The sequence below is a fragment of the Pelobates fuscus genome, chromosome 4 (genome assembly GCF_036172605.1).
Source record: "Pelobates fuscus isolate aPelFus1 chromosome 4, aPelFus1.pri, whole genome shotgun sequence".
In the NCBI taxonomy this organism is placed as follows: Eukaryota; Metazoa; Chordata; class Amphibia; order Anura; family Pelobatidae; genus Pelobates; species Pelobates fuscus.
Window position 1 is genome coordinate 19,514,081 of NC_086320.1, and position 72,089 is coordinate 19,586,169.

Sequence of the window (72,089 nt, forward strand, 5' to 3'; positions counted from 1 at the left end):
TAGTTGTTACACTTACAACATAGGAATGAAATAGACATGGCTTACCTAAAACTCTTAGAGTGTGACCTATTTTTATATCCAGAAGAGTCAGAATCCGAAGATATTGATTTTCTTTTCTCTTTCTCCATATTGGTATAATTTGAAATTATCTAGGCAAAAGGATTGATCATTAATGCGGAAAAGGAATTAAAAAAAAAATGAGTATACACCTTTAAGATGTAAAGCCTACCTTAAGAGAAACCGGAATTCGTTAGAACTAATCAAACTTGCAATACCGCACAGAAGAAACCTTATTAGACCCAATAAATCAACCAGGCAAAGACCGCAATCAAATTTGGCGCTTAAATAGGCCTATGACATCACCCGTGACGTCACTACCTATTCGCGCATGCTCCGAACGGGGAGACCCGTAAAGTAACATGTGCGCATGCGCGGCAACAACCCGGAAGCCAGGCTCGCTGTAATGGAAGGCAATACCGGGCGCATGCGTGAATTCGGCGTGCACGTAACTAGGTCAGCGAGCACGCGCGAGCCGAACGCACATGCGCAAAAGAAACTACAGGATGCCGAAAAACGGACGAAATCCCAAAAAGTAAGTAACAATCATTCTAAGGCAGGAGGGGAAACCCACATATACAAGTATACAAAATACATTGAAATAAAAAAGTATTTGTCTGTATACATACATGTGGGCTGTCAATATGGAGAAAGATAAGGATCCTTCAGGATGAAGTCTTCTTGCCACTTCCTGCTACCTCTTGGTCACTGCAGGGAATAAGATTAATTGGCATAATTTTCTCTTGCTACCCCTAGGGTCACAGCAAGTCTACCCCCGGTCACTAAGGGGGTGTCTTCAGGGGGACACCTTTGCACAGGGCCGGATACTGAAGCTTCCCAAGGAAGAGAGGCTGAACTCCCTTGGGGATAGAAGGTAAAGACCCTCAGGTAAGCCAAAAAGAAAAACTGATTATAGTCCTGAATAGACTAGGTTGGTCCTATAGGGATAGGACAGGAACAAAAAGACTGAGGGAGGAGGAGGTAGGAGGGGATATTTATACCCTTAATTTTAATTAGTTCCTGTCTAAATTAGGGATAGGGGAGGAGCTACCCATTGTTGTGCTGCCATGGATATGGCCAGGAAATATATATATATACACATATATATACACATATATTATACCTATATAATATATGTTTATATATCATATATATAATGTCATGCTAAGTGTATTTTTATATTAATATGTACATATATTAATATAAAAATACACTTATAATTAAATTACACACATATATATATATATATATAATATATATAATAACTATATATATTGTATATATATATTATAAAATACAAATAATAAATAATTTAAATTCAATTAAACATGTAAAAATAATAATAAAAATTAAAAATATATATATATCTATACGAAATTTTATTCTAACTGTATTTTGATATTAATATATATATATATATATATATTTATATCAAAATACACTTAGAATGAAATTGTATATATATCTATGTATATCTAAATAAATAAAAAGAATACAAACTATTCATATGTCGATATACAAAATTACATAAATAATTATATAAATATACACGTAGACTTCAAATATATAAATATGCATATATATTTAAATTCTACGTGCGTATTTATGTAATATGTTTACATAATTGAGTAATTTTATTGATTGCAATTTAAGGGACCTGCCTGCCAACCCAGGCCAAAAGTCCAGAGTATTTAATTTGCTATCACTGTATTTTACCCTGTAACGTTCTACGACACCCTAAAACCTGTACATGGGGGGTACTGTTTTACTCGGGAGACTTCGCTGAACACAAATATTAGTGATTCAAAACAGTAAAACGTATCAAAGCGATGATATTGTCAGTGAAAGTGACTTTTTTTGCATTTTTCACACACAAACAGCACTTTTACTGATGATATAATTGTTGTGATACATTTTCCAGTTTTGAAACACTAATATTTGTGTTCAGCAAAGTCTTCTGAGTATAACAGTACCCCCCATGTACAGGTTTTATAGCGTTTTTGAAAGTTACAGGGTCAAATATATGGGTCAAATATTTTTACATTGAAAATGGCCAGGTTGGTTACGTTGCCTTTGAGAGCGTATGGTAGCCCAGGAATGAGAATTACCCCCATGATGGCATACCATTTGCAAAAGAAGACAACCCAATGTATTGCAAATGGGGTATGTCCAGTCTTTTTTAGTAACCACTTAGTCACAAACACTGGCCAAAATTAGCGTTCAATTTAGTTTTTTACTTTTTTCACACACAAACAAATATGAACGCTAACTTTGGCCAGTGTTTGCGACTAAGTGGCTACTAAAAAAGTCTGGACATACCCCATATTGAATACCCTGGGTTGTCTACTTTAAAAAAATATGTACATGTGGGGTGTTATTCAGCGATTTATGACAGATAATAGTGTTACAATGTCACTATTGATTCATTTTAAAAATGTATGTTTTGAAACCGCAATATCCTACTTGTACTTATAGCCCTATAACATGCAAAAAAATAGCAAAAAGCATGTAAACACTGGGTATTTTTAAACTCAGGACAAAATTTTGAATCTATTTAGCAGTTTTTTTCATTCGCTTTTGTAGATGAGTAAAATATTTTTCACATAAAAGTCAAAAAACATGTATTTTTTTCAATTTTTCATCATATGTTTTCATTTTTTAAAAATTAAATTACATGAGATTATATAAATAATGGTATGTAAAGAAAGCCCCTTTTGTCCTGAAAAAAAACAATATATAATTTGTATGGGAACAGTAAATGAGAGAGCGGAAAATTACAGCTAAACACAAACACCACAAAAGTGTAAAAAGAGGCCTGGTCGCAAATGTACAACATCGCAAAAACAGTCCGGTCCTTAAGGGGTTAAAAAATTCTAACAGTATTTTTCTTTAATATATTTCACTATCACTTCTTAAGCAAAAGATTAACAGTACTTGTCAAAAGCACAGAAACTCTCACACATTCACAGTAGCAAAAAAGGGAGCAGCTGCAGTGGATATCACTGATCTGAGCACCGAGGAGTTTTTTAATTACTTCTAACACTGTAGGAAATTTTTATAAAATCAGCTATTTTTGTCTATATTTTGGCAACACATTTCTGTGTTTATTGAAAAAAAGCCTGGAAATCCACTCAGTCACCCACATGTACAGGAGAGGCAAAACACTCTACGTATCAACATCATATCAGTTAGTAGATAACCTGGACTCTAAGCATTCACTAGTTTTCAGTTACATACTGTCATTATTATTGAACTTAATTCTGCTGATATTATTGACTTTGGGAGTTTTTTTTTAATAAGCTTCAAACTGCTGAACATTGATAGGGGAATAACACAATTCAAACTAAAACAACTCTACAGCTATGGCAGTAGCTGTGATGGACTTGTTTTCTATATCTCTAATTGTAGCCTGAATTTTGCCATTCAGATACAAATTTGATACAAGTCAGAGTTGAATAATTTAAAGGGACCCTATAGTCACCAGAACAACTACAGCTTATTGAATTTGTTCTGGTGAGTAGAATCATTACCGTCAGGCTTTTTGCTGTAAACACTGTCTTTTCAGAGAAAATGCAGTGTTTACATTACAGCCTAGTGATAACTTCCCTGGCCACTCCTCAGATGGCTGTTAGAGATCCTTCCTGGGTCATGGCTGCCTAAAATGCATCCAAACATTCAGTATCTCCTCCCTCTGCATGCAGATACTGAACTTTACTCATAGAGATTCAGTGATTCAATTCATCTCTATGAGGAGATGCTGATTGGCCAGGGCTGTGTTTGAATCATGCTGGCTCTGCCCCTAATCTGCCTCTTTGTCAGTCTCAGCCAATCCTATGGAGAAGCATTGTGATTGGATCAGGCTACCACTTCTGATGATGTCAGCAGACTGTTTGTTTTTTCTAAATCTACCAGCATGCAGAGTTACAGCTTCAGGCTTTATCACAGTAAGAGTTTGCTATATTTATGGAGGCATGAGGGGGCCAGGGGGGCTAGATGGTGGTTTTAACCCTATAGGGTCAGGAATACATGTTTGTGTTCCTGACCATATAGTGATCCTTTAAGCTGAATGCAGTAGGGGGAATTGTTAGAGTGAGACACAAGAGGCAGCAGATAGTCCATTTTAGTGCTACTAAAAACCTTTGTTATTGATATGTGCGTATGGATTTGGAATAGTGCACAGGTAAAAAAAAAATTTTGTTTTATGTATTTGGCCAAATACACGTCATTGCTTTAGTAAGGCTTTTTTTTCTGTTTATTTTTATACATTTGTAAATCTTGCCTATATTTTTAAATGTAAATGCTCTCCGGTGTTTGAACACACAAGTCATAAGACACATGTATGAATAATCACTCGGTTTACTGGTAGCGTGGGGCTATGAGAAAAAATAACGTCATACTTCTACTTTTTCAATGACTGTTTTGATTTTGGTTTTCTCCAGGGTGGCCACAGCTCTTCCATCTGTCATGTGATACAATTCAAAGTTTAACAATTTTAAAGAATAATTTAATGGAATTAGAAAAAAAGTCAGGTTTCAAAATTCTTAATGGTTATAGAAGATCTTTTTTTAGGAGAAAAGGATGCATTGATTTGATGGAAAATGTACATTTATTTATTTAAAGAGAGAATACAGTAACATTATACAGATAATAAATAATAAACTCTCTCACACGGGTTAAAAGGACACTCCACTGCACAAATATAAAAATACATTTTTAAAAATAACTGATTAGTAGATATAACCCAATGGAATAAAGCATGCATTTAATTATGCATTTTTTCTTCTCTGGATATGCTGCGGGTATATCTAAAAACTGTTTCTAAAAGCTGCAGACCTCTTGTCTGCAGCCTTTGCAAGCCCTCACACTGACCGACACTGACTTTCCGTGGCTGTCCAATTACAGACTTCCCAATGTAGCTCAATGAGAAGTCTTTGCAAGGCAGATGCTCTGGGAAATTGTCTGAGCTAAACAAACCAGGAAGTAACAGGACCAGTTGTCTGATTGACATCCAGGGGGGTGTAACCAGGTTAGTCTATACTATACTTTATGTTGCATTCTGCACTTTTTGTAAATCGAAACAAAGAGGAGACACTTCACAATAAAGCACTTCAGCAAGCTAACATGATTTAGGTGTGTGGAGTATTCTTTCAACAATATTTTGAGAATTTTGACTCTGATCCTCCCCCAATCCCAAATAAACAAACTAAACTCGAGAGGAGATTTAGTGAAAAAAAAATGCAAAATAAATTCTAAACTATTTCGGCCATGCCAGTCATCTCCCTGGGTAACCTTTTAAACCTGACTGACTCCCTTAACATTTATTGGCCCCATTGTCTGGCTCATAGTGTCACTAATACCTCTACAGCAGTCCTACACATCTAATTAGTTATTGATATATGCTTTATACCTGGTGTGTTCTCAGGGCTGGTGCTAGGATTTTTAGTTACACAGGCGAAGATGCATTTTGGCGCCCCCAACCCTCATTAAAAAAAAAAAAATGCATCTTCACCTGTGTGTCTTTCCTCCCAAGCCACAGGCGCACAGGCATCATTTTTCAGTCACACAGTCAAAGTCATACAGGTACACTGTCATACAAAGACAGAAATAATCATACAGAGACATACAGACACATACAGTTAGAGACATAGAAGTAGAGATATACATGCATACAGAGACACGCAGGCATATAAAGACATACATGCATACAGAGGCATACCGTCATACAGACACATACATACAGACAGGCATACAGAAACATACATACAAAGACATTCAGGCACATACATACAGACATACAGGCATAAAGAAACATACATACAGAGACATACAGGCATGCAGACACACATACATACAGAGGCATACCGTCATACAGACACATACATACATACAGAAACATGCATACAAAGACATACAGGCATACAGAGACACACACACGTACGTACATACAGAGACATAAAGGCATACAGTTACATACATGCATACAGAGACATATATACAGACATTCACAGACAAACATCCATCCAGTTACATACATGCATACAGAGACATACAGAAACATACGTACAAGACATACAGACACATACATACATACAGAGGCATACCGTCATACAGATACATACATACAGACAGGCTTACAGAAAGACACACTCGAACACACACACACTGACAGACACACATACTCACATGCACACACACACTGACACACACACACACACACACACTGACAGACACACACACACACACTGACAGACACACACACACTCACTGACAGACACACACACTCACTGACAGACACACACACTCACTCACACACACACACACACTGACAGACACACACAAACTCACAGACACATACTCGAACACACACACACTGACAGACACACACTCACACTCACATGCACACACACATACACACACAGTAATTAATTATCTAAATTAAATTTAAATTTCCCACCCAGCCTCCCTACCTGGAGTGCTGGCGTGGGTCTTTCATTGGTGGTCCAGTGAGGCTGCTGCGCGGCGTGCGGCTGAAGTTGATTAGGAGGCGGCGAGGGAGCTCTCTGATCTCTCTGACCGGCTCCCTCGCAGGCTGTTTCCTGATGCCGCGGGAGCCGGAATATGACGTCATATTCCGGCTCCCGCGGCATCAGCAAAAGGCGCGCGAGGGAGCCGGTCAGAGAGATCAGAGAGCTCCCTTTGCCGCCTCCTAATCAACTTCAGCCGCACGCCGCGCAGGAGCTCCGGGGATCCAGGAGGTGACCAGGCAGGAGGGAGCACTTCCCTCCTGCCGGTCACTGGAATTTTGCGCCCCCAGAGCCGGTGCGCCCTAAGGCGGCCGCCTGTGCCGCCTTATGGACGCGCCGGCCCTGTGTGTTCTTATACATCTCATTCTCTAGATTGTAAGCTCACTTAGCTAGGCCCTCTTCCACTTCTGTTCCTGTAAATACTTGTTATGCATCTCCTATTTGCAGTCTGCTTCTCATTGTAGAAATGCTATGCACTGTGGAAACTTTGGAGCTATATAAATAATAGTAAAAATAATAAATAAACTCTTAAGCGTTAAACATTTCACAAGTGAGAAAGTTGGATCTTAATTCACCCATATCAATAGTATATCATTTATGTTGCCAAATACTTTGTGCTTGTTATCTAATATAATAGACACATTTTTGGAAGTAATACAGTAAAAGGGAAAAAAGGTAATGTTACTATATTATACAGAAAATTACACTTTATTACAACAAATATTAATATAAAAAGACTCAAATAGGAAATAACTGCCCTTTAGAAACTGGACCACACTCAAATCCTTAAGTAAGCAAATCAAATCATCGTAATATGCACTTTACAATAAGTCCTACAGTTAACTTATTCACCAGAGTTGAATCCACCGGCACACCAACAGGTCCTGTTGTCGGAGCCAGTAACACTTATCTTCAGGGAGTGTCAGAGTCAAGAAGAAAGGCAAGGGGCATATCTATTCATGCAAATACCAACAGGAATTGTTCGGTTGGTGTAACTTGTGCAGACTTATATTGATACCATGAAGCAAAGACTGCACTCAGCACTTTATCCAGCTAAACACTTTAATTGGTGGCGGGGACTTGTTACTGGTTACAGTGCCTACTGTGAACACGGCTTGTTCTTAGATTTTTCTACGATTTTAGTACTGCCCCAGGAGAATTACCCATATTGCAAGTTTGTATGCCAAGGTACTTGTAGAGACTCGGCACACACTACTCCACGAAGATAAGCTTCACTGGCTCCAACAATAGGACCTTGTTCCAGAATCCCATCCCAACATGGACATAAAGGAAAAAAATGGACTATTATCACTATGGGAAGGGGTTATGGAGACCCCCTGGATGCTTATTATGCCTTGAAGCTACAAATGTGGGACCACTGGTGATTACCTGGATATCGTTGTGCACATCAACCACCTGACCAGGAAATACCCTGAAATACTCTGCAACTGTTCACCAGATCAAGACTGTGCCATGATCTGGTGAATCTTTGATTGGGTATTGCTCAGTTAGAGCACTAGTGGGACACTAAGGGTGCTCAGTGAAAAGCTGTCCAGGGACATAAAATGTGTGGGGGTGCCTTCATCCAAAGAGCCTCAGGAAGGCCATTTTGTGAGATGGGGAATAACCAGCCGCACGCCTGGAACTCTGCTCTGGATAGGAGAATAGCTGCAACCCTTTATAAGGTTAACATGCTGCCACTTGGGTGTTGATTCTCTGAGCAGGGTGTTATTTGGACGGTGAGAATGCCCAGTAATGAGCTATCCAAGCACATATATTTGTGTCCTCCCCAGAGCCACAGGAACCCCATTCCCATTTTGTGAGACCACATGCCTGGAACTCTGTGTTAGATCACAGAATGGTAAAACGTAAACACGCTCTTACTCGGGCGTGGATTCTCCAATCAAGGCATTATTTGGACAGTGAGAGCTATTGTTGACTTGCTATCCAGGGCACATAATATGTGGTGGTGCTGTCCATGAAAAGGGGGTTCTGGCGGACATTTTGTACATCTTGCCTCTAGGTCTGAAAAGGCACAGCAGAGTGTCTATCTTGTTAGCTGGGGATGATGCAATCAAGAACCAGGACAGAGTGGCATTGGGGTGGGACCACTGTAAGGATCATTGACTTGTATGGAGGGCTCCCTGGTGTGAGAATGCACATTCCTGTCTATAAATAGTTGTGTTGTGTGCAAAAAAAAAAATGCATTCTACTCCCCTAAATACAACCTTGAATAATGTGTGTGGAAAAGCTTTAATCACTGTTTAAAAGAGAAAAAGTCTCCAGAATTCTCACCTCTGCAGATATATATACCTACTTCATGGAGCAATAACCACAGCTGCCTGATCCAAGGAAGCGGTATCCAAAGACCCTTAGTCCAGCTTCGGCTACTGGGTCTGACATATTTCACCGTCCCCTGTTTACAGTGAGGAAGCCATCCTATCAGAGGAAGTTAACCGGAGTACAGGAGCTCTGTTACCGACCTGTTGGAGTCTGATGGGTGGACTAAGTGACCTGTAGTATTTATTGTAATGTGCATATTACTATGATTTCACTTTCTTAGTTAAGGATAAGCCTGGTCTGGATTCTAAAGGGCATTCATTTTCTACTTCCAGTCATTTCCTATTTCTTTATCATTTAAAACATTACCTACCATTTTACCTTTGAGTGTGTTTTTAACCACTTAGTGAGGCATTCCCCCTTTTAAGATTTTTTTGGGTGAGGCTGGACCTCTAAGCTGAATGGTTTCATAGACAATCAGCTCTGCTGTTTTGGGACAATATCTTAAAAAACCATGACTAGCGTGCCTACCTGCAGCCTAAGAGCAGCGGTCCGATGCACACAACAGTGCTGAAACTGAGGCAATTCCCTCACAACAAATTCTGGCCCTTGGAAAGGCATTTCGGCACCGTGAGAATAGAGGCCTAGATGGGTGGTGAGTGCAGTGGACGGCCGCTGCCCCACTATCCTGCCTTGTGTCTCTATGACAAGTTTGTGATACCTTGTTATCCTGGTCTCATTCCCACCCCTATGGACCGGTGGGGGTAATCCCGGTCCTCGCCTTGGGGGCCTGTCTGCACTTAAAAATGCTTCTATATCCCAGCAATGAACAGGAACTCTTTCTCTAAAATGGGGAATGTCTCATGTCCAGCAGACAGCAGCACAGAACTGACCTGCAAAATCGAGTGGCTCTTCGCTGACTTCTTGGACATGCTGAACCGAAGTCTGTGACAGTCAGGGGAGGAGTACACACCCTCAGTGGACCTGCGAAATGTGGCAGCTGAAGAACAGCATGAAAAGGCGGTCGCAGTGTATCACACACATAGAGGCTGCGGCCCTTACGGACCTGCTCAAGTGGTGGCCTGGAACACGGACACACAGCAATACCATTGCCAGGCCTGAATTGCTGCAAAGCCTGGATATCACACCTGCCGCCACTTGAGTCGTGGAGCTTACCGGCAGTCAGACGACAGCAGGACTGTCCTATACCTCTAAAGGGGGTTGGCCGACTCGTGTCTCTTGCTCCATGCTTTAACCAAGTTCCCCTTTTTACCATATGATCTACCACTTTTATTTTCCCTTCTATTTTTGTTTATCTAACCCTGTTGGCTAGTGTTATTACTAATGAGCAGTAATTTTAAATTTCAGCTATGCACCCAGCTCTCTATTACAATTTCTCTTAGTGCGACCTCCCATTAGTTGAGCTGGAATATGTTTGCCCTTGAGCACTCTTCCTTATTCATTCTACAGTTATGCAACCAGTGCTTCAAGCCTGCATTTTACCTTGTTCACCCTCTTGTTATCTCATAGTAGCACTGTGTTTTGGCAGCTTGGCTAATATATAAAATTGTGCAGTCTATGCTTTGATGTCTCTTATACTCCTGTATACATCAGCTTTGTCATTTTCAATATCGAACAAATTGTTATGATGCAACAATACACAACAAAAATAAAGAATTATAGAAACAAAAAGATTTTGCAGTTTTTTTAACAACTTCTAATTTTGATTTAGATTTAATTTCATTTTTTTTCTTATATTTTAGTTAATGCCTACACATTGACTTTTGCTTTGTATTTCAACAACTGCAGAGATTATACTCACTGAGTATGAGTGTCCACCTCAGTATTACAGCTTCATGTTCACTGAGTGCACTGCAGTGAATCAAATGAACAAGTTTTATATTTCCCATGTCCCACAGCAGTTAATTCATTCATCCAATCTTTTACCACCATTCCACAGGAGACCAAACACCATATTTTACCTCTATTTGTCACAAACATTTTTATATTTTCATCTGTTACTCTGGTTTGCAAATTGCCTTAAGTAAAACCTTGTACTGGGAGCCTGTGAATTTGGAACTGGGTTGCTAATCAGATAAGTGACTTATACCCACAATATGGATTGTTATGGCGTGTTGTAGAACACTGTTTATTATTTAATGACTTTAGTGAAATATTACATGGCTTCCCAAGATCATATTATATTAACCTCAAGCACTTCAATGAATATAAGAATTGAGCGACCAGCATTCTTCCTATATATAACATAATGAACTCATTACTAGGGCGCTACCCAAACGCAATATATTTGTAGGATCCAAGTAGGCATTGAAACATTGAACTGATGTCATGAATCAGCCTTATTGACAGAACATATGAGACTGTTCTCATTTCTTTGTGGCTGCATCTAACAAATATTTCTTGTTAAAAAAAAGTTGGATTTTGCATTTAATATTTGAGCTTCCTGACTGCAGGTTGTATATACATTTCCTCCTTCAATCACAGGCTGGGAGTTGAGTCCAGAAAGGCTATGAAAAGGATGGTTTGAACTAATGTTAATGTTTGCTGGAGACATAGGAGTTAGGAAACCTTCCCTTACTACTGCTCACGCTGGGTGTCACCTTTTTTATGGCACTGTTACCTTCAAATTTAAATTATAAATCAGTTTTAAATAGCCGTGCAAATAAATATCTAAAATATAAATGTTAATTTAAAGTAAGTCTATTAGTAAATTGCGTTTGAAGATTTGTCAATGTTTCAAGATGGAGTTAGCCATGTTTGATTTGCTTTCTAATTTCCATTTTTATGTGACAATAACATTCAATTTGTGTTTTACAAAAAAAGCAAACAAACTGCTTAACCTTATTTAAATGGGCTTGCATCTCTGTTATATTCAAAGTGTTAGCGTTAAATGACACAGTTTCCTCACTCTGCTTCTTCTTTCTTATGCTTTCCACACCCACTCCAAGGGGGACACAGATCTAACCAATCCATGTGCTATCCCTAGGAATGCTGAAAAAGTGCATTGGGCATGCCTGACAGATTTACACATGTGGAGTTGGAAGATATCTTCATGTTGCAACATCTTGACATGGGGGGAAGAAAGGGAGTCTGATCAGTGTATCATGCAGAGCAGACTCTGGTTTTGGGTTTCTATCACCTGATACCTTATTTCTGTCATTAGTGGACTGGCCTGAAACTGAGATGGGTAAATAAGAGGTAGGAGGGAAACTCCCCTAACTGAGGATCATGGTCAACAATGCAATCTGATCAAGTTTATAGCAAGTTTATAAACAGTTTTCTCGCATTATGTTGGTTGGTATATTTTTAAAAATGATTGCTTACAGGTTTATAAAAATAATTGTCAAGTGATCCATGTTCAATTTAAAAATAATCGAAGAAAGATATAGACAATTTTAACATTCTATACGATGCATGCATGATTTTTTTTAGGGACTCTACGCCTTTGTCTTTTTTCATTGCGCTTCTCGTTCACAAATTCCAAAATGTATATTTCTTTTGTATTTTGCAATATTTGTACTTCTTATTACATTCCAAAGTAAAGCCAGTAATACCCTGTCCTAACAAATGGTGAATTTAGAAAAGATTTGATCTACCATTAATGCTTTAATAATTCAATTGAAACACACTGGTATTAGTTTTTCTCATTTCGTGAAACAGTTGAACTCTGTAAATATATCCCTCCATGATGTCTATGGAATGTCAAACAAAATAAAAGATGATCAATTAAAGAAAGCAGGAGGTCTGAGCTCACAATGGTTAAACTCATTAGACATATGGGAATTGTCACGTCAGTCAACACAAAGTCATGGCTGATTGACTGTAAAGATTACAAGCCATTTTCTCCAGCCGAACTCTGTGATAATTTGACAGGATTTTAATGAATTACTGCTTTTAACAGCGAGATGGATGAGAACAGTTGCATGAGATATCACCGTATAATTAACTGTGTTGCATGCACACCTACAGATGACTATGTGCGTCTACCTGCATTAAAAGCCACACTCTAATAATTTGTGTTTGAGTTATATTTATCTGTTAGTCAAACATGTAAGAGGTCATAATGAAAGCAAACATACATATAGTTCTGAAAGACATTTTACGGCGTGTGCAACATCAGAGAATGCTTGATGTAAATACATTTTAGATGGAAAAGTAATAAAAACACATTATCCTGGCAATATCCTTTCTAGTACATTCTGTTCTCTTCATAATATGGCAATTAAGTAATGCTATGTGATGTGTGTATATTAACATATGAATTAAAATAGCTAAGTAATGTAAATTATGCCACAATAAGTATACAATATTCTGGAATTAGTTCAATATTTGTGTAGGGAAGATTTCAATAATTCAAATTATTTATTTTTTAGTTGGATAGTATCAAAGAAATGTAATACAAAATAATCATATACAAGAACTGCTTACTGAAAATTGTGGTTGGTTTCTCAGCTAGGTTCCCAGTAAGGAAGAAGCCCAAGTGGCAGGCGAAACGCGTCAGGCACATACGTCAATATGAGGCAGAGACGAACACGGAACACGAGACTGGTTGGCGTTTTTTATACATAACTAAGTGTAATAGTGGGAACCTAGCTGGGAAACACACCAAACCCACCAGTAAGCAGTTCTTGTATGTGATTCTTTTGTATTACATTTCTGTGATACTGCACCACTGGGTTCCTCTGTTCTTTGGTCTCTTCCCATTAAGCTTTCTACAAAGGAATATCGCCCTCACCAATGAAGCCACCCCTAATAGGAGCCATGATTGATAGGGCTCTGGGAAATGTGAGTTGAAGCCTGAGATATACTCATCTTTCATGGTGCATTTAATTTTATGTATAGAGTGGATTGTCAGCACTAAGGTTGTTATATAATTATTTTCAAGGTTTATTTTTTGTAATACTGTTGTGATAAGTATTCTAGAGCACCATTTTTGGGGTATTTATTTGGATTTGTTGTGCCATCTTATTTGTGCTGCTGGTACTAAGAAATAGGAACACGGGTATAATATAAAAAAAAAAATTACATGAATTATCCCTGTATGACTGTATAAAAACACTCGCACAGTGTTTGGTTGATACAAGCGCTCACTTCACTGTTTTTGGTTATGTTTAATCTTACAATATCAATCTTGAGAAAAATATGGTGCATTTTTTGTGTTTTTATTACATCATTTATTAAATGTTACAGCCAATCCAAAAACTTAGCATTCAGTGCATCATGGGAGCCACAGAGGGTATTATATAAACCACCTGTCCTCAGGAAGCCATAAGCCAGTAGTGGTGGTAACATTGTGTAGAGTGAAAGGTGGAGTGTGGCGAACAGAACCTCGCCACAGGTTTTTGGAGGGGCCTGCTTGCCAACCTCCTGCCAAAAGACTATGGGCCAGGTCAGCGACTGTAAAGACCAATATTTTGTTCCCCTGGTATGGCACTTTCCATTCATGCACATAGAACCAAATGCTAGCTCCCTGGTGGCCGCTCGCATGGACCAATACCGCGAATAGACTTTAGGGGGACTTAGCCGCAAATGCCCTGGAACTATTTTTGGCATGAAGAATTAACAGTTCCCAGTCGGTTCCTGAGCCCCTGAACCGATCTGGGTGATTTTTGGATATGTTGGTCACTCCGATCAGGGCTATCAGGGGATGTAACCTTATGGAGTTTACATGGGTTTTGGGGGTACATTCGGGGTGTTGTGGAAAAATGTGTTTTTGTGCCTGGAGATAATTGAGTTAGTATCTGACTCAATTATCTCTCAGGCATTATCTCTCAGGCATTGTTATGTATGGGAGTGTCCTGCACCTGTGGGCCAATGTCATTGATTTGTGTAATTTTGTTGCAGGCTTCCAACAGATCCAGGGGGGGGGGTGCCTCTTGCATGAGGATTGTCATAAAAGGCAGTGCGTGGCCCCATTAAAAGCTGTAACGCTGGAAGTGGGGACTACGGTGTTGATGGTGTGTGGTGGAGTGCTGGAAGTACTCAGCATTGCTAGGAAGCAGCGATTGGTGGAGGCACCCAGTCAGGGTGCCAGGCGGTCCGCCACATGGAGAGTAAAGGATAGAATGTGGTGGGGTAGGGGAGGTAGTTTGGGAAATGACATGGGTAGTGTATGCTGTGTTAGAGGGTCTTTGTGAAATGCTTTGTACATGCTGCTGGGGTGACTGGGGCTGAGTGTACCAAGCTTAATTTCAAATGTGTGACTGGGGTGAGTGTCGATGGAAAGTGCTTTGCTGAGTGTCCTGTGAGTGCCATAAACTGATGGACCACTTAAAGGAGATCATAAAGATTAACCTGAATAAAAGGTGAGCAATGGAAACATTTTCAAATTTGAAGAAATGTGATTATAAGAGCTGTGAGGGACACAGACACAGGACCTTGTAACATTGTACACACTGTTCCACACTGTTCCATATCGGTCAGTTCTATATTTAATAGGAAATGGTGTTAGTAATGGGACAGCATATCAACATGTCCTCATTGTCATACCTTGCAGAATTGTGTCATAGTTCAATTTGTGTACAAAAGGTCCTTCTGTAAAATAGTTTTGGAGCTTTCTTTTGTAATTCACAATGGAATGTGCCCTTATTCATTAATGTAACTTTGTGCTGGAACAAGTATGCTACCTTTATCTCACGGTAAGAGTGTAATCGTATTATATAATTCTGTCAACTCTTAATTTGTTTAAATACCTAAAGCTTCTATTTTAATAGATTCATTAGTAGGACAACTTTGTGTTGAATCCTTTTCTTTAAACGTACTGTACTTTAATGTTTGACAATACGATATAGTATATAGGGGAGGTTAATCATGGTTAATTCACAGCATCATCTATTACGAAGCATGGTGGTCATGAACATACCTTGGAAGAGTTAATGAATGAATTGGTCTTAAACATGTCTGCCCCTAGGTTATTTAGTGGAGCCAGCCTAAAGTTCTTGAATGTCCACAACACAGATGACAAGGTGCTCCCCCCAGTAAGGGCAATCACACTGTGCAATATTGTGCAAATAACAGCATGGAATGTTCATTTCATGGTGGTATTGGATTGGCTGAGTGCGGTCATTGCTCTGTTGATCTGCAATGCACTGCTGTGGTTGTAAAGTTGCTTCTTTTCACACTAAAGACACTTTAATAAAAGACTGCCTACCGAAGCTTAGATCTATATTTAGCAAGGGGGGGTTTTCCTGTAGAGCTGCTATCAGTTCGAGAATAGACCAGTTTTTTGAGCAATCTGATTGGTTATTTTATTGGTAGTTATCCATCTAGCTGTGTTAACTCTTAAGACTCTAAGACTCTGTATCAGGATTTAGATCCATTTGTTGCATTTGAGCTGCATATTCTAAGTGATGGAATATTAGGAGCTAACGATTTTTGCAGGCTCTTGTCACTCTAGTCCCATTACATGGGGTGTTTAGCTCTAATCTCTATTTACAGCCAGTGGGCTATCAACATTAGGGGTCTACTGTCTGGAATTTACAAAGGGGAATTTATGCTAATTAGCTTTACGATCTGGGGCTAGCCTAAGGGTGCCGTTATAATCGTTTACTTTTTAACAAATACTCTATCTCTTTAGCATACCTTGTGAGTGGGTTTTTTTTCCCTCCCCTCTCTAGCAACTCTGCTATTTTGCAACTCAATTAGGGGGACACCACTGTTTCCCCTAAGATACATATCAATAGCTATTTTTTAGCGTCTGAAACATTGTTGCAATTGTTTTTGACAACAAGGTATATTGTGAGGCCAGCTTTTGATAGAGGATTCCTACTCTTTCACATTTGTTCACTGTATATACACTTCTAATTTTAAATTTTGTCGTGTTTATCTTCCCTAGTAGGGACTAATAAAAATTTATTATTTTTCATATTTTTCATGTATGTTCTACACTGGCAATTCCTAGCCATTACTATGAACAACTTTATTTAGGGGTATTGAGACTGATGATTGGGAGGACCCGTCTGTAATCCCTTTTTTCAGCCTTTCTCTTTTCTATGTTCGTCAAGTCTTTCAGTTGTTCCAAGGGTGACTGGGGTTAAGTGGCAGCACACGCCAAGGGCTGAGTGGTCGTTTGTTCGTATGTACGAATGAGTAACCATGCTCATTCGTATAACGGGGTTAAAAGCATCCAGACAGGAGGCGGAGCTAAGCACCCAAAGCGAACGGTCGCATGACCACAGAGCTCCAGGACAAACAACTAAAAAACAACCAAAAAGTGACATTTACAGCACCCAAACCCGCACAAAAACACACCCAGGGACCACCCTGAGAACCGGGAGAGTCAGATGGGGCGGAAAACCAAGAAAGCGAAGCCCGACAGACCCCGCCAGGGAATGGACATTGGGGAACTATGGCGGCAGACACACGAGGCAGGAGGCACCAAAATGGAGTCCCTGCATGGTGGATGCTCGGACTTCACGGAGGGGTCATCAGATGAGGATGGGGGAGACCCCACACTGACCCCCTCACAGCCAAGAGGACCGCCACACACAAAGGCCCCTACCCCAGTGACCATGGAGGCAATCGGAGAACTCATGGCAGTTCACCATAAGAAGATCTCAGCCGACGTGGCCCTAATCAGGGAAGACATCAAAGGCATTACAGACAGGCTGAGAAAGGTGGAGGCCTCCTCTGCCAGCCACTCCAACCAGATCACGGATCTGCAGGCAGCAATCAAAGATCTGCAACACAAAACCTTGCAGCAAGAAACCCTAATGGCCGTCCAAGAAGACAGGTACCGCCGAAATAATCTCAAGCTAAGAGGCATCACGGACTCCATACAGGAGGCTGAACTACCGCATCTTATCAGGTGACTCCTCACGGAGCTACTGACGCCAAAGGCGGCAAAAGTGATCATCCTAGAGGACCTGATTCGGATACCTCGGTCCGCAAAAGCCCCTCAAACTGCCACAGGGGACTTAATATTAAAATTCCAAACAGCCAGAGAAAAGAAGATGGTCCTAGAGGCTACAAAGGGACAGTCTTTCTACCCCTTTGAGGGGATGACCCTTTCTTTTTATACGGACCTGTCAGCGGGAACACTGGCATGGCGGAGATCGCTGAGCACATATACAGCCCTACTACATCTCCATCAAATACAGTACCGCTGGGGCCCGAACCGCTGTCCACAACCCCCAAGAAGCCGCAGAGATAATGAGGCAACTGAACATTCCCATTGATCCACAAAGTCAGGCAACGCACCTCGCAGGCCACACACACCATCTGGGAAGGCATATCGTGGATGCCCCGGAGTTTGTGCCCAGGAAGCCGCCGACTGACCCATACGCCACAGCCACCGCATGAACAGGGCTGCGGACTTACCACTCACCTAACGCCAACGCAGCCGTCGATAGAACTCAGCAGCTCACCGTGTGGAGCGGAGCCGGGGCTTTACCGGGTCGGGACTAGGGTGACGGCCGCTGCCATGGCCGTGGACACTGAGCCCAGTTGCTGCTTACACGACCCCGCGGCTGGCTCTCAGGGGGGGTTGGATAAATGTTTAGCACACTATGTTCTGCCGTTGATACCAAGGTTATAACACATTTTATCTTTATCACTACCACCACCTCGGAAACGCTAATCTAGTCCGAGCTCCAGCCTAGCATAGCATGCTGCACATCTAGTTAATCTGCGGCCTCACTGCAAAGCTCTACATGCACTCTGTAGCACCAACATAACAATAGCAAGGCTCCTTCACCTTCACCCGTTGAACCGATTACCGGACAGGGATACACAACACTTAGGGGAACCTCAGGGGATACAGACATACTCACAGCAGACCACACACACTCAGAGCACACATTGAACTCAGGGCTTGAAGGTAATCTTATGATTTTGATTTCACCCATTGCCTGCGAATTTAACACGCTTAAACATGTACCAGAAGATACAGCCAGAGTGCACGTTCTATTTATTGTTTAAATGTTTTCCTTTGATTTGATGTAACTCACAGTCAGCTAATTTAGCATGCTTAAGCTCATACCTAAATTTAAAGAGAGAGCACTCGTTGAATTTTCTTGATAGACCATACTCTCATGATCCTGTGTAACTCAAGATAGACGGAGCACACTTTGAATTTACTGTTTGAATATACTCTCATAATTCTAAGTAACTCAAAGCCAGCTACATCTGGCAAGTTTACGCTCGCACTTAAAGGTAAAGCCAGAGCGCACGTTAACCTTATTGTTTGAATTTACTATTATGATTTCGCGTAACCCAAAGCCAGCTAATTTAGCACGCTTACACTCATACTTAAAGATAAAAACAGGGCATTCGCTGAATCTTCTGTATAGAATATTAAACTCTCCTATTTTATCTCATGATTATACCTAAATTAAATGCCAGCTAATTTAGCATGCTTAAGATTGTACTCAAAGTTGAAGCCGGAGAACACTTCAAATTTATTATTTGAATGTACTATCATAAATTTATGTACCAGCTAATTTGACAGGCTTAAGCACACACTTAAAGTTAAAGCCGGAGCACACGTTGAATTAACAGTCTAAAGGTAACCCCACTATTTAGCCTAACTTGAATACTTGCTAATTTTGCCTGTATAAACTTATACTCCACGTTAAAATTACGCTACTATAATGCATAGCTCTGTCTTTCATAATAATATCTTAAAATGTGCTGTCAACTCGGAGCCACATATGTAACCTTATGTACTATCCATACACTTATGCATGCCGTTGAAGCATTGTTTGATGTTCTGTTATTCTTTGCACACTCAAAATAAAGAATTACAAAAAAAAAAAGCATCCAGATGGAAATAACAAAGAAACAGTATCCATTGTGGTGAACTAAAGTGATAGTCTTGTAGCAGTCAGAGAGGTTTTCGTAACAGAACAATATATCCTTCAGTGTTTTTATTTTTAGTATTAGGACGGGTTATAGTAAAAGGCTCTGAAATCAAAGTAGGAAGACCAGGGACTGAATCACCTTAATGTAATTTATCTTTGATATGGAATGACCAAAGCCTATATTGCTGGCATCATGATTATGTAGGTAAATAAAAAGCTGAAGTCTGGACAGTAGGACTTGGTTGTAATTTGTTGTAACCCGGGTTGTAATTTGTTGGTGAAGGCAAAAGAGCAGAAAAGGACACATTCATTTTTGAGACAGTAAAGTATGAAATCATATGGGAAATATATAATTGTAAAACAAATGTCAAAATGAAAAGAAATTGTCTCTATTTTGTCTGCTGATTTATTTCTCTGTAAATCTTTAATTTGTTTTCCTTTTTTTATTTCCCCATGCTTTGATTTGTTCCAAATAAGTTAAAACACAGGCTGTAATTTAGAAGCTATTTTTAATAATGTTATGTCTATGAGAATTTAACTGTATTTTCCATTATTGTTACTCAGGGGTCAAAATATGCATACAAACTCTTTAGTACCAAAAATTTGATTTTGCAAGTGAAAGAAGGGAATTCTATGAATACGATCATTTAGCCTCAACATGGGTGTTAGTTCTGTTGAAGAACCAGATAAAAGATAGAGAAGAGATATCAAATCTGACTGAATCTGATTTGCTAATTAACATATCAGGGATCTAGTTACTGAACTAAGAATTGCCTTTGCACTTTGCGTTGATTGCATTAAGCTCAGTTCTCCTGTGTTTGGTTGTTAAAACTACTCTTTAGTTTGATGTATTCACTAACAACCAAGTGGTAACTGATTTGAGCTGAATGGGTCCCTGATATTTTCAAATGGAACTTACTTATTGCTGCAGTGAGATATATCTCAGTGTCGAATTGCAGTGGAACTGCTACAAGAGAAAAAAAAACAATACCGTAAAAGTTAGGTTTATGGGGAATTTAGCAAAATATACTGAAAATATGCCTACTAGCACTATGAGTATCAAAAATTATTCAAATATAAAATAGCTGCTAGTTACTCTATAGGAGATGCACTACCTACTAATAAAACAGAATAAAAATATGTAAGGTAAAATCTAATACACAAAAAAGCAAGAATACTAATAACTAAATTTTGGTAAAACAGAAAAAAAACTTAAATAAAGTTAAAATAAAAAATAAATAAATAACTTAAAACCTAAATCTCATAAGTAAAAAAAAAAATATGCCACAATCTGTACATATATAAAACACAGTCCATGCATCAAAATAGTGGAATGTCCAAATTTTATAATTAACTGGTTATTTCCAAAGGATGGTTCACACATGAAGAGTTCTGCCTATTTGGTCACTGATCTTAAATGTGCCTTGCAAATTTTAGACTCGAGTTGCAATAGGCATCAAAGAATAAAAGTTTTATGTGAAGGACCCTAAAACATAAGCCCAATAATCACAAATAAGTTATTCTTACATCATAAGCCCAATCTTTACTCTTCTCAAGTGTAAGCATAGCTTATTTTTAATTATTGTCCTTCTGTTTTAAGTCCACAATTCTTCTCTATGAGACACATTGGATCGGACTAGCCTGATGACATCAACAGAGGCGGTCCGGGTAGCAGAGAAGAGGCTGCCTCGGCACTAGATTCCGTTTTCTTTAAAATCCAATCTTCATCTGCTGACCTTTCTCTGGGTTGCAAGTTTGTAAAAACATAGCCCTCTAACCTTCTCTGCATATCTACAAACATGATCTGCTGTACTTTTCGCAATGCTTCCTACCGGTTATCTAGCTAGTATTTTATTTAAAATTAATATTAATTAAAGAAAGATATAGTTTTTTTCTGCAGACTAGAAGCTTAGGTGAAGACAGGGCAGATCTTTTGGATTGATTTCAGATGTTATAAAAGTATGTGCTGAGGTTCGTGGACTGATTTCTATACTTTTTTGAAATGACACATGTTAATGGAGAATTTGGAAAGGTTATTGAGAAAGTGAGTTTAATATTATAATATACATTTATTGGGCAGCTCAGGACAAAAAGTCTTGCTAGTGACAATGGGTAATGTGATAAGAGAGGTGGCATGCTCTAGGGCCATGAGAAGAATTAAGAAGTCAAGAGAGTATCTATTAAATACTCATTAAGAGCAGACATTTGTATGGAGAAACATTATTGAAATGTTGTAGGTCAGGATAACGGTAATGTTATTCTTACTGAGTTGTGGAGTCATCAAATTGGGCTGAAAATACAGAAGCAAAAAGAGCAAAAAGATATGGTATGTACAAGATCAACAATTACAGTTGTCAAATGGATATTCAATGTCAAATGGATGCAAAATGTGTTCAGAATATAAAATAAGAAAAATGATAAACTGTAGAGTGTAGGCTTTCTCCTGACAATGGAGCAGTTGGGTTGGTTAATGTAGGTTGGTCAATGTAGTTTTATATACTAATAGTAGCAGGTCTCAGCTGAACATTGCATCATTTTGATACATCAGTATGGCTCAGTGGACACACAAAGAAAAGGTTTTAAAGTATTTGTTCAAACAAACTAGGTTATTTTAAAAACACCTATTTCAAAATATGGTTAGCCACATATGGAGTTAGTCATACCATGTGACTGTATCATGTTTAAGCCCAGCATAATTTAAAGAGTACCCCAATATCAATGGGTACTATCCCACATTTTTAAATTTCATCACAGAGGTAATATGTGGCTAACAGTATCACTAATGTGTCACTGCCTATTTGGTGATGCTAGAGTGTAAAATGTGCAATGCTTAAAAATAGCATACAAAGTAAACGTAGATGGGGGTCTAGAACTATAACAGTAATAATTTTTAAAAATGGCACCTAAGCTGTGCAAACCAACTTTTTAAAGCACTTTTTTCAAACAATTGTTTAAGGCTATTTTATAAACACCTATCTCATGTACAAAATATGGGGATTAAACCCACCACATTTATCATCTAAATGGTGTGAGTAAAGGAACACTCCAAGCACAAATGCACTAAATGTTAATTAAGTGGTCATGGTGCTTAGTAGTCCCCCACCTCCCAGCATTTTCTTCAAGTGATAAATCATTTTTGAACACGTGAGATGCCATTCTAGCCTTCTCTCTTGCACTAACTGTGGAAACATTTGCTTAAGCAGTATTATAGATACTATCTCATCCACCGATAGTGAAACATTACTAACTATTGGTGGCCAGTGATAGGATGAAAAATGAGATGTGCTTCCACATTTACCAAACAGTACCAAACAGTACCAGCAGCTCTTGAACACCAATTAAGTATTAGACAATTCAAAAATGGTTTAACACTTGAAGGAAAGAAGGCACCAGCGGACCTTTGGGCAGCATAACCAGTTCATTGACATGAAGTGGCCTTGGTGCTCAAACTTTTCCTTTAATTACCATTTATTTGTACAAAAGAAAGGTATTGTCAAAAAAGCCTCGAAGACAGAAACGTTATCGAAACTTTTCTGTCTGTACTAAGCCATATTGCTTTATCAGGGCTGAAGAATTTCACCTACCACAAGTCATAGGTGAGTGAAAATGTAGCTATGGTGAGTAGAAGTTCACCCCTGGTGAGTGAGCTATAACTTGCAGTAGCCTGTTTAGTAGCACAGGTCTTCACATTTTATTATGTGAAAATGTTGTATTTTAACAAGTAAATGCATGTTCTGAATGTGCCCCAAATGTATGTTTTGTGCATAATTTGGAGGTCAAATATAGTGTTCCCTGTATGATGTATAAACCTCCAAAAAACAAATATAACTTCCACGATTTAATTTCTTATGACGGAACAGAAACATTTCTATATTGTATCTCCATTTCGGAGTGTTATATACCAATAATTTAAAGCAATACTTTTTAGCACATGTCATATTTGCTTAGATGTTTCCTTATTATAGATATCATTGTCCAAGGTGATGACTTATCATGGTCCAAGGTGATGACTTATCATGGTCCAAGGTGATGACTTATCATGGTTCAAGGTGATGACTTATCATGGTCCAAGGTGATGACTTATCGTGGTTCAATGTGATGACTTATCGCGGTCCAACATCATGGTCGTGATGATGTATTGCTTTATGCTTTTTTTCCCTCCAGTATTTATTGATTATGAACATATTGATTGTTAAAAATACCATTGTGCATTCATCATGGTAGACTAAATCTTCAGTCTCGGAGTAGAAACTAGAAATTACATGTGAACAGTGTTAGTATATGAAAATATGAGTCAATCTCTATGTTTAATTCTTGGTAAAATACTTTGACATTATTAAAAATACTTTGACATTATTATTAAACCCTTGTAAAACCTATAAGTTGCAGCAACTCTATAGCTTATCGACGTAGGTAATAAAATAAAAGCATATTTTACATGTAATGGAACAAGCCAGGCAGGGAAAAGAGTCCTAAACCTTCACTTTAATTCAATGCTTTCAGACTTTCAATTAATTCCCTTGTACTTGAAAAAAACGTTGATGGTACATTTATCATGTGAACTGTAATTATGTATTAGGATTGCAACTCATTTAATATGAAATTAAGTAAGGTTGTTGGAAAAGGAACATAATTAATGTAAAATTCTCCATCTGTTCAAACGCTTCCCCCAGGCACGTGTGGATAAATCAGTAACTTATATGCTTTACCAAACAAGAACATGAACTGAAGAGTAATTGTTGACCTTGCACAAAGTAGAATTGCAAAAAGTTTTCTCCTCCGGGTCCAAATACATGCATTTTAACTCCTTTTTCACATTGAGCTGTGCTCATGGTAAACACACACATATGTCTTGGTATGAGGATAATTGCATAGTATGTCAACAAAATCACCACATGGGAGTTTGTTCTAAAACTCTACTGATGAGATCTCAGAAACTAAACATGCATATAAATCTGATTGATACATGCATACATATACTGCATAAAATTGCCTTGTCCAATCCATTACAAGCAGTGCATCCCAACACTATAACCAAAACAGTGAGGCAAGAGCCATGCTAAAAAGTGAATAAAGCATCTAAATTGTGTCAACAGACTTATTTACAATGTAAGAAGGACTAATATTAATTAATAGATCTCAATAATGTAAAAAGTATCCAACCACTTGGCTGTCCTTAACTCCTGCAGTTTACTAATCCACAGAGGCTCATCTTGTGTAGGATGATTTCCTTATAAAACTCAATATAACAGTCCATGATCTTTGTAAAAGTACCTTGTAAAATACCAAAAAATGAAATGTGCAAACAAACATGTTTTATTGGGTGTCGAGATGACATACGTAGCAGACTCATGCACAGAAAATTGTAACAGATCAGTGGACCTACCAAGATGGCAGCACCTTTTCCTCATTCTTTGACAGAGTGTCTGACAGTCTGAAGGCCTGTGAGGGATACTTCCATCAGCCAGATAGAACACTGGTTGGATTACATAATATTAGAATTTTCAATCCAATTGACAAAATCAGATAAAACATATAATAATAATAATAATAATAATAATAATAATAATAATAATAATAATAATAATAATATCAGACAGAGAGTTGTTGGTAGGTGGATTTACATTATAGTCTCAATTTAATTTTATTGGATAAAAAATATAATCATAGTATTAAAATATTTTTTTAAATGCTAAATGTTTTAATCATTTATCCAAAAGTATTAAATTGAGGCCTACATTTGTGAGAGAAACGGTCTCACAATGTAGTTATTGAAACATGCATACTCTTACACTAAAGCTTTTATGTATGTCCATCCAGGTATTATCTGTCGATGAATTATCTGTCCATGTTATAGACTACATCTTCCAAATATCTCCCTCTGACTGTCAGAAAACTGCTCCTTCTTATATAATGATAATAATATGGTCTTGCATGAGGTTTTACTGTTTATGCTATACCTCTGTGTGTTATATATTTCAAACTGTTTTATAGATTTTTAATGGTACAGTAATTAAAGAGAAAATTAATAATATAATTGCAGAGTTGGTAAGAAGCTGGAAAATTATATATATACACACACATCCAAAGTAAACCAGCTCTCACAGACTTTTCAATGGATATGGTACAAGACAACGACAAGCGTATAGGAGAAAGTGGCTGTAGATCTACAAATATAACACAAAACAAAACATAGTGAAATACTGTTGTGAAAATAATAAAATGCGCAAATATAATGAGCACTCACAAGATGTAGTGGAATAAATCGCAGAAGGGTGCCTCCAGATCATCACAAAATTAAAAGAACGCTGGCTAAACATTGGCATATTCTGAAGGGAGATCAGATTTTGGGTCCTTTCCTCCCTCAATATCCTCCTGTAATTTATAAAAAAAAATAGAAACCTAAAAAATTATTTGGCTCCAAGCTATAGTATTAAATCTAACAATCTATCATCTACCAGAAAATCTGTGTCAGGTTTCAACCGCTGTTTAAATTGTAAAGCTTGTAACACCATGCTTACCAACACTGGAATAGTGAAAGATTTTGTTAGTACAACTACTAACAAAAGATATAAAATTAAGGAGAATATTAATTGCCACACGGACTATGTAATATATTTATTGCAGTGTCCGTGCGGCAAACAATACGTGGGGAAAACTAAGAGGAAGCTTAAAATCAGAATTATGGAACATCTGAATAATATTAAAAGGAAGATGACAAACCATAGTGTCCCCATACATTGTAATAGTTGCTCAGCCTTTGATTGGAAGAAGTTACGATTTATAGGGATAGAACATATGAAATTACATTGGCGAGGGGGGAATAGAGATGAGAGGTTGTCACAAAGAGAGACGTTTTGGATACACCAATTGGGTACACTGGAAACAAAGGGACTTAATGCTGACATTGACATTATTTGCTTTTTTGTAGTGCATGGTGAAACATGTGCCAATATATACCGTATTTATCGGCGTATAACACACACCGGCGTATAACATGCACCTCATTTTTAGAAAGAAATTCCAGGAAATTTCCCCCCCTCCCATAGTATTCCCCCCTCATCCCATAGTGTTCCCCCCTCATCCCATAGTGTCCCCCCCCTTTCCATAGTATTTCCCCCCTCCCATAGTATTCTCCCCCCTCCCCTCCCATAGTATTCTCCCCCCCTCCCCTCCCATCGTATTCTCCCCCTCCCCTCCCATAGTATTCTCCCCCCTCCCCTCCCATAGTATTTTCCCCCTCCCCTCCCATAGTATTCTCCCCCTCCCCTCCCATTCTCCCCCCCTCCCATAGTATTCTCCCCCCCTCCCCTCCCATAGTATTCTCCCCCCCTCCCCTCCCATAGTGTACTTCCCCCCTCCCCTCCCCTCCCCTCCCATAGTGTACATCCCCCCCTCCCCTCCCCTCCCCTCCCATAGTGTACTCCCCCCCCTCCCCTCCCATAGTGTACTTCCTCCCCCCCTCCCCTCCCATAGTGTACTTCCCCTCCCATAATTACTTACCTGTCCTGAAGCGTGGGCCGGCTTCACAGCTTGCACCGCGGTACAGGAACTTTAATTTCATGTTCCGGTTTCCGGCGGGACTGAAAGGAAGTGTGCACACTATTGTGCACACTTCCTTTCAGTCCCGCCGGAAACCGGAACATGAAATTAAAGTTCCTGTACCGCGGTGCAAGCTGTGAAGCCGGCCCACGCTTCAGGACAGGTAAGTAATTATGGGATATCGGCGTATAACACGCACCCATGATTTTCCCCCTATTTTCAGGGGAAAAAAGTGCGTGTTATATGCCGATAAATACGGTATATATTTGAAATTGTAAATTTATATATTTTTTTCCTTATTTTAATTTTTTTAATTTTTTTTTTTTTTTCCATTATAGTTTTAGTATATACATTTATTACCCATTGGACGGTTTTCCCATTGCAATAAACGATTAACATGTATGTGCCTGGGTAAGGGAATAAGTGTCTAATTTCATCTCCAAATGGATTTTGAATGCATTCAAATAGTTGTAAGAACACTGGTTTATTCTATTTTATTTTATTTCATTTCACTCATTTTTTTCACCATTTTTTTTTTCATACATTAGGTTCATTTTTCCATATGGGGAAGAAAAACTGGACACTGTCCCCATGTAAATATCAAATGCATATGATAAAATTATCCCACTCATATAAACAAAAAAACATGAACTATACATAAATGACTGTTTGTAAGTTTACTCTTGTAATATAGACATAAAGAGTGATATCGAGGGTGGAACGCAGGGCATTGCCGTATGGAACACACACGTCATCATAATGCGCCCAGGAAGGACGGCGCACCGGAAATGACGCAAGGAACCAGGAAGTGATTGCCGATTAGACCGGGCAATTTGAAAATCAGCAGAGAAGATTCCGAACAGCTATGTTATCCGTGGAAACACCCGAGGTTACAACAATCAAGAGCCATTTATAAAGAGAGACTCAGGGGGAGGGTTATATTCTGCTTTATAGTATTGTGTTACTTTGTTAAATTATTTTATTGTTTTGTGTATTATGTTCCTACAAATTTTGGGAGATTCCCTGAGGAAGCCCTAATTTGGATGAAACATGTGGGATTACTCCTAAGCAACCTTTGTATTTTTAAGGCTTTTTTAGCTCTATTTTAAATTTTGGATAAATAAAAGCAGTTTTTCACCTGTATCCTGAGTCCGGCTCTCCATACTTGCAGCAGTTTGCTAAAGGAAGAGGCGTCTTGGTTATAGCCCCCATACTATCAGGGGAGGCACCCTTCTGTGTTTTATTCTACTACATCATGTGAGTGCTCATTATATTTGCGCATTTTATTATTTTCACAACAGTATTACGGTATGTTTTGTTTTGTGTTATATTTGTAGATCTACAGCCACTTTCTCCTATACGCTTGTCGTTGTCTTGTACCATATTCAAGGAATATTGTCTGGGATATTCCTGGAGAGGGCTACCACTATCTAAGAAGATACGTGTGTTTTTTCCATCACATTATTGTTTTACTAAAGTGTTTGATATATTTTGTGCGAATTTATTTGGATATCACTGTTTATTTCATTATTACAAGGTTGAAACTGCGATGTTGGAATCGTTCCCATCAGAACTTTCTTCAGGACAAATAATATCTACCCAGTGCACACTTCTACATGCTCTAAACAATGACAATAAATATACCCAGCCCCAATCCACGAATCAGCATGCCCGCTAAGTACACAAATGTGGGAGTTGGACATCCCACTTTCACAATGCTTCCATCACGATCGTATCCCACTCACTGTGAAGGAGCTTAGTGAAAAAGAAGCTGCTTACTCAGCATATATCACATTCTACGTACGCTGTCCACTATGCATGTATTTTATGCTGTGTACATCAGTCAATGTGTTTCTATAGTGAAGCTGACTATATGACCCATTCTGATTATAGTGATTTGAAAACCTTGCATGCCATTAACATTCCCTTCTACATTAGCAATACTTGTATTATGAAATATATAGCTACATATCATGTCACTTATTAAGGGTATCGCCCCATAAAAATTGATACCGATATGCTCAAACAGATACATATACAGTTGCAAGAAAAAGTATGTGAACCCTTTGGAATGATATGGATTTCTGCACAGATTGGTCATAAAATGTGATCTGATCATCATCTAAGTCACAACAATAGACAATCACAGTCTGCTTAAACTAATAACACACAAAGAATGAAATGTTGCCATGTTTTTATTGAACACACCATGTAAACATTCACAGTGCAGGTGGAAAAAGTATGTGAACCCTTGGATTTAATAACTGGTTGAACCTCCTTTGGCAGCAATAACTTCAACCAAACGTTTCCTGTAGTTGCAGATCAGACGTGCACAACGGTCAGGACTCAGGAGTAATTCTTGACCATTCCTCTTTACAGAACTGTTTCAGTTCAGCAATATTCTTGGGATGTCTGTTGTGAATCGCTTTCTTGAGGTCATGCCACAGCATCTCAATCAGGTTGAGGTCAGGACTCTGACTGGGCTACTTCAGAAGGCGTATTTTCTTCTGTTTAAGCCATTCTTTTGTTGATTTACTTCTATGCTTTGGGTCATTGTCCTGTTGCAATACCCATCTTCTGTTGAGCTTCAGCTGGTAGACAGATGGCCTTAAGTTCTCCTGCAAAATGTCTTGATAAACTTGGGAATTCATTTTTCCTTCGATGATAGCAATGTTGATATTTGACAAAAAATAATTTCTACTCCTTAATTAAATAAAATATATAAAAAATTGGGTAAATAAAACATAAGTAAATCTTTAATAAATAATACATTTAAAAATTACTAAATAGCAATATCAAGCTGCTCTGAATCCTCTATTACATAGAAACAAATTAATTTATTCTTCCTATAAACTGCTGTCCCCAACTTGGAATATATAAATGTGTTTGCAGAGACAAAGTAGATATATGAAACGTTTCAAAACTGGGATGCTGCAACAATGTTAACAAACAATATCGCATGCAGCAACCCAGCATGAAGATAATGAAAATAATATCTTAAATACACACTCCTATTCGAAATAAAAACTATTACATGATTGGCAGAAATCAACCACTATACCAATAAATCATCAATAATGGTATAGATAGAGCTGATAGTTCTTTCACAGAAAAAAATGGGCTCAATAGAAAAACAGTCAGAAAAAATATAAAGTGTGTGATAAAAAATGCAAAAACATATAAAACTGTAAAAAAAGATAGAGAGTACCTGACCTCGGTGTGGTCCCCCACCAGAGGTAAAAACCGAACCAAGTCCAATTGAAGGGTAACCAGAGTTCCTGGATAGCACTCTAACTGGATGCAGAGGTACAAGAGAATGTGCATAAATATCCGTGGGTATAACTTAGCCTTTTTGGAGCCAATACCGCGGTCAGGATCTTCAAAAAATGCCATGGTAGCTCATAGCAAAGCTTCAGGCAATCAGACGGAGAGGAAACAGGAGTTAGCTGGTATGATGTGTGCGCACGTCTACGCGTTTCATCCCTCCCACGGAACTTTTTCAAGGTCTTTTCAATCAGCTGCAGTTATTTGAAGTATATCTTAAAGAATATCTTGGTTTAGTATGAACTTACTGTGAAACCTACAAATCTACAAATCAACAAATACGAAAATGTAAAATAAAAAAATTCTTACATTTTTAATGTAAGATGACTTGTGTCATCTGAATTTTTTGCGATGGGCAGGTTGTCCGAAATTCGTAACTACGAGTTCCCATATGACCGAATCATAGAACAAACAAAATTGACTTATGATATGAACAGTTTTGTTTGCTTTGTGATTCTGAGTTCCATCTGTGGTGCCAAAAAGTTAGATGATTAATGGGAAAAAAGAAATTTGATGGCTAGAGGACAGTCAGTAAATGTTGATTTTATTCATAGATTTAGTAGGAAGTGCCAGTGAAAAAATGAGGAACAGTAAAAACAAATCTATAATTTTATAATATTTAACTGTATGCTATAGATTTTGGTAACTTCTTCTCACTTGATCTGTGAATCAGAAAATGGCTGGAAATGGCTGGAAAATGTGCACTGTAAAATATATACGTAATATATCCTTTGCAATTAGCCAATTTTTGTGCCCTTCTGGTTTGTGTGAATTGTTTTTTCCTGAAACGGTTGATTGGAAAAAAATCAGTATGAACCAAAAATGCCATGTGAATGATTCTCAGATCACTAGAATTGAGGAAAAAAAAATTCATACAAATTGATTTGGCCGAACCAAATATTTTTGCCATGCACAAATCTCTTTTAGCATTAACCCCTTAAGTCCGGAGGGCGTACTATTACGTCCTTTTAAAAGCGGCTCTAAACGCCGCCGGACGTAATAGTACGCCCTCCGGTTTTTAGTAACTTACCCGGTCGCCGACGGTCCCACGCCGGCGATCGCGGTTGGGGGGACTCCCAGGGAGCCCCCCCGCGGCACATCTTCCTCCTCCGGTGCCTCCCGGTCATGTGAGAGTGAGGTCCTTGCGAGGACCTCACAATCACATGGCCGGGATAGCTGGCTCAGGCATTGCCAGCAGGGGGACCAACTGTAATGACAGTTGGTCCCCCTGCTGGCTGAAAATCAAATAAAATAAAGTTAAAAGTGTAAAAAAAAAAATTTATACTTAGATCATATATATATATATATTATATATATATGATCTAAGTATATATATACACATATACATACACACACATACACCGTCTAGGTGTATTTTAATATTAATATATATATAATTATATATATATATATTAATATCAAATTACACGTAGACTGATACTGATTAAATATATATATAATTATTGTTATATATATATATTTATAAATAATATAAAAAAATAAATATGTAAATACGTAAAAAAATAAAATAAAATAAATAATTAAAAATAAAATATTAAAAAATATATAGATGTGTTTTATTTCGTTCTAACTGTATTGTGATATTAATATATATATATATTTATATCAAAATACACGTAGAACGAAATAATATATATATCTATATACATAAATATATACGTATATATCACTATATATATACCTATATATAAATAAAAATATTAAAAAAAATATATATATATATATATACGTATATATACACATATGTATATATATATACATATATTAATTCTACACATATATTTATGTAATAATTTTACATAATTAGGTATCCTAATTAATTACAATTAGCGGGACCTGCCTGACCACCCATGCCGAAAGTATAGGGAATTTAATTTGCTAGCACTATATTTAACCCTATAACTTTCCAAGACACCATAAAACCTGTACATGGGGGGTACTGTTTTACTCGGGAGACTTCGCTGAACACAAATATTAGTGTTTCAAAACAGTAAAATGTATTACAACCATGATATCGCCAGTAAAAGTGAAGTTTTTTGCATTTTTCACGCACAAACAGCACTTACAGGGACGATATTATTGCTGCAATACTTTTTACTGTTTTGAAACACAAATATTTGTGTTCAGCGAAGTCTCCTGAGTACAACAGTACCCCTCATGTACAGGTTTTATGGTGTTTTCAAAAATTACAGCGTCAAATATAAGGCTTGTGTTTAATTTTTTTCACATTAAAATTCGCCAGATTGCTTACGTTGCCTTTATGACCCTATGGTAGCCCAAGAATGAAAATTACCCCTATGATGGCATACCATTTGCAAAAGTAGACAACCAAAGGTATTGCAAATGGGGTATGTCCAGTCTTTTTTAGTAGCCACTTAGTCACAAACACTGGCCAAAATTGGCGTTTTTTGCATTTTTCACACACAAACAAATACGAACGCTAACTTTGGACAGTGTTTGTGACCAAATGGCTACTAAAAAAGACTGGACATCGCTTATTTGCAATACCTTGGGTCGTCTACTATTGCAAATGGTATGCCATTATGGGTGTAAATTTATTTCCTGGGCTACTATACAGTCTCAAAGGCAACGTAACCAATCTGGCGAATTTCAATTTCAAATGTAACAAGCTATATTTGACCCTGTAACTTCCCAAAACACCATAAAACCTGTACATAGGGGGTACTGTTTTACACGTGAGACTTTGCTGAATACAAATATGTGTATTTTATTGCAGTAAAAGCAAACAGTATTATGACATTGACAGTTAAAATGTCATGTAGAACGAAAAAAATCTAAAAAAATCGTATTTTGTCCCATTTTTTTCATATTAAATTATGTTTCATAGCTAAATATTTGATATTAAATGAAAGCCCTGTTTCCCCTGAATAAAATGATATATAATAAGGGGGGGTGCATTTAATATGAAAGAGGTGAATTACGGTTGGACAGACATATAGCGCAAATGCCAGGTTTTGTTTACGTTTTGTTTCGTTCACAACTTGTACATTTGGCTGCGGTGTTAAGGGGTTAAAAAGACTATTAAAAAGACTAGGTCCATTTAAACTTGGAGAAACCTTTAAGTATTTTGGAGTCTAGATGGTCAGCAATAACAAACAGCTTTTATGAAAGTGCTGTACGCTCAAAAATATTATTATAAATTTATAGAAATGATATAAAGTGTTGATCTTCCCCCAAAAAGTGCATTCTTTTTCTGTGTTCCATTTTATATATATATATCTATATATATTTTTAATTTTTTTTCCCATCCGTTTGAAAAATGACAGATTCAGATTTTTATTTGAAACCAGTTCAGAGAACATGAATCCCTTGACGGAGGACCTATCAAATGAGCTCCTTCAATTATCCATTACGTCCATAATACTTTGGAGATCAGAGAATTCAATGTCCAAGTAATATAGGATGAAAATTGAAAGTGTGACATTTTGCTGTTTGAAAACTGAGGCATGACTAAAATATTTATAACATTCAGATCAACTTTATTTTTAAGATATATAGAATGTAAAAAAAATAAACAAACTAAGAAATAAGGTTTGTATTAAAGGCTAAAATAATATGCAAACATTATCAACCGTGTTTTTGATGTTTTATCATCACAAGGATGAGAACGAAGAAAAGATCTATTACAGTTTTGTAGACTCACAGGACCATTGCTAAGCACGTCAATTTTTAATACAGAAGAAATAGTAAAAAAATAAATAAAAAAATACACATTGCTTAAGTTACCATTCCATAGATGTTTGTTATATATTTTTTTTTTAAATTCAATTTAAAATGATTTTTTATGGTTCTTTGCCAGCGATGAGAGAGGTAGATTTGTACGTGCGTAGCTGTAACAGTACACTTCATAATTGTAAGACTTTTATAGAAAGAAAAGCTATCTGAGAAAGTATTTATGTTTGTCCTGATATGGAGATAAATTGTTGGACTGATGTCTGAACAATATAGAAAACAGGCAATATGCAGAAACATAGAATGTGACGGCTAGTAATGTACCGAACTGTCCGCCGGCGAACAGTTCCTGGCGAACTTAGCGTGTTCGCGTTCGCCATGGCGGGCGGACACATGCACAGTTCGATCCGCCCCCTATTCGTCATCATTGGGCAAACTTTGACCCTGTGCCTCTCGGTCAGCAGACACATTCCAGCCAATCAGCAGCACTCCCTCCCTTCCACACCCTCCAACCTCCCTCCCAGCATCATTTTCGATTCATTCTGAAGCTGCATGCTTAGCGAGAGGAGGGAAAGTTTAGCTGCTGCTGATTAGATAGGGAAATTGATAGCTATGCTAGGGTATTCAGTGTCCACTACAATCCTGAAAGACTCATCTGATCTCTGCTGTAAGGACAGCACCCCAAAAAGCCCTTTTTAGGGCTATAACATCAGGCTGCTTTTCTTTTTTTTTTTCCTGTGTAATGTAATTGCAGGTGCCTGCCTGCCAGCTTCTGTGTGAGGTTCACATTGGATACTGTGCCTACTTGCCCAGTGCCACCACTCATATCTGTTTTTACAATAGGTTAAGCTTTAGATTTAAAAGAAATAATTTTTTTTTCACTGTAATAGAAGATCAGTTGCCTGCCTGCCAGCTTCTGTGTCAGGTTGGATGCCTTGACCATTTGCACAGTCAGTGCCACCACTCATATCTGTTTTAACAATAGGTTAAGCTTTAGATTTAAAAGAAATATTTTTTTTCACTGTAATAGAAGAGCAGTTGCCTGCCTGCCAGCTTCTGTGTCAGGTTGGATGCCTTGCCCATTTGCACAGTCAGTGCCACCACTCATATCTGTTTTTACAATAGGTTAAGCTTTAGATTTAAAAGAAAAATTTTTTCACTGTAATAGAAGAGCAGTTGCCTGCCTGCCAGCTTCTGTGTCAGGTTGGATGCCTTGCCCATTTGCACAGTCAGTGCCACCACTCATATCTGTTTTAACAATAGGTTAAGCTTTAAATTTAAAAGAAATAATTTTTTTCACTGTAATAGAAGAGCAGTTGCCTGCCTGCCAGCTTCTGTGTCAGGTTGGATGCCTTGCCCATTTGCACAGTCAGTGCCACCACTCATATCTGTTTTTACAATAGGTTAAGCTTTAGATTTTAAAGAAATAATTTTTTTCACTGTAATAGAAGAGCAGTTGCCTGCCTGCCAGCTTCTGTGTCAGGTTGGATGCCTTGCCCATTTGCACAGTCAGTGCCACCACTCATATCTGTTTTAACAATAGGTTAAGCTTTAGATTTAAAAGAAATATTTGTTTTCACTGTAATAGAAGAGCAGTTGCCTGCCTGCCAGCTTCTGTGTCAGGTTGGATGCCTTGCCCATTTGCACAGTCAGTGCCACCACTCATATCTGTTTTTACAATAGGTTAAGCTTTAGATTTAAAATAAATATTTTTTTTCACTGTAATAGAAGAGCAGTTGCCTGCCTGCCAGCTTCTGTGTCAGGTTGGATGCCTTGCCCATTTGCACAGTCAGTGCCACCACTCATATCTGTTTTTACAATAGGTTAAGCTTTAGATTTTAAATAAATAATTTTTTTCACTGTAATAGAAGAGCAGTTGCCTGCCTGCCAGCTTCTGTGTCAGGTTGGATGCCTTGCCCATTTGCACAGTCAGTGCCACCACTCATATCTGTTTTAACAATAGGTTAAGCTTTAGATTTAAAAGAAATAATTTTTTTTCACTGTAATAGAAGAGCAGTTGCCTGCCTGCCAGCTTCTGTGTCAGGTTGGATGCCTTGCCCATTTGCACAGTCAGTGCCACCACTCATATCTGTTTTAACAATAGGTTAAGCTTTAGATTTAAAAGAAATAATTTGTTTTCACTGTAATAGAAGAGCAGTTGCCTGCCTGCCAGCTTCTGTGTCAGGTTGGATGCCTTGCCCATTTGCACAGTCAGTGCCACCACTCATATCTGTTTTTACAATAGGTTAAGCTTTAGATTTTAAAGAAATATGTTTTTTTTCACTGTAATAGAAGATCAGTTGCCTGCCTGCCAGCTTCTGTGTCAGGTTGGATGCCTTGACCATTTGCACAGTCAGTGCCACCACTCATATCTGTTTTAACAATAGGTTAAGCTTTAGATTTAAAATAAATAATTTTTTTCACTGTAATAGAAGAGCAGTTGCCTGCCTGCCAGCTTCTGTGTCAGGTTGGATGCCTTGCCCATTTGCACAGTCAGTGCCACCACTCATATCTGTTTTAACAATAGGTTAAGCTTTAGATTTAAAAGAAATATTTTTTTTTCACTGTAATAGAAGATCAGTTGCCTGCCTGCCAGCTTCTGTGTCAGGTTGGATGCCTTGACCATTTGCACAGTCAGTGCCACCACTCATATCTGTTTTAACAATAGGTTAAGCTTTAGATTTAAAAGAAATATTTTTTTTCACTGTAATAGAAGAGCAGTTGCCTGCCTGCCAGCTTCTGTGTCAGGTTGGATGCCTTGCCCATTTGCACAGTCAGTGCCACCACTCATATCTGTTTTTACAATAGGTTAAGCTTTAGATTTAAAAGAAATTTTTTTTCACTGTAATAGAAGAGCAGTTGCCTGCCTGCCAGCTTCTGTGTCAGGTTGGATGCCTTGCCCATTTGCACAGTCAGTGCCACCACTCATATCTGTTTTAACAATAGGTTAAGCTTTAAATTTAAAAGAAATAATTTTTTTCACTGTAATAGAAGAGCAGTTGCCTGCCTGCCAGCTTCTGTGTCAGGTTGGATGCCTTGCCCATTTGCACAGTCAGTGCCACCACTCATATCTGTTTTTACAATAGGTTAAGCTTTAGATTTTAAAGAAATAATTTTTTTCACTGTAATAGAAGAGCAGTTGCCTGCCTGCCAGCTTCTGTGTCAGGTTGGATGCCTTGCCCATTTGCACAGTCAGTGCCACCACTCATATCTGTTTTAACAATAGGTTAAGCTTTAGATTTAAAAGAAATATTTGTTTTCACTGTAATAGAAGAGCAGTTGCCTGCCTGCCAGCTTATGTGTCAGGTTGGATGCCTTGCCCATTTGCACAGTCAGTGCCACCACTCATATCTGTTTTTACAATAGGTTAAGCTTTAGATTTAAAAGAAATAATTTGTTTTCACTGTAATAGAAGAGCAGTTGCCTGCCTGCCAGCTTCTGTGTCAGGTTGGATGCCTTGCCCATTTGCACAGTCAGTGCCACCACTCATATCTGTTTTAACAATAGGTTAAGCTTTAGATTTAAAAGAAATGTTTTTTTTTCACTGTAATAGAAGAGCAGTTGCCTGCCTGCCAGCTTCTGTGTCAGGTTGGATGCCTTGCCCATTTGCACAGTCAGTGCCACCACTCATATCTGTTTTTACAATAGGTTAAGCTTTAGATTTTAAAGAAATATTTTTTTTCACTGTAATAGAAGAGCAGTTGCCTGCCTGCCAGCTTCTGTGTCAGGTTGGATGCCTTGCCCATTTGCACAGTCAGTGCCACCACTCATATCTGTTTTTACAATAGGTTAAGCTTTAGATTTTAAAGAAATAATTTTTTTCACTGTAATAGAAGAGCAGTTGCCTGCCTGCCAGCTTCTGTGTCAGGTTGGATGCCTTGCCCATTTGCACAGTCAGTGCCACCACTCATATCTGTTTTAACAATAGGTTAAGCTTTAGATTTAAAAGAAATATTTTTTTTTCACTGTAATAGAAGAGCAGGTGCCTGCCTGCCAGCTTCTGTGTCAGGTTGGATGCCTTGCCCATTTGCACAGTCAGTGCCACCACTCATATCTGTTTTAACAATAGGTTAAGCTTTAGATTTAAAAGAAATAATTTGTTTTCACTGTAATAGAAGAGCAGTTGCCTGCCTGCCAGCTTCTGTGTCAGGTTGGATGCCTTGCCCATTTGCACAGTCAGTGCCACCACTCATATCTGTTTTAACAATAGGTTAAGCTTTAGATTTAAAAGAAATGTTTTTTTTTCACTGTAATAGAAGAGCAGTTGCCTGCCTGCCAGCTTCTGTGTCAGGTTGGATGCCTTGCCCATTTGCACAGTCAGTGCCACCACTCATATCTGTTTTTACAATAGGTTAAGCTTTAGATTTTAAAGAAATATGTTTTTTTTCACTGTAATAGAAGAGCAGTTGCCTGCCTGCCAGCTTCTGTGTCAGGTTGGATGCCTTGCCCATTTGCACAGTCAGTGCCACCACTCATATCTGTTTTAACAATAGGTTAAGCTTTAGATTTAAAAGAAATAATTTGTTTTCACTGTAATAGAAGAGCAGTTGCCTGCCTGTCAGCTTCTGTGTCAGGTTGGATGCCTTGCCCATTTGCACAGTCAGTGCCACCACTCATATCTGTTTTTACAATAGGTTAAGCTTTAGATTTTAAAGAAATAATTTGTTTTCACTGTAATAGAAGAGCAGTTGCCTGCCTGCCAGCTTCTGTGTCAGGTTGGATGCCTTGCCCATTTGCACAGTCAGTGCCACCACTCATATCTGTTTTAACAATAGGTTAAGCTTTAGATTTAAAATAAATAATTTTTTTTCACTGTAATAGAAGAGCAGTTGCCTGCCTGCCAGCTTCTGTGTCAGGTTGGATGCCTTGCCCATTTGCGCAGTCAGTGCCACCACTCATATCTGTTTTAACAATAGGTTAAGCTTTAGATTTAAAAGAAATAATTTGTTTTCACTGTAATAGAAGAGCAGTTGCCTGCCTGCCAGCTTCTGTGTCAGGTTGGATGCCATGCCCATTTGCACAGTCAGTGCCACCACTCATATCTGTTTTAACAATAGGTTAAGCTTTAGATTTAAAAGAAATATTTTTTTTTCACTGTAATAGAAGAGCAGTTGCCTGCCTGCCAGCTTCTGTGTCAGGTTGGATGCCTTGCCCATTTGCACAGTCAGTGCCACCACTCATATCTGTTTTAACAATAGGTTAAGCTTTAGATTTAAAAGAAATAATTTGTTTTCACTGTAATAGAAGAGCAGTTGCCTGCCTGCCAGCTTCTGTGTCAGGTTGTTACAATAGGTTAAGCTTTAGATTTAAAAGAAATAATTTGTTTTCACTGTAATAGAAGAGCAGTTAGTTGTCTGCAAGCGTCTGGGTGTCAGGCCTACTTCAGCGTGTGCTCTGCAGACCTGTGCCAGCATGCTTTGACAGTTGCCAATCATATCTGGTGTCTCTTTAGCGTGCTTTTACAAAGAAAAAAGGTTTCCAGTGTAAGCTAATAGCAGCCAGTCAGTGTCCTTCAAGCAGCTCTGTCAGGCCTTCCTTCAGCGTGTTCCCTGCACAACCCTGCCAGCGTACTTTGACAATTGCCACTCATATCTGGTGTCTCTATAGCGTGCTTTTACAATGAAAAAAGGTTTCCAGTGTAAGCTAATAGCAGCCAGTCAGTGTCCTTCAAGCGGCTCTGTCAGGCCTTCCTTCAGCGTTTGCCCTGCACAACACTGCCAGCGTGCTTTGACAGTTGCCAATCATATCTGGTGTCTCTTTAGTGTGCTTTTACAAAGAAAAAAGGTTTCCAGTGTAAGCTAATAGCAGCCAGTCAGTGTCCTTCAAGCGGCTCTGTCAGTCCTTCCTTCAGCGTGTGCTCTCCAGAACTGTTCCAGTACACATTGCCAATCATATCTGGTGTCTCTATAGCGTGCTTTTACAAAGAAAAAAGGTTTCTAGTGTAAGCTAATAGCAGCCAGTCAGTGTCCTTCAAGCGGCTCTGTCAGTCCTTCCCTCAGCGTGTGCTCTCCAGAACTGTTCCAGTGCACATTGCCAATCATATCTGGTGTCTCTATAGCGTGCTTTTAAAAACAAATTTTTTTTTTCACTGTTATAGATTGAATAGCAGTTACTTGTCTTCAAGCGGGTGTGTCAGGCCTACAGTGTGTGCTCTGCAGAACTGTTCAAGTGCACATTGCCAATCATATCTGGTGTCTCTATAGCGTGCTTTTACAAAGAAAAGAGGTTTCTAGTGTAAGCTAATAGCAGCCAGTCAGTGTCCTTCAAGCGGCTCTGTCAGTCCTTCCTTCAGCGTGTGCTCTCCAGAACTGTTCCAGTGCACATTGCCAATCATATCTGGTGACTCTATAGCGTGCTTTTAAAACCAAATTTTTTTTTTCACTGTTATAGATTGAATAGCAGTTACTTGTCTTCAAGCGGGTGTGTCAGGCCTACAGTGTGTGCTCTGCAGAACTGTTCAAGTGCACATTGCCAATCATATCTGGTGTCTCTATAGCGTGCTTTTACAAAGAAAAAAGGTTTCCAGTGTAAGCTAATAGCAGCCAGTCAGTGTCCTTCAAGCGGCTCTGTCAGTCCTTCCTTCAGCGTGTGCTCTCCAGAACTGTTCCAGTGCACATTGCCAATCATATCTGGTGACTCTATAGCGTGCTTTTAAAACCAAATTTTTTTTTTCACTGTTATAGATTGAATAGCAGTTACTTGTCTTCAAGCGGGTGTGTCAGGCCTACAGTGTGTGCTCTGCAGAACTGTTCAAGTGCACATTGCCAATCATATCTGGTGTCTCTATAGCGTGCTTTTACAAAGAAAAAAGGTTTCCAGTGTAAGCTAATAGCAGCCAGTCAGTGTCCTTCAAGCGGCTCTGTCAGTCCTTCCTTCAGCGTGTGCTCTCCAGAACTGTTCCAGTGCACATTGCCAATCATATCTGGTGTCTCTATAGCGTGCTTTTACAGAGAAAAGAGGTTTCTAGTGTAAGCTAATAGCAGCCAGTCAGTGTCCTTCAAGCGGCTCTGTCAGTCCTTCCTTCAGCGTGTGCTCTCCAGAACTGTTCCAGTGCACATTGCCAATCATATCTGGTGTCTCTATAGCGTGCTTTTAAAACCAAAATTTGTTTTTCACTGTTATAGATTGAATAGCAGTTACTTGTCTTCAAGCGGGTGTGTCAGGCCTACAGTGTGTGCTCTGCAGAACTGTTCAAGTGCACATTGCCAATCATATCTGGTGTCTCTATAGCGTGCTTTTAACCCCTTAAGGACCAAACTTCTGGAATAAAAGGGAATCATGACATGTCACACATGTCATGTGTCCTTAAGGGGTTAAAACCAAATTTTTTTTTCACTGTTATAGATCGAATAGCAGTTACTTGTCTTCAAGCGGGTGTGTCAGGCCTACAGTGTGTAATCTGCAGAACTGTTACAGTTCACATTGCCAATCATATCTGGTCTCACAGTAGCTTGCACGCATAGTACCACTAATTCCCAAAAAAATGACAGGCAGAGGCATGCCACCCCGCAGGGGCCGTCGTGGTCGTGGTGCTGTGATTCCCTTTTGCCCTAGAATAATGCCCAGTTTTCAGAAGCCACGTACCCTGAACTTGAAAAGTTCTGAGGACATAGTTGACTGGCTAACACAGGACACCCAATCTTGTACAGCCTCCGCTCGGAACCTTGACGCACCATCCTCCTCCAGCTTAGCTTCAGGCACCTCTCAAGATACCACTCACCCGCCTGCCGCCACCACCAAAACTAGCACCACAGCCGCTTTACTTGGTATGTCAGAGGAGTTATTCACACACCCATTTGAAGAAATGAGTGATGCGCAACCATTATTGCTAGAGGATGTAGATAACAGGGATATGTCTCAGGCAGGCAGCATTAAACACAGGGAGGTACGGTGTGATGATGATGATGTTGTACCCGCTGCTGCTTCCTTTTCTGAGTTGTCAGATACAAGCGAAGCGGTTGATGATGACGATGCGTCCATGGATGTCACGTGGGTGCCCGCTCGGCAAGAAGAAGAACACGGCAAAAGTTCAGATGGGGAGACAGAGAGGAGGAGGAGACGAGTTGGAAGCAGGGGGGGGTCGTCGCAAGGAGCTAGTGGCACAGTCAGGCAGCATGCATTGGCACCCGGGGTCAGCCCGACAGCACGCCAATCAACGCATGCTGTGTCCACCACCAGAATGCCGTCATTGCAGAGCTCAGCAGTGTGGCATTTTTTTTGTGCGTCTGCCTCGGACAACAGCGATGCCATTTGCAACCTGTGCCAAAGGAAACTGAGTCGTGGGAGGTCCAACACCCACCTAGGTACAACTGCTTTGCGAAGGCACATGATCTCACATCACAAACGCCTATGGGATCAACACATGAGTACAAGCAGCACGCCTACTCCAAGCCGCCATCCTCCTCCTGGTCTAGCATCTTCAGCCACGTCAACCACTGCTGTCCTTCTTGCCCCCTCTCAACCATCCGCCACTCCGTCTCCCGCCTTGAGCAGTTCCCGCTCATCTGCCCACAGTCATGTGTCTGGCAAGGACATGTTTGAGCGTAAGAAGCCAATGTCACCAAGTCACCCCCTTGCCCAGCGTCTGACAGCTGGCTTGTCCGAACTATTAGCCCGCCAGCTTTTACCATACAATCTGGTTGAGTCTGAGGCGTTCAAAAAATGTGTAGCTATTGGGACACCGCAGTGGAAGGTACCCGGCCGGAATTTCTTTTCACAAAAGGCAATCCCCAACTTGTACTCGATTGTGCAAAAGGAAGTCATGGCATGTCTGGCACACAGTGTTGGGGCAAGGGTCCATCTGACAACTGATACCTGGTCTGCAAAGCATGGTCAGGGCAGGTATATCACCTACACTGCACATTGGGTAAACCTGCTGACGGCTGACAAGCAAGGAATGCATGGCATTGCAGAGGAATAGGTGACACCGCCACAAATTGCAGGCAGTTCTGCTGCCACCTCCTCTACTCCTCCTACTCCATCCTCTTCCATAACCTCCTCGGCTGAGTCCTCTTGTGCTGCTGCGTCTTGCTCCACATCAACGGCACCCCCCCAGCTCCCCAGGTACTATTCCACATCCCGGATACGGCAGTGTCACGCCGTCTTGGGTTTGACTTGCTTGAAAGCAGAGAGTCACACCGGACAAGCACTCCTGTCCGCCCTGAACGCACAGGTGGAAAAGTGGCTGACTCCGCAGCAACTGGATATTGGCAAAGTGGTGTGTGACAACGGAAAAAATTTGATAGCGGCATTGAAGTTGGGCAAGTTGACACATGTGCCGTGCATGGCACATGTGTGTAATCTGATCGTACAACGCTTTGTGCATAAGTACACAGGCTTACAGGACGTCCTGAAGCAGGCCAGGAAGGTGTGTGGCCATTTCAGGCGTTCCTACACGGCCATGGCTCACTTTGCCGATATCCAGCGGCGAAACAACATGCCAGTGAGGCGCTTGATTTGCGACAGCCCTACACGTTGGAATTCCACACTCCTAATGTTCGACCGCCAGCTCCAACAAGAAAAAGCTGTTAATGAATATTTGTATGACCGGGGTGCTAGGACAGCCTCTGGGGAGCTGGGAATTTTTTTGCCACGTTACTGGACGCTCATGCGCAATGCTTGTAGGCTCATGCGTCCTTTTGAGGAGGTGACAAACCTAGTCAGTCGCAACGAAGGCACCATCAGCGACATCATACCATTTGTTTTCTTCCTGGAGCGTGCCCTGCGAAGAGTGCTGGATCAGGCTGTAGATGAGCGTGAAGAGGAAGAGGAAGAGTTGTGGTCACCATCACCACCAGAAACATCCTTATCAGCATCGCTTGCTGGACCTGCGGCAACGCTGGAAGAGGATTGTGAGGAAGAGGAGTCAGAGGAGGATTGTAGCTTTGAGGAGGAGGAGGAGGAGCAAGACCAAACACAACAGGCATCCCAGGGTGCTCGTTGTCACCTATCTGGTACCCGTGGTGTTGTACGTGGCTGGGGGGAAGAACATACCTTCAATGACATCAGTGAGGAGGAGGAACGGGAAATGAGTAGCTCGGCATCCAACCTTGTGCAATTGGGTCTTTCATGCTGTCCTGCCTGTTGAGGGACCCTCGTATAAAAAGGCTGAAGGAGAACGACCTGTACTGGGTGTCCACGCTACTAGACCCCCGGTATAAGCAGAAAGTGGCGGAAATGTTACCCAATTACAACAATTCGGAAAGGATGTAGCATTTGCAAAATAAATTAAAAAGTATGCTTTACACAGCGTATAAGGGTGATGTCACAGCACAACGGGAATCTAACAGGGGGAGAGGTGGAAGTCATCCTCCTCCTCCTCCTCCCACGACCACGCCGGCAAGGACAGGACACTTTAAAGACGTGTTGTTGATGGAGGACATGCGGACCTTTTTAAGTCCTATGCATCGCCACAGCCCTTCGGGATCCACCCTCAGAGAGCGACTCGACCGACAGGTAGCAGACTACCTCGCCTTAACTGCAGATATCGACACTCTGAGGAGCGATGAACCCCTTGACTACTGGGTGTGCAGGCTTGACCTGTGGCCTGAGCTATCCCAATTTGCGATAGAACTTCTGGCCTGCCCCGCTTCAAGTGTCCTGTCAGAAAGGACCTTCAGTGCAGCAGGAGGTATTGTCACTGAGAAGAGAAGTCGCCTAGGTCAAAAAAGTCTAGATTACCTCACCTTTATTAAGATGAATTAGGGATGGATCCCGAAGGGACTGACACTGGGCGATACATTCGATTAAAAAAGGCCTGATGAGATGAGCTGCCTTGGGCTTAAAATGGTCCACACGCTGCTGTATTTTAGCTCTGAATGACGTTTGACTTGCGTGACTTATCCGCCACCAACTAGGGTTCAAGCCGCCATGTTTTAGGGCACTTTCTGCCTGTGAAACAAACATCAATTTTTCTGGCCGCTGCTACAGCAGCGGCTACAACAATACCCAATTTTTCAGGCATGTGTACATGCCTAATTTTTAGGCCCACTGGTGCAGCACTGTGGCTTCAAAAACCAAACCAAAAAAAAATCCTCCAAGATGGCACCAATATACCAGTGGTCTAAGCATCTTCCCACCTTGGCCTAAAAAGGGGAGGTGATTCAACAATTAAAAATCTCTGCCATTTACACGTCCACTGATAGGAGACGCGGAAGGTATTAAACTGATATGAACAATACTAAGTAAAAACCAAAGAAAAACATGTTACTTACGCTCTATCCTTTATCCCTATGTATTTTTAAAACAAATGGAGGTCTTTTAGTTACCTCCAATGGCCATGAGAGGATTGAGCCCACCTGCCACATCAAGGCAGACCCCCCTAGGTGGGTCCTAACTCTAACCATTCACCTTGCTTCCTTGAGCCTCTGGCAAAAATCTCTAATGAGACAGAAAGGGTTTTTTTTTTATATACACCCCTATACATTATTAACCCTTAATAGGGAACACATGGGATGGGCGGCTGCATTGTAACAAGGCTAAGTAATACAAAAATTGGATACAAATGCAGAAAGAAAAGTCCTGCGCTCAACTCCCATCACTACTGGGCGGCTGCAATGACTACAGTACACATCAGCCCCAATACATAGTAAAAACCAAAGAAAAACATGTTACTTGCGCTCTATCCTTTATCCCTATGTATTTTTAAAACAAATGGAGGTCTTTTAGTTACCTCCAATGGCCATGAGAGGATTGAGCCCACCTGCCACATCAAGGCAGACCCCCCTAGGTGGGTCCTAACTCTAACTCTATAAAAAATACCCCTTTCTGTCTCATTAGAGATTTTTGCCAGAGGCTCAAGGAAGCAAGGTGAATGGTTAGAGTTAGGACCCACCTAGGGGGGTCTGCCTTGATGTGGCAGGTGGGCTCAATCCTCTCATTTCGGGTTCGCGACAACACTAGTGACGGCAGATAAGAACCATTCGGCCCATCTAGTCTGCCCAATATTCTAAATACTTTCAGTAGTCCCTGGCCTTATCTTATAGTTAGGAAAGCCTTATGCCTATCCCACGCATGCTTAAACTCCTTCACTGCATAAACCTCTACCACTTCAGCTGGAAGGCTATTCGTGCATGATAATCTGGTAAATGCTATTTGCCACATTCCGGGTATATTTCAATGTAAACAAAAACAGCTGGGTTTCACTGTGTTCACTGAGAGAGAGTCCTCATCCGAATTAAAGTAACACTTTAGCATTAGAAACACAAGCATATACTCTTAATGCTAGAGTGTTATTGTAACTATTTCGTTTATTGGGACCCCCTTAATAATGCAAATGCATATTGCTTACCTTATTTCTCCCTGCACTACGGTATTGCTATGGTTGCTTGACTACAACAGACCGAGACCATCAATAATAATATATTCTCCCACTAGCGCACAAGCAGGAAAAACTGCGATGTATACTTATCAACTCCTCCTAGAGAAGCATTGACTCAATCGACCACATCCAGGAATTCCCTATAATCCGAGTGACAACCACTAGAGGTGGCCTTAGACCGCAATGTAAATGCTGCCTTTTGTAAGAAAAGTCAGTATTTGCATTGCTGAGCCTGCGTTAAGCTGTTCTAGTTCTGGTGTCTAGCGAGTCCCCTTAAGCAAAACTTATAATATCACCGTAAAGCCCAAATAGTTAAAAAAAATATATATATTTTAAATTGTCCTATATAAATATAGGCCCGATCGGTGGATAAACAGACCACGGGAACAGTAAAAATAGAATTGCATGCAAAACCTAGTTGTGTTTCTAAGGATCCCTCTAACAGACAAGGTAATTGTATGTATGCCCCACTTCTATTCCTATAAACCATGCACAATGTGAGTGCTAATAATAGAAGTGTATACACATGCAGGTTCTGCCTACCCCCTTACCACTAGACCTAAATTCAACACGTCACTCATGACATACTATTTGGGTGAGGATTTCAATTTCTATCGGTTTAAATTCCATAGTTTAGTATTTGTTGTTTTTGTTTTGTTTTGTTTTTTTGAATAGTGGTTGCAAATAATTCACATCACATCTTTCAAAGTTCTTTATTGAGACATAATTAGTACACAAGTGAATATGTGAACAGATACGTGTTTACTATTTATGGCATTTAATGTAAAAGAACATTAATACTATTAAAAATGATACACTGTGAAATTTCCAATATAATTTGCTGAAGATGTCACAGTAAGGAGCCATATTGGTGCAGTAGTTCAAACAGTAAACTGAGGTGTCTCTTCTTTTAGCTATTCACACACAGATGTCTTTTATTACTATTTTTTTTTTATATATTTAATAATGTTGTAAAACACAACCTGTTTGTGTTGGAGAGCTGTCAATCTCAATGATTTCCTTAGTGAAACATAGTGTCTGGTGTCCTTTCTTTTCATATTTTAGTCCCTGTTTTATTTACTCAGGGAGTATATTTCAGGATATTAAAACAACTCAGAGATACTTCAACCTACTGCATGGCATGTTATTTCAGGATACACTAATGCTGGGTTAATATGTGCTTACAAATTTCAGCCCTGATCTACTCAGAACAACATTGATCATTTGCTGAATGCTCCAAGGCCAAAAGTCCTCTCCTGTCTCCTAGTCTTGGTCCACTGATCTGCCTAGTTTATTTATTGTGATGGCTGGTGACACTCTTACTGATATCACATGACTTTAATCCCTTCAGACCATGTGTCCACTGTGATGGACATCACATGGTTCTTGGTCTTTTCTCTAAAAAAAACAGTATTTCTCTCCCATAAACTGCTGAGAAACTTTCACAGTTCTAATTGACCAATTAGACTTGAGTATTGAGAGAAAATCTTCAGTGACATGAAATCAGACATCACAGAGAACACTCAAAGGTACAACAGAAAGAGGAGTAAGCCACATTTTTACCTGTTAAATATTTATTGAATTTCGTTCAGGCATCAGTTTCTTTAACTGCGTGTAATTTAAACATGTCAAGCTGGCATTAGGTGGGGTTAGAGGGTTATTTATTTAAATGTTTCCAATGCAGAGAACTCAATATGAAAAATAAAATAAAAAATAAAGAAGCAATATCTATTATAACGGACAACATGCCATGACTGATGGAAACAGTATAAACATGGAGTTGGCATTGTAAATATTGGTTTGTAAATGTGTTGGTCATTTTATTAATAAATTACTTTTTTACAATAAAAACTACAATTGTAATTAAATCTGATTATATTACCATGTCATTTTAGAGTATACACTTTATATACAAGATTAGAAGCTGTAGAACGAATTCACAAATGCAGCATAGTCCAAGAAATGAGGGACAACATCGATGCAGTGTTTGCAAAGTTCATACATATATACGTCTTTCTAAAACACTATAGTAGAACTAAAAGGAATGTAGGGAATATATAAGTTTGTTTTTAAATAATATGTTTTATAAAATATTTCCTGATAAACCGGACCTAAATACATTAAATTAGCATTGTTTCTGGGTTTTTATTCCAAGGTAGTTATACCTGAAAAAAAACAAAACAATAAATCAATATGCCCACTTGTATAATTCAAAGATTAAACAAGGTCAATCTATTAAGAAAAGGGAAACTTCCATTTTAGGATTAAAGAAATTTAGCACTCTCTTAGTCGTGTCCATTCTAGTGGACATTTTAATAAAAAAAAATGGTATAAAAAAAAAGTGCATAGTTTTTTTTTGATGACAGAAGGATAAAATGTGCCTATATATATATATATATATATATATATATATATATATATATATATATATATATAATAAATACACATCCCCCCATGTTTCCTATATATATATATATATATATATATTTGTGTACGGGATTATGAAAAGGGGCGTACGTTCCCAATAGGTTTAGTTTTAACAAATAATAGTCGGTTGAGGTGTGCCGAAACCGACGAGAGGCTAGGCCTGCAAAAAAGAGGGCCCGCCTGGTTGTAGTGAGCTGATAAGAGGGTGTGGTGGGAGGGGAACTTCCGGATCGACGAAGACAGGTAAGTGGGGGTTTGTTAGGCTTATATAGGGCTATAAATCCCTCCCACAATTTCAGGCATATGCCTTCTATTTGTGTACGGGATTATGAAAAGGGGCGTACGTTCCCAATAGGTTTAGTTTTAACAAATAATAGTCGGTTGAGGTGTGCCGAAACCGACGAGAGGCTAGACCTGCAAAAAAGATACCAAAAAGTATGTAACGAATATGTCTTTAATAACATCACAATGATAACATTAATTAGTCATTCTGTGGAAAGCAAGTCTGATCTCTTTCTCTGGGTTTGGAATGTACCGGTTGTACACTGCAGATTTCCAGCGACCCATTCTCTTTATAATATGTGGCGGGACATGACTACTTGAAGCCGTGGTGGCTGCTCCGATCCGAAATGAATGTCCTGAGAAGGAATTAGGATTGAGGCCAAGTCTAAGTAGATTCTTTCAAAGATGTTACTATCTATTGGGAGTCTTACTAGGGTTTTATGGTTATCCAGTCTCTGGATACCCTTAAGAATGTTTTTAATTGGGTATGTGGACAAGAAAGGGGTCTTGTCTGGATAGAGAGTAAGCATAAAGTGTTGTATGCCTGTTAAGTATAGTTTGATGGTATTGTATGCAAGTTTCAATGAGATGTGGCAAAAAGTTGAAAATGCCACCATAGTTTCAATAGAAAATCGATTTATTATGTTAGAGTTGCGTACAAAGTTATTAAACATATCGAACGCCCTATTGTATGCCTTTTTTGTGTTAGCGGACAACCCGGCCTGAGCTAGAATTCTACTGTGGGCCAATAATTGATCTAAAGCATGACTAGATCTCTGAACTGCGGGGGGGTTTTGGGTTGTCTGTTCGCTGTAGGGTGAAGTCGGAAGAATTCCTGCAAATTGAAACGTGACAAAGCGTCAGCTGCATTGTTGAACATACCTGGAACATGCATACAACAAATGAAAAACTGCAATTTTGCTGCCAACCAAGTGAGCTTTCTTACCAAGTTCATTATAGACAGGGACTGAGATCGGCCTTTGTTAATTATATTGCAGGCTGCTAAGTTATCCGAATAACACCTAACCACTTTACCCCTCCAGACCTCGCCCCAAATGTGTGCCGCTGCCACTATGGGAAAGATTTCGAACAACGCTGAGGTTTTGTCGAAGTTATCTAGTGAACTAGTCTCAGGTGGCCAACTATCATATACCCTTTCGTCCCCAAATATTGCTGCATACCCAACTGAAGCAGCAGCGTCTGTCCAAATAACTGGAGAATTGTCGGAGATGGGAGGAATGAATAACGACCTGCCGTTCCACGAGGATAAGAACAGTTCCCACATCGCTAGGTCAGCCCTTGCTGAACAGTCTAAAATGACCTTAGTGTCATCGTCAGGGAGGCCGTGGAGTAGCGAGAGCAACCTGGAGATGAAAGATCTGCCTTGCGGGATAATACTCATGGCAAAGTTAAGAGAGCCCAAGAGAGACTGTAACTCTTTCCTGGTGCACGACCCGAGGTTGGTGCAGGTGTTAATGCAATCTAGAATCCTATCTACTTTGACTTGAGGGAGGCTGGCTTGCATGGTTACCGAATTGATCGTGATACCCAAGAAGGTGATTTCGGTTGTAGGACCTTCTGTCTTATTAGAGGCCACCGGAACACCTAGTTCCTTAAATAAGGAGAGCGCCTTCTGCAGGCTGAGTGGTGTGCAGTAGTGAGGTTCGACATACAGAAAATCGTCGAGGTAGTGGATTACTACTGGGCACCTGCACTCGTTGAGTAATAGCCAATTCAGGGTCTCTGCGAACATGTCGAAAAGTTTTGGGCTACTTTTGGAGCCAAAGGTCAGCCTGGTTGCAAAATAGTATTCCCCTTGCCACTTAACTCCGTGTAGGTGCCAGAGCGATTGCTTAATAGGTAGCAATTTAAAAGCATTCGAGATGTCCGTCTTGCTTAACCAGGCCGCCTTACCGAGGTTGATGATGGCCTGAATGGCATCGTCTATCCTAGCGTAATGAAGAGAGAAATCTTCTGATGGAATAAGGGAATTGAAACTTGGGGAGGTGGAAGAGTGCGGTGCTGAGAAGTCAATTATTAACCTCTTTTTGCCGTTAAATTTACCCGTGGCTATACCTAAAGGACTCGTTCTCCAGGACGTGAAAGGAGGGGTGGTAAAAGGACCTATCATGAAACCGCTTTCCACCTCTTTATCGAGGAGATCCTTAAGAGTGGCTGGGTCGGACATCGCTGAATGCAGGTTGGGGCATTCTAGTGTGCATGAAGGGAGTGCTACAAAACCTGTGTGAAAGCCTTTGGTAAAACCGGAGACGAGAAAGTCCGCCAAGTGTGAAAAAGGATGTGTAGTCAGGTAACGTTGCAAATTAGGTACGTTTATTGGTGTAATTGCCTTTTTCGGAAACAGTTTGTTCGGGCACATTGTTTTAGCGTGAGCCCTGAAACAGATAGAACAAATGTGGAGCAATCTACAGGCGCTATAACTACACCCCCCGTCGTTAACGTTATTACATACTTGCACTTTCCCGAGAAACACTATAGGTCTGCCTAATTTGTCTTTAATATCCCTTTGACTAGAGTAGTCCGAGTTAGCGAAACTAGTAGACGGAGCTACTGCGGTACCGGGACAAAAATTGGATGTGTGAGAAGCCGAAGCGCATATTGCACATGCTGGTGTCCTAAGCCCGGCAAAATGCCTACAAAACAATTCGGTGTCCAACTGACTCCAATCAGTGGGGGTGTTGAACTGTGCCAGTGATGCGGCTTATCTGGCTGAGAAAGACTTATGGTAGTCGTAAAACGCATAACCACCGTACTTGTAGGCAAGGTCCACCAGTTTGTGCAAGTATAAGTCCAGCTCTTCCCTACGGTGTGGGAAAGAAGAGCAAATTACGTCCCTATATAACCCAAAGGCTAACACGAACTCGGGAATATTGAGTTTTTTGTTGAGCCTAGGGTCTCTAGCTTTAATCACTACGGAGATATCTTCGAAGGTGTAAGACCTGTTCTCGATAATATCCTGTGAAGCGATGAGGAGGGAAGCTAAATTAACATCTTTCCCTTCTAGTATGTCCCGTTCGAGGTTCTGAGGGATTAAATGCACCGGATTAATTATGTTAGATTTTTTGGCGGGAATAGTAGTGGGGTTACCTCCGGAGCCGGGCTCTGGTTGTACCAGTGGAACTTGGACTTCTGTAGCGTTGGACTGACCAGTGGCTTCCAGAGTATCTAACCTGTCGCTTATGTTGGCTACCGAAGCCACCAAAGAGGTCATCATGCCTCGTAGTTCTGCTAGACTACTCTGGATAGTACCATCAGAACTAGGGCCTGGCAAAACCTCCGCGTTGTGGGGATTAATTAAACAGAAGAGTTCTGCTTTCCTGGCAGTAGCCGGGAAGGGAATGTTCCTTCTGTTCAGCTCGGCCGTGATCTTTGAAATGGTCCAGGATCTGTAGCTGGATGAGGTACCAGGCTCTCCCGGGTGGATGCTAGACATGGACGGGGTGCTTGCGATTGACAGCTCATCGAGTTGTGCTGGTGCGGCGGACATGCTATGGGCTTTAGAGAAAACGTAGCGTTAGAGGAAAGAGAGAGAGAGAAAAAGAAAAACTTTATTAAATTCATTTATTTATTTTATATATATTTGTTTTTTTGTTTTTTTGTTTTTATTTAAGTATATTATTTGCGTGGGCTGGTTGGCTAGCTAGTGCCGTCGAGGCGAAGCAATTAAACTAGGTTGGTGAGAGGTGAGGCCCTACTAAGTGCCAAGCGGCTTGAGAGGCTCTATCTATGAGTTGGCGCGAGGGGATTCCGTGGCCACTGAGCGCAGTGGCGGGGTGTTGGCCTCTCGGTGAAGTGTAATCATAAGACAGACTGGGGGTGACAGGTGAGGCCCTCTCTATGCCACAATGCGAGGCGGCTAACTATGAGTTGGCCCGAGGGGCGTAGTACCTCCGAATTGAGGATGGGTGATGGCCTCGCGGGACCACTAGCCTAAGGCGAAGAAGCCGGAGAAAACTACAGCTATTGGGCTCCTAAAACCCTGAAACCAGCCACGACTAAACTGGGTGGAGAAAGTAGCCACGGGACAGAACGTATGCGTATAGAAAACCACTATCCTTACCTGAACAAAAGAATTAGCGACAGGTAGTAGCCAAGATGACCCAAAGAGTTACAGACACTCCGTTGGCTTTGTACTGCAGATGCCCCAGATTGCAGAGAATGGACCCAGGTGACGTTAGAAAATATAAAAAATGGGGAGAGAAAAAAAAAAAAAGCAAATTTCAGTTTAGAAGCCCCCCCCCTTTTTTTTTTTTTTTTTATTATTGATTTATTTATTTATTTTAAAATTATGTAGACAAGTGAGTTGACTGATCCACACAGGTAATGAGTGAAGCGGACGGAAAACGTAGGGCAGGGCCACTTAACAAATTAAAGTTCACAAGGCTAGTCAAAAGGAAATATAGATTGGGAATATTAGACACACAGTAGATAGAAGGTCCTGCTTGAATGAGCTTGCAACCTATGAGAGCTCTGTACAACGAATTAACCCCCTAATGTGCAGCTCCTCCAGCTTCATACAATGGCTTACAGTGCTTTGCTCCCTTTCAGTCCATGTATTGATAGCCTGCACTCAGCGATTCACACAACGGATTGCACAGTCATATCATTAACACTTTAATGTGTCACTGAAAACTCCAACAGGATCGTTAACCCTTTGAGTGTCAGGGCAAAATTCCAGCTGATACTAAGATACTAAGGAACCAATTGCTGAGGATGCAGACAATCACAGGTCCTTATAGGAACTAATGATGTAAAGTTGCAATTATTTGCATTAAGCAATGAGTGGAGCATTCGAAATCCGCCTCACCCTGCATTTCAGAGACTAATTACTGACCAATTACTTATTTGTGTACGAGAAACAGTTACTGAACACGGTTAACAGAAATCCGCATTCAGTCATAAATGCCATAGGATGTGGTGAAAGAACCGTTCAAAACACACACATATATATTGCCCCATTAATACGTGCGGCCCCCTTAACAAAATTAGGGAGGAAAACAGCTGAAGCGGCGTGAGCACGTGAAGCCCGCAGGCTGAAAAAAGGCATGCGATGTGAACGAAAACAATTGCGGTGAAAACCGGGCAATAGGACCGGAGCGTAGCGATTCCGAACAGTGACTTGTAAGGGGCTTGAGACAAAATGAGTGAGACAATGAATGGGCTGAAAATGACTTACGTTTTGTGAATCGAAGACTGCTAAGTGCGCTTAGTACAGCCAGGAACCGGCGGGCAGTGTAGTGCGCGTCGCGGACAAATGACGTCAGAGGTCTGCGATGCGGAATGAAAGCAGGAACTTCCGGATCGACGAAGACAGGTAAGTGGGGGTTTGTTAGGCTTATATAGGGCTATAAATCCCTCCCACAATTTCAGGCATGTGCCTTCTATATATATTTTTTTTTTTTTTTTTTTTATTCAGTAGAAATAATTCAATATTGAATGGGCTAACGAGGGCAGACCATATTCTTGTTATGGTTTAAATACTCACAGGAAACCCCAAAACACAGATATATAAAAATGAAAGAACAGAAACTGCAATGAATTATTGGAGCATTAAAAAATACAGTTTTTAATAAAACTATCACTAAAGAAGAGACACCTCAGTTTACAGTTTGAACTACTGCATCAATATGGCTCCTTACTGTGACATCTTCTGTAAATTATATTGGGAATTTCACAGTGCCTACTACAAGATGATATACAAGAGATCAGTGCCCTATCTTCCCAATTTAACATAAGGATCTTCCTATAATACTCAAAGAATCAACAGTCAGTCATTAAGAAACATGCTGAGTGTTTTGAGGAGTCTTGAAGACCTGCAGAATTTCCCTTATACATTGTGTTTGTTAATCCACAATATTCAGTGCCCTTCACTAATATTGGCATCCTTGGTAAATATAAGAAAATTGCTACACTAACTACACTGAACACAGATTTACAAAACACAAATCAGGTAGGTGGGACTAAATAAAGTGTGCCTATGTTTACTGATGGCAAGTTAATGGACTGCAAATAACCTTGTTGGGCCCCTGAGATATTAGAACACAAACATTTGGGGCCAAGGTCAACATCACAAAGTGCGTGAGGGGCTACACATTTCAGAGAATGAGCATCAGCTGGTGAGGGGTTATCTTTAGCTAAGGAGGGTTAATGTCAGCATAGGATGGGTTAACTTTAGGGTTATCTTCAGCATGGGAGGGCTTAAGCATATTTTAGCACAGATTGATTACTTTATGTTAAAGAAAGTTGACTCTAATTCCAGTGGAACCAGTGAAAGACACTGTTAAAAAAGGATTGTATTATAATAATTAGTTAATGCATACTTCTTTATTGGGAAAAACAGAATTGTAATTCAGTACGATGTCTATCATTTCTCCTTTCGTTTATTTTTCATATATTTTTTTTCTTTTTTCTAATGTGTCTGTTTTTTAAAGACCAAATAAGGGCAGGCAGTAATTCCATAATAAAGTGATACATTAAAAAATGATGCAAATGGCTGAATTATTAATAGTTCTGAACCGCTATACATAAACATGGGGCTCAATGCAGTAATTTATCTTTTATTTGCTTGAAAGCCACACTTGTTGAGTAATATAGCGCTGGGAAAAGTGATACATTTTTAAAACTGTGGAAGGTTAATTAGATTCACTGCATGGGATAGATGGATGTAGAAATTAATAAGCACACAATAAATTAAAATTACACTGTTGATATTAGCTCATTTATTGGGCACACAGCATGCAGATCTTGGCAATAAACCATATGAGAAAATCTTCAAACTTAAGTGATAAGTCGGTGGAACTGTTCCAATTTCTAAAAATCCAAATATTTGATTATAGGGGTTAACAGAATACTATTTTTTTTGGCCACTTCTGCCTTAAATTTAAAATTCACCCCGACCGTACAACGCTACAGAATTTGTTGGCGCTATAAAAATATATATATAAACATAGCAGAGGAAGTAAAATATCATCGCATCAGCTATATAGTGATTCAATGTAAAAGAATTCATGAAACCATATTGAAAAGTAATGGAAAATTGATTTTAATCATTTAAAGTGGCATACCCATTGTACAGCACTATGGAATGTGATGGCGCTATATAAATAATAAAATAGCAATAATACCTTTCATTTATGTGGTGCAATAGGAGGGAACTCCAGTTTTGTTTTCATTATAAACGTACATCTTTACCGTGTACATATTTACTGTGTTTTTACAGATTTAAGAGTATCAACTCAGCCACCATTTCCAAAGAAGAACATGACATTTTGATTTTGCTTTTTCCAGTGGGTGGTAAATTATATCATTTAAAATCTAAAGTCACTTAACTTCTGATATTTTTTAACTCGTTTTTACGGGGCCCTCTACATATATCGTTCTTGTATGTCATATGTGTTTTGTTTGAATTTATTGTTTGTTTTGTTTACCTATTGCACAGTGCTGTGGAATATGCGTGCACCATACAAATAATTGTAATTTTCAATAGTGTAGCCCCCACGAGACACAATGCCAGTTTTGATTTAGTCGGTGTTAAACCTGCCACCTTAAATCCTTTCTTCCACTTCATAGAGACACAGAAACAGAGTGGATTTCTTTTTAACTCTGCCATACATGTTGCTCTCTGAAACTTTCTTAAATTGTTTATAATTTTCTTTCTTCCTGTCATGTGTCATTTTATTTGTACGTCAGGGAATTACAGATCCGTAACTAATTCTATAATACTGACAATGAAGAGTTCAAAGAGAATTGCATACCACCAAAGAGCAAGATAAACAATGTACGGCTTTAAGTTACTTTGACCTTACTTTATTCCTTGAAAACCACTAGCTTAAGGAAAATCTCCAAAGTCATAAATCACCATCACTCACTGGAGTGGAGAAAAAAAAGTTAGATGCATGTGGCAAATTTATCATTGTTTAAGATATTTTGACATGTGGTTCTCTACTGAATATAAAAAGGACCCTTTTTTCGTAAAGCTTATCAGCAAGAAGGCAATCACAGTCTGTGTGCATTAATAAAAGGGACATTTTGCTATTAATACTAAATTTGGCAGGCAGCGTATCCATGAGGACAACATGATCTAAGATTATCTAAGTTCTGTACTAACAATTATTCCCAGTGTCTGCCTACCTACTAGCTCACACTGAATAAAACAAACTTTGCAAGATATTAATCCTGTAAATGCAGTGTTACAATTTAATGTTCAAATGAATGCATGTTTTTGTAAGGACATAATATATAGCTTAGCTGGTTTTTTGGAAGTATAATGTACCTGTATGTAAGCTTACTCCAAAGCATCAAGTGCAGGACCTTAGGTCATGTTCAAGGGTAGACAACATATATTTCTATATTCCAAGTGGAAGTAGGGAGACACATAGAGGAAAGGTATATTTCTTATATAGTAAACAGTATGGTGAGAGCAAAATGTGTGGTAAATAAACCAAATGTGAATAATAAATAAAACATGCAATATTACTATGTATCTGTATCTGTCCTAAAAATATAAAACACAAGACATAGTATAGCCTGTATATAGAAATAAAACAAATGGAGAAGAAAATATCTCACTCACATATTACTGAGCCTCTAGAAGTGGCTCAGACTATAAGCGCCTTGGTAAGTAAATAGGAGACCAGATTGCTGGAATTGCGCTATAAGGGATTCACTGCAGATCCTCTACTTTCCTCCTGGACAATTTTTTCACAAATGCCAAACAAGGATGTGGATGCAGGAACAAAATCTTTATTGATACAATACAGCATAAAACCTGGATCTGCAATGAAGGATACACTGCACAACGCGTTTCGACTGATGGTCTTTTTCAAATTGCTAAATCTTGTAAGAACTTGTCAAGTTTAAATATCTAAAAAAAAGGTGCGTTTTCTGTCTTCGTTATACCACTTCCGGTTTCCTAGAGAGGCAAACCGATTGCTTAAGTCCATCCTGGGTTGTTTCAGAGAGAAAAACTCTGATTTTCATTCTCTTTCTCTTTCGGTCTAGAAAAAGCTGTCATCCAATAGGAGGTGAATGAGGGGATAAATAGGTCAGCTCCCTTCAAAGCACAATATAGTGATATGAGAAGTACTGTGTACACATTAGTAATCCTTGTTTTAAAGATCCAAAGAATATGTTCAAAGCATTGTACTATTATTATTGTAAATTTTGTTCATGTACTTATGTATCTGAACTAAAAGGAAAGCAGTAAAACACATGATATTACCTGCCGTTAAATCGATACAAGCAAAATATTGTTTCATTCAGTTCTGTTAATTCTCTTGAAATTCAGTGGAAGTATACATTATCATCCATTTCGAAAACAATGTTTCATGAAATGAAACTCCTACTGTAGCGTCTGCGTGCAATTAGTACGATGGGGGGTAAGTGATATGAATATGTAGTATACAGCAAACCAAGAATTAACAACTGTAACAATATGCAAAGCAAAACTAAACTGTCTTAGAGCTGACTAAGTGTAACAATGAAACACTCCAAGAACGGAACATGGAAATATAAACTGTATGCAGGTAAATGAAAAAAGCAGCAAAGTAAATCAAATTCCAGAATAAATGAGGAACAAGACGATGGTCAGTATGGACAGCTATCCTGGGATTGCACAAGTAAGCAAAGATTGGGATAAGAGCAGAATAAACAAGAGGAAAGCCAATTGTTAGTACAAGCATGGATTAACAGAAACATGCAGGGTCAAAATAACAGCTACCAGAATAAAGCCAATTTGGAGCCTTGGAGTAAAAAAAGAGCACAGTATTTCGATTTAATAAAAGGGGATGTAGGAAAGCAGTGCCTTTCGAGTGTCCTCAAATCCATGTATTGTTGGGGTGGTATAAAAAAAGAGAAGAGGATAAAACCAAATATAGTGTAGTATCTTTGAAGACTGATGAATTAAATAAACAGAGTAAAATATTTCTGGAGCTTAAAATCGGCTACAAATGTATGCGCTTGGGTGGTATGATCCCCACCTGTAGATGTGTTGATCATCCTGGTCCTTACAGGGAGATGTTCAAGGCAGTTACTCTCGATGCCAAGCATTCAGAAGCCCTCTCCTTCAATATGCAGCATTGTAACAGTAGGCATTCACCAGCATATAGGATGAAAACAAAAGAGAATATAGTGCTCTCTGTACGACTATGATCAAAGTAATAAAACTGAGGTATACTCACATAAGTAGAGGTTTTGTTCAATCCCACATAGTGTAGGTTGTATCTTCCCCACCAAGAAAATAAAAATGTGAATCCTCCAGATAAAATCTTCAAGGATGAAATCAGGAATGTCCAAGTGTAGGTAAAAATGTATTTTTTTGTTTAGGACAAAAACAATGAAAAACCAATATAGAGCATAACACACTAGTGTTTCTATGCTGTATATTGTTTTTTTATTATTAATTTTGCTCACATTGTGTGAGTATACCTCCTTTTTTACTGGTATCTCAGCTATACAGAGAGAACTGTATTCTGTTTTATTTTCATCCTATATACTGGTGAATGCCTACTGCCACAACGCAGCATATTGAAGGAGAGGACTACTAAAAGCTTGGCATCAAGAGTGATCTGCCTTGAACAGCTCTCTGTAAGGACCAGGACGTTCAACACATCCACAGGCACGGATTATACCACCCAGGCATATACACCTGGAGCTGATCAGAAGTTCCACAACATTGTAAGTGTTACTCTATTTATTTCATTAATCAGTCTTCAAAGATACTACACTATATTTGGTTTTATCATCTTTTCTTTCACACCACCCCAACAGTACATGGATTTGAGGACACTCTGAAGGTGTTGCTTTCCTACACCCCTTTTTATATACCACCCATTCATGGTGAGAAAGAAGAGATTCTGGTTTGGAAGTACAAGGTGCCACACTCATACCTAACTAGTGCCAAAAATTTCCCATATGTTGATAATTCAAATATACAGACAAAAGAACAAAAGACCAAATGTTTTCTCTCCCAAACTTTCTTTTATTTTCTGTTCCCTAGTTAGAAAGGTGCATTGAGGTGATTTGTGTTGGTTTGCTACACAATCTAGTATTGAATGCCCTTTTACATAATTTACATTTTAGCACAATAAAATACATTTCAGTTCTAATGATTATTCAAACATTTATATTGCAGAGTATAATTAAAGCTTGCTCTATATAAACCCTTAAATTGTATGAAAAATCTTACCTTGTGCTCAGATCACAGAAGACACCTGCAATCAATGGAAGCAAAGTGCTCGTTTAATCATCAGCAACATTCCATGTAAATAATTAGCGCTTATTTACATAATAACACTGTTCTTTGAGATTTTTTTTCCTTTTATAATTTGAGATGAGGCAGACTAGGAAGAAATTGTCAAAACATGATCGCACTTGGGTATGGCCTTCCCTCCACAAAACTTTGTTTTAATGATGAGGTACAGATTAATTTTGGAACACTATACTGAGCAGCTAAAAATAAAGGTGCCAAAACAGTTCTATTTGAAGAGAACAGCCGAATGAACAAACCTTTTTAAATGAATATGTAAATGTAACCCTAAGTTTCTAGAAACTGCTATGAAATGTATTAGTTAGTATTTGCAGGCCATGAAACTAAATGGAGCGATAAAACTGACATCAAATCAGTGAGTGTCCTTCATCCATTCTTGAGTTAAATATATATGCCCCTTACTGAGCCAACCAACTGTAGCAGTTATTTCATTTTGCTCACCTAAATATGGCCTCCATACCCTTAATGCTCTGTTGGGTGGAGGCACTGCCACAGTCATGTACCCTAACTCCTTAGTAACAGAGACTCAGGATCCCGCTGTAGAGTGCAAGGAGGTAACTGGGGTAAACGACCACAGGGGTATAAGTGGGCCTACGCAAAACTCTGCTACAGACAAAATGCATATTTAAATGCATACATATTTTATTTTATATTCAGGCAGTAGATGGAGACTAATAAAGTCAAGGAATTATACGAATACAAGTGTATTATTGGTGGCCAAGCATAATTTAGTGTCCAGGTCGGCAAAAAAAATGCAAAAAATGCAAAAAATAGAGAGAGTGTGTCAGAGATCAAGCCAAGGACAAAGAGATTCACAGGGTTATTCAATAAAGTGAGATTTCAAAGTTGATTGTAAATTTAAGGCCAGAATAGTCGAGCTGTCAGCATAGCTAACTTAGAGAATTTCTCCAGTTCGACTATTTTTAACTTACATTTTAAATTCACCTTGAATTCATTTTTAAAAAGGTAAAGGTTTAAAAGAAGAGAATAATTGACAGAATACCAACTGAACTATCAGAAAGGAAACACACTCTTTGATACCAACATGGAAATCATGTCAGAACAAGGAATATTTAAATGGTTGAGGTACTTCTTCATGTTTCCTTCTTATATTCTTCACTAGAAGAAGATGCTTTTCAAATCAAAATGTCCTCTCTTGCAGAATATGGTTCTTAGAAAAACCATTTGCATGTTTTCATTGGGAACCAACTTGTCACATATTTGGTGCAGGAAGAGACATATCTGACTATTTATAGAGGTTGAAGCAGACAGCTAGGGACTGCATATTTTTTTTTGTATTTTTCGAAATTCAGCACTATAGAAGGTAACAGTTTGCTCCTGAGAAAGCCTTGTGGCAGAGACGAAACCCGTAGATGCGGTGGACCACCCTCAGTCTGATTAATAGTCTGCTGTGCTTTGAATCACTAAGGAAGCTGATGTTTTTTGCAAAGATACAGGCCACAGAATTTTTCTCCACATTACCCCCTGTGTGTCCAGGATCAGAGGATTGGCATGATCAAGGAACCAAGTCACTTAGTGCACAGTGACTATTCTGTATTGGATTTCCACTCAGACCTGATCTATCTGGATGGCTACCTCAGGTGGGGGCCCCGCTTGGTCAGGCACTCTTGGGAAGAGTGTGTTAGCTTTTTTGAGAATGCTTTTTGATTTATGCCAGCACTTTTATACAATTGTTTTTTTTATTATATATTTGTTTTCTCTTAAGTAGACCATATTGGTCAAGAATGTATATGTAGACATTTGTCTGTTTGTTTTTGTATTCAAATGTGTTTGGAGGGATATTTGTAGATAGTTTTAATTATTATTATTAACATTTAGTAGTTCTACCCTTTTAACATGAACCTCTCACTTTGGGCTGCTACATGCTGCTTCATTTTATTCTGATACTGCTGTGTGTTTTTTTTTTTTTGGGAGGTCTATGTTATATATACTGTGGTTATAGTCCTGAAGAAATCTTTATCTATATTGAGTAAATTACCTTTTTTGATTTGTTCTGAGCTATGCATATTTAGCTGATGTTTATTGAAGGTGTATCTTTTATATAAAAAAAATTCCTTAATTTTTTTATCTACCTACAAACTGGAACACACATACTGCATTTTAAGTTTTAAATAACAGTGCATTGTGTTGCACTCGACATAGACAAGACAAGTATAAATGTTGCCCAATCAGGCAGTGCTGGAAACAGATGCCATGTGGGTTAGGAGATTTAGATCATATTTTACCTAGCATAGATTCACAAAATAGCATTCAGATTCCCTTCTGCAAAAAAATCCCTTTTTATTAAATATGACTCCTACAGATTTCTCTTTTGAGCATTTTTTTTATCCAAACAGTGTGTTACTCTTTATTGTTTCTTGAAATGCTGCTGATATGCACCAGTTGTTTGCTTAAAGGTGTAGTTCAGAAATTTACATGAAGATATGCATGAAGGGGCAGCCCTATTAGTCTTTCATATTTGTGTACAATAGTTGATCAACCATCCGTATCTCAGTGATTGCTAAAAATTGGATTTTTTACCATTTATTTATGCGAACTGAATTTGCGCAGATTGTTCGTCTAATGTAGCAATCGTTCCAATGAATGGTTACTTTGTTGTATTTATGAAATATATTATATGTTTATTTATTTTCCTAACTAGCGCTTTACTCCAGGTTTCAAAGCTCTAGTTTTGATTTTTGATTTCTTTTCTGTTTTTTTTTGTGATTGTTGAATGGTCAGGCCAAATATTAATCACAATGGAATTCAACATACAGTTTCATTTTCATCTACAATATTTTTTTGTGTTCTAAAATAAATTTAAATCATTAGCAATAATGATATGATTGAAAAGAGACAACCATATCTGGGTACACATGTGGTTTCTTATGAAGGCCATCTTTATTTTAAGTGCAAAAGTAAAGAAAATGTTTCGGCACTGCAGCGAGGGGGGGTGGGGCAGGTGAGGGCAGTATAGTTCTAGGAATATAGATTTGTATTCCTAGCTCTGTAGTATCCCTTTAATGAAAAATGGGTTGAATGTGTCTGTGAAAAAAGGGGATCTTTCAAAAAATGAAAGGGAAAAAGTTAGTGGGCAACTAACCACCCACTCACCTGTTCCACTGTGATTGTGATAAGAACAAAGCTTTCCAACACATTCAGTCTGTGGTGTAAGTGACCATTAGTGATGTACCGAACTGTTCGCCGGCGAATAGTTCCCGGCGAACTTAGCGTGTTCGCGTTCGCCACGGCGGGCAAACATATGCGATGTTCGGTCCGCCCCCTATTAATTTTCATTTTAAAAATTACTTAGTATTAGTAAATTGTGCCCCTACTCGCAATACCGCGAGTAGGGGCATGTCTATTAAACAGTGAGCAAAAATAACAATTAGGGGGGACCTATTGTCCCCCCAGCACCCACCCCTGAGCGGTGGGTGGTGTAAGGACAATAGGTCCCCCCCTTATTGTTAATTTTAGGGCCCCCACCCACCGCTCAGGGGTGGGGGCCGGGGGGGGACAATAGGTCCCCCCCTTATTGTTAATTTTAGGGCCCCCACCCACCGCTCAGGGGTGGGGGCCGGGGGGGGGGGGCAATAGGTCCCCCCCTTATTGTTAATTTTAGGGCCCCCACCCACCGCTCAGGGGTGGGGGCCGGGGGGGGGGCAATAGGTCCCCCCCTTATTGTTAATTTTAGGGCCCCCACCCACCGCTCAGGGGTGGGGGCCGGGGGGGACAATAGGTCCCCCCTTATTGTTATTTTTAGGGCCCCCACCCGCCGCACAGGGGTGGGGGCCGGAGAGGGGGAGGACAGTAGGTCCCCCCCTCATTATCTTTATGGCCCCCACCCGCCGCCCAGGGGTGGGGGCCAGGGGGGACAGTAGCCCCCCCCCTCATTATCATTATGGCCCCCACCCGCCGCCCAGGGGTGGGGGCCGGAGAGGGGGAGGACAGTAGGTCCCCCCCTCATTATCTTTATGGCCCCCACAAGCACTCTATCAGCTTCTCCCAACTGCATCTGCAGAGGTAGCAAGCACCGCCAGACTCAGTCAGGCAGGGCAAAATGAAATGCTATTAAAAACGCAGCAGCAAGATAAATTTAATTTGATATATATATGTTATATATATAAAATGTGAAACAACTTTGAAAGTAGAGGTGAATGGCCAATTAAATCTCAGCTAGTTGATGATGACACCACCAGTATCACAATGACTCAACCTTGGGAGACTGAACTTGAGGAAGGCTAATTGCTCTGTCAGTTGCAAGGGTATTTGTAAGCATAAGAGAAAATACTCACTCAATTTTTACAGTGGTCAATGGACGTGACAAGAGCTGACACAGAGCAGGCCACACACTCTTCTTCTCATTCCAGTAGCTCAGAAGGTTCTTACTAGGAGGCAAACCACATTCACACAGGTAATCTCTTACCATTTCAAAGGCATTAATAGTCTCCTTCTGACTCCTTGCTGACTCACTTTCCACCCTAAACTGCCAACTGTCTCAAACCAGATACTCCACTCTACTGTCCTAGGGTTATGCTGGTGGCACTGTTGCTGAGAGTAGACAATGATGAAATCTTCCTCAAGCAGCATGTATCTCTTTTGCTGAAAATCATGGATTGTTAAATTCCTGAATATGGGCAACATATTGGTGCCAAATACACAGTTCGAGAGACGAGTCAGGCAACCCAAAAGGGCGGACAAATGGGGCAGTCAGCATACTGTAAAATAAATACATAAAATAATACTCCTATATTTGGTTCACAGATCAAGTGAAAAAAGGAACCTCTGGAGGGAAAAACAGGTGGGATAGTAATAAAATATATTTATATATTATACATGTATTAAATAAAAGGAAAAAATGAAATAAAGGATCTTCTTTTTCCAAATACAAGCAAAAAAAATGAATAAACAAATAAAAATCTTTCAAACTGTAAATTAGTAATTCCAAGTTGGTGTTAAGTGGAAGTGGCTAGCAGAAGGACGCTGCACTAACTGTAACCACTAGTGTCACTGTAGGATGTATGAAGCATTCAAAGTAAAGTTTGTGAGTGCCATTGTAGCAGTAGTTCTTATTTACTGAGCAACACAGTTCCCCAAAAAAAGGATTTTCTTTCTATAAACATTTAACAAAATTAAATGTGTAAAAACTGTAAGTTGGTGATTCCAAGTTCATGTTACGTGGCAGTGTCTGAAAGTAGGACACTGCAATAACCGTAACAAGCAGTGTTGCACTAGGATAAATAAAGCAGGTTATCTACCACTTAAAGTTTGTGTGAGTGTGAATGTGACAGTTACTAGGCAAGAGGAGTTTTTTTTTTCTTTTACTATACAACATACTATAACAACAAAAAACCTTTTGAAAAAAATTGTAAATTCATATCTTAGTATCACACTAACATCGAGACACAATGACAATCTCCAGATACAGCAAGGGGTAAAACACACATTACTGATGGTCTGTCTACCACAGTAGCTGCATTCAAAGTGTTTAGGATAATCTTGCTTGGTAATATAAATTGTTTTAGTGTTTCTCCTTTTTTTCTCCTCTATTGGCCAGTTGTCACAAGATCATTTAATTAAATCAACTAGCTATCCCCTATCCATTAATCATCTTTTTTTTCCACTTCTTGATCGGACAGGAGATACAGTTCACATGATTGGCCAGATGTCTTGTCCATACTGATAATCTAAGCTGTCTATTTGGACTCATCAAAAAAAAAAATTCTTATCCATTCCATCCACTTATTTTCTGGTTCCAGGAAAACACTCTACATCATGAATCAAAATGAGCATGTTTGGTCATTGCATGAGTGTTTATTCAGTGATTCTGGCACGTGGCTGTTTGGAAATTGGAATCTTGGTGATCACTCAGCGGGCCCAGATTCAGGCAAATTGCAGTTCAGAACGATTTACTATTTATAGTTCACTATTCCTTGAGGTTCAAAACTGCAAAAAGTCCCTGTATTGCACCAGTTACATTATATCCTATTATATTTTACCTCTTATAACTACAAAATAATATTAATTGTTTATTATTACATTTTGCGATATAATTATCTGTATCCTGGACAATCATATACTGGACTGTATTAAAACTGTTTTTTTTTTTTATATATATATATATATGCACAGTTTCTGCCTATCTATCACCATATGATTACATTAATCTGCCTCTTATAAAGAAAAGAAATAGCTTTTTTTTATCATAAAAGTTTTGAACATTTTGAAATCATAAAATATCCATGTGGTATGCTTTTCCTTGTACCAAACAATCTAATTGATCTTCTTTGCTTCTTTGTCACTACAGATTTTACAAAGGAACCCCAGGGATCTGTGCCGAAGACTTAAAAAGGGAAATAAAATACTATCAGAAAGTGTGCTTTCTTTCATCATTTTTAGTATGATTTAAAAAAAAATGCTGATAGATACTGTAGCCTGTAAAAGTTTTCAAAATGTATATTAATACAGAAATTTTCAACATCAAATGCTTAATATACTTTTATATCTTTAAAGAGGTTGTTTAAACAGACAAGGGCTTTAAAGTATGTTCACTTTTGATGGGACACCCATCTTAGGCAATAGGTAGTATTGGGTAATATTATGGTTCCAGAGCTTCTTTTGTCTATGTAATGCTGAAAAAGCATTACATAGACAAAACTAGGGGTTCCTCGAGGATATAGAGTTGGACCCAGTGATGCTGGATTAGATTATGTCTTTATATGATTCACCTTGTGCTACAGTCAGATTCAAGGTTTTTTTCTCTCTGGAGTTTTCCTTATGGAGTGGCGCAAGGAAGCCCCTTGTCTCTCGTGTTATTTTAATATAAGAACTTTTTCAGCTATTAATTTGTTGCTTGATCTAGTATACTATGGTTTCTCTGTCTTCTGGATTAAATTCATAAAGATTTAAGGAATTGGTGTCATCCGCATTTTTCTGGGTTTTATTACCCCATATTCTCACATTCCTCAAACATCGTGTTTATTCTCATTTATGGTCTCTTACATCTCCAAGATTGAGAAATGCAGACTTCCACCACCTTCTCTTAGGAACATTACCTTGGATAAACCTTTTAAATTGTCAATGCAATGTCACTTGCATCCTATTATTGGTCCTACTTAGGTATGGATCGAGTGAATAAACAGCTGCAGAAATCCTCTCGGCCAAAGTTCCATTCACAGGATGAGAAACACCTGGTCAATTTCTTGCTGCTAGAAGCATGTATGAAGAAGAGGACAGGTCTAGCCTGGTGCGATTTCGATGTAGATCAGCATGTATGTTTCAATGTATGTCCTATGAGTCTAACTATAAGAAATGATAATCTTTTTATCTTATGTTACGTAATATGTTCAATATCTAAATGTAGGTGATAATTACTCTTGAATATTACTGTATGATATTTTAGCAGAATTTATTTCCTTCAGCGCTTCTTGTTCTACTTGTGTTTTTGGCAATAATATTATAGCCCTCAAGGTGTACCTAAAGTTAATGAGCTACGGACTTGTTCTGACACTAGTCTACTGTTTTGTTGTCAGAAACAATTACCTGCTACCCATGTTTTGATGTATCTTTTGATTGTTTTTGCTTTTTGTCAGTCTTTGTATTTTATAAAATTTTTGGAAAATAAATAATTATATTAAATAGAGACCAATTCAACGATAAACATATGTAAATAACATTTCTTAGAGAAGTTTTTTTTTGTACATACAGAATGCAGTTAAAGGAAACAACCTAAAATATAGGAATCCAATTCTCCTGATGATAAATAGTAATAATGTAATCATGATAATTTAATAAACTAGCTATTATGGAAAAAGTTTTTTTTTTTTTTTAAAAGATTGAACTTTTTTAATATTGGCCTTATTGTCCTAAATTTTTAAAATGTTTTGTCAATTTTCTATAATTCCCTCTTTATTGAATAATTGCCATGGTACTATGCTATAACACGCAGAGCTTAGGATAACAAATACTGAATAAATAGAATAGACGTATTACCGGACCTTAGAGTGGCCGGGCTTAACTTACAAAAGAGAGAAATTATAATCAATATACAAGTCAAGGTCAGAATATCAGCGAGACAGAATAATAATATAACTAGCTGGGTCCAGGAAAACTGAATATCATAAAGATGTATAAACTAGCCAGATAAGGGTTACAGAAATACTCAAAGTCAAGAACAAGCCAAGGTCAACAGCAGAAATCACAGACAGTAGCAATGAATGCACTAAATGGGTACTGGAGACAGTTTCCACGATAGGGCACAGTAAATTGGGCCAAAGAACTATAAATAGTTTTAAATGTGATTTGATTGATCAACATGGGCTGGGCATAGAGCTTACCCAATTGGCACGCGTAGCCCGCATGGGATTATCAGATCTTCATGCGGATCGGATAGGTATCACCACAGTAATCGCAACATAGATGCACCAAGTTAAGTGAGAATTTCAGAAGATTACAGAGTTTTACAAAGTCAGGAGTAATTTTAATTAAAACATAGCAACTACTTGCTGTATATAAAAATATATACTATTGATGTCTTAGTTGCATGCGACAAATATAGGACCAAAACATTTGCATAAGAAAGTATCTTGTAAGCGCAATAATTATTCAAGGAATGCATAGCATATTTTGCCAGGCAGAGTAATTGGTCTGAATTAGAGACACAAATAACATACTGATTGATACAGAATTCTCTAGACACAAACTTCTTTGTAACCTGTAGGCAGTTAGATAAAGCATATCTAATAATAAAAGCTTACATATTAATGAGTGTATTCTAACAGTTCTTTGGAAGGCATCCTTCAGTAACGATTGGGCTGTAAAGGTCAATACAATGTCACAGCACAAGTAATTATTTGGCAATACATTCTGCATTGCTTTTTTTTTTATCTCCCAGCTCTTGGTTTGGATTACATTAGAATGCATCTGTCTGTCCTCTGAATAACAAATAAAGCCATTAGGAAGATATAGCTATTCAATCCCTTCACTTGGAGAGAAATTAAGCTGTCATCACGGCAAAACTATGTTTTCTATACATCCTTGTGATTTACAGCATTCACCGAGTTACACAGAAAGGACTACTATGATAACTTTCCAAATGCAGCAATTATTAAAAAAAAAAAAAAAAAAACATATCATAAAGCTTGACTATGAAAATCGAAACCAATATCTACTTTCTTTTGTTGATGGCTGCTAAGCACACAGTTAACTTTCACAGGCATGAAAAAGTGAACTTCTACTGCAGTCCTTTTTGACCTTTTCTGTACTTAAACTAAATATATCCTAATTATTTAATATAGTGCAGATTCAATACTTATTAACGTATTAATTACATATTAACCCTTTCATACATATCCTCTAACTAATGCACCACGAACTGTAAACTGGCCAAACAGTCTGGTAACACATCCAAGATGTATTCATGCACATTACCCTGCTGATAGACAAGTAGGAAAAACAGATAGATCGATGATATAGATAGATAGATAGATAGATAGATAGATAGATTTTTTTTATTTCTATTTTTTTTCATCCCTCTGGATGGTATTTTTTTGCATTCCTTATTCTAGTGTCCTCTACCAGAGCCTTGGAAGTCTGAGTATTCGGTGCAGTATATTAGCTATTCCAAGAACTGCACTCTTTTGGACAGAGATCTCAAATGTCCCACCTGGAATCTGCTGAAGCCAATCCCCCAACAGCCCCAAGTGCTCATATCACCTCTGGGACTACCACTGCTTTCACTTTCAACATCCCTTCTAGCTCCTTTTTCAGACCTTTGTAATTGTCCACCGTCTCCTGTTTCTTCTTATTTATGTAATGGTCACTGGGTATTGCCACATCCACCACCAGCCATCTTCCATTCCTTGTCTACAACCACGTTGGGTTGCTTGGCCAATTCATGGTTTTCTATCTGGATCTGGAATTCCCACAGGATCATAGCCATGTCATTCTCAACAACCATATGTGCTACCTCCCTCAGGGCTCGAGTCCTGCAGGAACGCGTAGGAACGGCGTTCCTGTACTTTTTTCACAGCAGGAACGCCGTTCCCCCTGCAGGCACTCAGGGGGCGGCAAAAAATGCCGCCCCCAAATGCCCTGTGTTCCCCCTGTCATGGGGGGCCACCTGATTGCCTGCCCCCCTCCCCCCTCCGGCGGGCTGCTCTCTCCCTGTCACACGCGGCGAGGGAGCTGTGTCCACTCTGCTCCCTCTTGCCGCGCGCCCTTTTCTGATGCAGGAAGCCGGAATATGACGTCATATTCCGGATCCCTGCATCAGCAGACAACCCACGCGGTGAGAGGGAGCAGAGAGGACACAGCTCCCTCGCCGCGTGTGACAGGGAGAGAGCAGCCAGCCTCACTGCAGCCCCACTGGACCCCAGGGACCCATCCATGCCAGCTTTCCTAAAAGGTAGGTAGGCTGGATGGGTGGGCAATGTTAATTTAAGTAATTTGTATATATGTATGTCTGTGTGTATGTCTGTTAGTGTATGTGTATGAATGTCTGTTAGTGTATGTGTATGTATGTCTGTGTGTATGTCTGTTAGTGTATGTGTGTATGTCTGTTAGTGTCTGTCTGTTAGTCTATGTAGTTGTGTGTGTATGTCTGTTAGTGTATGTGTGTATGTATGTTAGTGTATGTCTGTTAGTCTATGTATGTGTGTGTATGTCTGTTAGTGTATGTGTGTATGTCTGTTAGTGTATGTCTGTTAGTCTATGTATGTGTGTGTGTATGTCTGTTAGTATATGTCTGTTAGTGTATGTGTATGTCTGTTAGTGTATGTGTGTATGTCTGTTAGTGTATGTCTGTTAGTCTATGTATGTGTGTGTGTATGTCTGTTAGTGTATGTCTATTAGTGTATGTATGTGTGTGTGTATGTCTGCTAGTGTATGTGTGTGTATGTCTGTTAGTGTATGTGTGTATGTCTGTTAGTGTATGTGTATGTATGTGTGTGTATGTCTGTTAGTCTATGTATGTGTGTGTATGTCTGTTAGTGTATGTGTGTATGTCTGTTAGTGTATGTGTGTGTGAATGTCTGTTAGTGTGTGTGTGTGTATGTCTGTTAGTCTATGTATGTGTGTGTATGTTAGTTCATGTCTGTTGGTGTATGTGTGTGTTTGTGTCAGTGTGTGTGTGTGTGTATGAGTCTATTTACGTCTGTTAGCGTATGTACGTGTGTGTGTATGAGTGTATGTGCTTCTGTTAGTGTATGCATGTTTGCGTGTATGTGCTTCTGTTAGTGTATGCACATGTGTGTGCGTATGAGTGTATGTGCTTCTGTTAGTGTATGCACATGTTTGCGTGTATGTGCTTCTGTTAGTGTATGTTTGTAAGTGTCTGTCAAATCAGTGAGAGTCTGTTTGTCATTTAGTGTGCGTGTGACTATTAGTGTGTCTGTCAGTGTGTTTGTGTGTTTCTCTCTGTCAATGAATGAGTGTGTGTCAGTGAATGTGTGTGTGCGTCAAATCAGTGACGTCTGTGTGTTTGTCACGTAGTGTGTGTGTTACTGTCTGTGTGT